Source organism: Lutra lutra, chromosome 9, assembly GCF_902655055.1.
Source record: "Lutra lutra chromosome 9, mLutLut1.2, whole genome shotgun sequence".
NCBI classification, from domain to species: domain Eukaryota; kingdom Metazoa; phylum Chordata; class Mammalia; order Carnivora; family Mustelidae; genus Lutra; species Lutra lutra.
The window spans coordinates 136,652,108-136,724,196 of NC_062286.1; the positions used below are offsets into that span (position 1 = coordinate 136,652,108).

The 72,089-nt window shown below is 41.7% G+C and overlaps 1 long non-coding RNA gene across 1 annotated transcript; it reads right to left on the reverse strand.

Annotated features, from left to right (window-relative positions):
• Positions 1 to 13,234: 13,234 nt before the first annotated feature.
• On the reverse strand, positions 13,235 to 15,372 carry LOC125109114 (uncharacterized). The gene is made up of 3 exons (XR_007130125.1): positions 15,215 to 15,372; positions 13,492 to 13,568; positions 13,235 to 13,369 (listed from the first exon to the last, which is right to left on the reverse strand). It is a non-coding gene; the product is annotated as an uncharacterized LOC125109114 (long non-coding RNA).
• Positions 15,373 to 72,089: the final 56,717 nt, after the last annotated feature.

Genomic DNA, 72,089 nt, shown 5'->3' on the forward strand with positions numbered 1-72,089 from the left:
TGGATAAACGAATCATCAGTTCTGTAACAAAAATGATCCATCACTCTAAGTATTTGGGTTTTTTGGTTTTGTTTTGTTTTGTTTAAGATCAAAAGATGGACTTTTGACTGAATTTTTCTATCAGGTATTGTAAAACCATAAACAGAGAAACTGCATTTTAGGTTAGGCCAAGGGACTGTTACTGAATTTGTTCAGGACGTCATTTTGGCTGTACTGTTGTTAGTGTTCTGTAGCTACATGGGACTGCTACGTGCTCTAGGACATATACTACGGCCCCACCCCATCTGCACTGACTGTATGTACTACACAGCGGACCCTCGAACCATACAGTTTGAACTGTATGGGTATGTGCAGATGTTTTTTCCAATAAATACAATATGATGCAGTAAATGTATTTCTTCTTCCTTATGATTTTCTTTTTTTTTTTTTAAAGATTTTATTTATTTATTTGACAGAGAGAGATCACAAGTAGGCAGAGAGGCAGGCAGAGAGAGAGGAAGGGAAGCAGGCTTCCTGCTGAGCAGAGAGCCCGATGCGGGGCTCGATCCCAGGACCCTGAGATCATGACCTGAGCCAAAGGCAGCAGCTTAACCCACTGAACCACCCAGGCGCCCCTCCTTATGATTTTCTTAATAACGTTCTTTTCTCTAGTTTACTTTAAGAATGCTGTATATAATACGTATCATATACAAAATATGTGTTGATCTACTGTTTATGTTATCAGTAAAGCTTCTGGTCAACAGTAGACTATTCGTAGCTAAGTTTTGGGACAATCAAAAGTTAAATGCAGATTCTTGACTGTGGGTATTGATCACTTACTAGGCATTTTGCAGATGATACTGCATTCTATATATTTAAAAAAAATTTTTTTTTAAAGATTTTATTCATTTATTTGACAGAGAGAAATCACAAGTAAACAGAGAGGCAGGCAGAGAGGAGGAAGCAGGCTCCCTGCTGAGCAGAAAGCCCGATGCGGGGCTCAAACCCAGGACCTGGGATCATGACCTGAGCCGAAGGCAGCGGCCCAACCCACTGAGCCACCCAGGCGCCCCTAAAAAAATTTTTATTTAAAGTCAAATGACTTAAAGTATAGAGTGTTGTTAGTTTCAGGGTAGAATTAAGAGATTCATCAGTTACATATGACACCCAGTGCGCATTCCATCAAGTGCCCTCCTTAATGCTCATCACCCAGTTACCCCTTCTCCCACCTACCTCCCCTCCAGCAACCTTGTTTGTTTCCTAGAGTTAAGAGACTCTTAAGGTTTGTCTAAGTCTCTGTTTTCGTCTTATTTTATTTTTCCTTCCCTTCCCCCACGTTCATCTGATTTGTTTCTTAAATTCCATATATGAGTGAAATCATATAGTACGAGTCTTTCTCTGACTGATTTATTTCGCTCAGCATAATACTTGCTGATTCCATCCATGATGTGGCAAATCACAAGATTTCTACTGCATTCCATTTAAATCTGCGGTTCATTCTTCTGAAAATTGCCACGTTTCACACCTTATGTGGCAAAATGTAACATTGTACAATTTTTAAAATGGGGTTTTTAAAGGAAATTAGTAATGAAATAAGATAAATAACTAAAAGTAAATTTTTTTTTAAAGATTTTATTTATTTATTTGACAGAGAGATAGATCACAAGTAGGCAGAGAGGCAGTCAGAGAGAGAGGAGGAAGCAGGCTCCCTGCTGAGCAGAGAGCCCGATGCGGGACTCGATCCCAGGACTCTGGGACCATGACCTGAGCCGAAGGCAGAGGCTTTAACCCACTGAGCCACCCAGGCGCCCCTCTAAAAGTAAATTTTAATAAACTTTCCAATGCAACAGTTTTTATATTCCTGGAATGTACTAAAACTTTTCAGTTTCACTTGAAATTTTAGCTTTCTTTATTCCACTTCCTTATTAATATTAGTAGAGGCTGTTGAAAGTTATAAAACTGTCAACATTTTTCTAAGTTCTAAGAACCATAAATTTAGATTAATTCGTATTTGTCTTTGTTTCCCTCCTAATTTAACAAAATTAGTTAAATTTATTATTTATTAGTTAAATCTCACTGAACCAGTGAGATTTTAGTGTATCTATTTGAAAGTGCTATTTGCATTTTTCCTTATATGTTTTCTTCTTCTTCTTTTTAATGTATTTATTTGACAGAGATCACAAGCAGACAGAGAGGCAGGCAGAGAGAGGGGGGGAAGCAGGCTCCCTGCTGAGAGAGAGCCCAATGCGGGGCTCGATCCAGGACTCTGAGATCATGACCTGAGCCGAAGGCAGAGGCTTAACCCACTGAGCCACTCAGGTGCCCCCCCATATGTTTTCTTAATGAAATTCATTCTTGGTTTTCTACCGGGCCGTGGACAGTAGGAAGTCAGAAACTTTTTGTTGTAATCCAAGCACCCAGTGTTCGCTCACTGAACAGCAAGTAACACAGATAGTATGTTTACTGACTAAGTGGAAATGTGTATAGAAAACTGAAAGGAAATATATGGAAATGTAACATGAGAAATCATTGTTAATAGCAGACTGCTGACAATTTCGTGTATGTTCCTGTCATTTTTTTTTTTATTGTGGGTGTACTTTTAGAATTTAGGTGAGATTAGTTCTTTATATATAAAAGTGCAAGCAGTTTCCTTCCAAGCAAAGTTTTTTAAAAAGTAAGTAGGTTTTGAAGTTATTACTTAAAAATAAATCATTTGATAATGAGAGTTTCTCCCCCGCCAACCCGCCCCCTGAATTCATGTTCCTGCGGGTGCTTTAAAGCTGGGGTTATTAGTGTCGGGGGCTGTGGAAGCTCAGAATCTGAGTGTGTCTGGTGGCAGTGTCTCTAAAGAAGGCTGTGGTTTGCAGAAGAGTCAACTTGGACAGGCAGAAGGGATCACATAATGTGTCACGAGCTTCTAGATGAACTCGGTGTGACACCAAGTTGGCAACAGCTCTGCCTTAGAAAACAGACTCACATATCCCTTATTTATTTGGAGTACAAAGGGTTCTGAACATCAGACTTTTTGGTTTTGGTAAAACTATGCCAAAATTCATGTGGTGATAAAACATAACCTAAACCGAGTTGAGTAACCCTCAAGGCACGAGTAACCCTCATTCATACGTTAAACTGCAGAAATAGTAAGATGATTGGTTACCAAGTAACTGTAGTCCCCTTCAGAACTGAAAAGTTCTCAACACAGAATCTAATTCTGCCCCTTGGGTTTCAGATAAAGGATTGTAGACTTGTGTTTGCTTGGAAAACGCTTAAATTTTTAATAAGGAGACAGTATGGCATGGCTGTTAAGAGTTGAGCTCTAAAAACAAAGTCTACTTTACCGTTTACTCGGTATGACCCCTCGAGAAAGCTACTGATTCTCTTTATGCTTCAAATTCCTCCTCTTACAATGAAGTACCTAATTTTCATTCATATGGTTGCTGTATGTATGTACACATAGTGCTTAACATGTTACATTAGTAAGTCTTCTGCAAGCATTGGCAACATGCACACTTTCAAGTATACAGTGTTTTACAAGTTTGTTGAACACAAGAATGAGAAGGGGACAGTCAGGAATAATGCTGATTATGGGATTTGCTCATCAAATAGCCAATAACATTTGACAGGGGAACAACTTCATCTCAAAATGTAGACATTTAAAAGACATACCCTAGGATAATAGCACTTCGCTTCACTGAACAAATATTGAATCTCCAGGTCAGCAAATACCCAGGGATTATCCCTGAATAATTATTCTGATAATTGGGACTTTATAAAGTGATGTTCAGTTTAACTGAGTGTAATAATTTATTAATAACTATTTGAGGAGAAAAAAAGCAAGGCAATGTAGGATAACATTTTATAACGTATCCAAATACGCTCGTTCCTTATTAAACACGCAACACTGAATGTTCTTTGTTAAAATAAAATCATTCAACATCATAGTGTATAAATTATTGATAGGATCATTTGAACAGTTTCCTAGTGGAATTCTAGTCTAGTTTTCATTTTTAGGACACAGTGTCCTTCTTCTAGAGAAAACCATCCGCAGGTAGTCAATTTCTCATCTAACTATTGGCTTTTTATGTCTCTTACATGGAACTAACATCATTCTCTATTTCCAAAGTAGTGAGAAGAAATGGGCTATAGTGCTTCTTCATTGATGATTCAAGATGATTCTACTGAAGAAAAACAATTTTAAAGGCTAATTTTCTAAATGTATTTTTTGAACATCCACTTTCCATTATTTTTAGTGTTCATATTCTTAAATATATATTCTTTGAAAATAAGTGAGGTATGTGAAATATCTGTTTGTTACTCATTTAAAAAAACCTAAAGAACATTGTTTCTCTAGAGACGTTCATAAATTGGGCTTGAAAAGCATATTTTTTTTATTGGTTGGGTTTCATTTGTGGTAGGTGTTTTTCCTACCACAGAAATATATATATATATATAAATATTATGGGAGAAGTGTTTTGTTTTCATTTCATACAAACCTTTTTTCAAAGGATGACCTAATGAATGGTAAAGATGCGTAGTGTGAAAAAGTTCAGGTTTTAATAAGAATGTCTGAATGGTACTTCAATTATAACAAAAATATCCGCGCCTCACTATACTGGCTTCATACTGCCCTGTAGTCCTCATTAATGACGTTCCTTATGGTTCACTTAAGAAGACTGACATTTAAACTGGGAGAAACCTCTGTTAACTAGTAAGACAATGATATGACAGACTCAGGGATTTGTGTGTAAATAGTAATGCCACATATTTCATAATGAGGCTTAGAATGGATGCTTTGATATGGATACTACTTACAAATGCTTCCCTTGTAACTGTATGTTGTGTTTACTTCATCTCTGTGATCCTAAGCCAACTCTATGAGCAATACATGTTTATAGTTCAGTTTATCTTTTCCACATAGTTATTTTCTCATATATACAAATAATATATATCAATGAACAATACCTGTGAATTTCCTAAAAATTTTTCATGTTTGTCCTTCAAAAGACAAAAACCAAGAAAGTGCAGTAGAACAAACCACAGACTAGGAGAAAAGATTTGCAAATCAAATAAATAAGGGACTTGTATCCAGAGTATACAAAGAGCTCTTATAACTCAGTAATAAGAAGACAGGCGACCCATTTAAAAGGTGGTCAAATGATTTGACTAGAAATTTCGCCAATGGCTGACTGACCAGTCAGCATGGGACAATGTGCTCAACTTCATTGGTCATTAGGAAAATGTAGATTAAAACACAGTGAGATGCTGCTTTACACTCATTAGAATAGTTAAAATCAAAAGATAGAAATGCAAAGATTTGATGAGGATTTGAAGACATTGAAACCCTAATACAGTGCCAGTGGGGAATATAAAATGGTACCGTTCACTGTTGAAAACAGTTTCATAGTTGCTTGAAATGTTAAAAATAGGATTACCGTATGACCCCATAAGTCTGCCCTTGGGTATATAACCAAGAGAATTAAAAAAATGTGCCCACGCAGAGACTTAACACAGATATTTTTAGCGGCATTATTTATAATAGCCACAAAGGGGGAAAGAAGATGGGTAGATGGAAAGTAAGCATATGAAGAGATGTGCAAATTAGCTCTCAGGAAAATGCAAGTTAGAACTACTGTGAGATACTACTATATGTTTACTGTCTCCTAGAATGGCTATGATTAGAAAAACAATCATGACAATCCCAAGTACTGGTAAGGATGAGGAGAATCTGGATTACTCAAACATTGCTGAGAAAAATTTAAAATGGTATAGCCTCTCCGGAAAACAGTGTGGCAGTTTCTTGAAAAAATAAATGTGTGGCTCTTCTGACTCAGCAATTAGATTTCTGGACATTTATCTCGAATAAAAAGTCATAAACTACTCATATCAGCCACAATCTGGGTGAATCTCTAGGCAGTTTTGCTGAATGTGAAAAGCCAATCCCCAATGCATACAGCCTGTATGATTCCATTTTTTTTTTTTTTAAGATTCTTAGAAGGATCACATTATAGAGATGGGGGAGAGATTAGGGTCACTGGGGGTCAGAGAGTGCCAGTGAGTGGGAAGGGGTATGGCTAGGAAAGGTCAATGAGCAGCATTGTGAGGATAAAGTTTTGTATCTGTGCCAACCACATCAGTGTTCACAGCCTGGCCATGACACTGGGTGATGGTTTTACAAGAAATCACCACTAGAGGAAACTGGATGAAGTGGGTGAGACCTCTCTCCAGATTATTTCTTACAAGGCAAATCTGTAATTATCTCAAAATAAAAGTGTTAATTAAAAATCCTGCAAACATAGAATAAAGAATTTTCAAATCTCCTTCACCTAATAACATTTCACGAATGTTAACATTTTATTACTTTGCCTTATAATCTGAACCCACCCCTGGGTGTGTGTATGTACATATATTTATTTATATATTCTGTTTTCTCAAGTGTTTGAGAGTTAAGTTGCAGAAATGATGCCACTTATAAATATTTCAGTGGTGTATTTTTTTAAAATTTTATTTATCTGAGAGAGAGAGAGAGCACAAGCAAGGGGAGCAACAGGCAGAGAGAGAGGGAGAAGCGGGCTCCCTGCTGAGCTAGGAGCCCATTGTGGGTCTTGATCCCTGGCCCTTGGGATCATGAGCTGAGCCGAAGGCAGCTGCTTAACTGGCTGAGTCACCCTGGTGCCCCTCAGTGTGTATTTTCTAAAACAAAACAAACAACCCCCCTCCCCCAAAAAAACCCAACAAGGAAATTCTATTATATAATCAGAATACAAATTACAAAACAATGTAATTTAACAATGACTATACTGTAACATATCTTTTCAGATTCTTCCTGTTGTCTCACTAATGTCCTTTCTTGGTCTGGGATTCAGTCTAGAATTCTTTCCTGCATTTCTTTGTTGAGTCTGTTTGGTCTCCTTTAATCTGAAAGAGTTCTTCAGTATTTGTTTTTCAGGACCTCACTGTTTTTGAAGAGCAGTGTCTGTACAGAAATTATCCTTGTTTGGGTTTGATGGTGTTTCCTCATTTGTGGCAGGAGTACTATAGAAGTAATTTTTTTTTCCCCAGTCCATAGCCTCAGGAAGATTTGTCCACTTGATTAAGGAGAGCATGTGATGTAATGAGCCCTGGATATTATATAAAGCTGATGAATTACTGGCTCTACCTCTGAAACCAATAATATATTATATGTTCATTGAATTTAAATAAAAACAAATTAATTTTTAAAAGGAGGTATCTGCCAACTCCTGTACTATAGAGTTACTATTTTTCCTTTTCTAATAAATGTGTATGTTGTGGGGTGATGCTTTGAAACTATGCAAATATCCAGAAAGTCCCATTTGAAAGATGAGGTGTGATTGTTTAGTTACGAGAATTCTGTTGGGAGGCATTTCAGGAGAAGGGGAAATGGCATGTGGGAAGTCCCTAAAGCTAAGAGGCTAGAGCTCTTCGAGAAGGAGAGAAAAATCCCATTGCAATTGGGATCGACAGAGAGAAAACAATAAAGTAGAGTGGTGGATGGGTACCATACCATGCAGGGGCTCGAGGCTGAGCCTAGTATTTTTTACATTTTAAGCTTTAATACCAATGCAGGGGGAAAGCCTTCCAAGTTTTTAAACAGAAGTGCGATATGACCAAAACTGTGTTATAGAAAGATCAGTTGGACTGTTTGAGGATAGATTGGAGATAGGATGACACACTTAAATTTTATACCCAAGCCTCATATCTCTTTGCAGTTTATTTTTGGTACATGCTATATTGTAGATACCCAGTTCTTTTATTTTACAGATGATTAATTTTTTTAGCATCATTGAATTGAAAAATAGCCTTTAAAATTATATAATTTTAATTATATAATTACATCTATGCCTTCAAACATTACATATTAAGTGCCTATGATGTTTCAGGGACCACTCTAGAGAATGGGATACAGACAAAAATTCCTGCCTTTGTGGAGCCACATTCTGTAATATTTGTTTTAGAGTAATTAGGCAATACAGAAAAGTATTTTGAATTTTCTTCCAGATTTCATCAGTGTATGCAATTTACATATTTATGTATGCATTTGTATAGTTTTTTAGAGCCTATAATCCCACAATGCAAAAAAAAAAAAAAAAACAAACACCCTTTTATTAAAAACTGTGATGTAGGTATACACAAATGCAACTTAAATTTTTCCTTAGAAAGGGTGTAATATGTTTTCTCCTTTTTGTAACCTTAATATATTTATCCACTCAATATATTCTAAATGTCTTACCAGATTATTAACTGTTCTTGTACAATATAATTTTTTCTTTGCTCTCTAGTATTCTGTTGTATTACTGTACTGTAAATTATTTAACCAATCCCAGAGTCTAACCTAAAATGGAGTGATTGAGTGAAGGAGTTGAAGGAGGTCAATTGTTCTGCATAATGAAAGAATCCAGCGTGTTTTCCCCTGGTGGCCCTAGAGTCGGAAGTATGGGCTACTTCATTGAAAGTCAATTCACTGAATGGCCTGTTTACCCAAAGTGGAGGTCTATAGATGTGAATATAAAAACAAATGAGAGGGGTGACTTGGTGTAGAAGAAGCTCATTCTAGAAATGTAATGGTAAGATGACCCAAAAAGAGACACAGCCAGCAGGGGTCTGCAGTGTGGGCACCAATAGGTTTGAACAGATGTGGTACCTGACGCTTAATTTTGAGAGGTTTTGTTGTCCCCCAAATTCTCCAAACTGTTGAATGGAAATGACATTTCTGCGAAGAAATGTGAACGAGAGGCTCAAGAAATATAATTTCAGCATGACACAAAATGACATGGCAGGAACGTTAAGCAAAACTTACACTTTGGGTTTTGAAGCCCAGAATTATTCTCATATAATTAGTGGAAATGGTACGCACAATAAAAAAGCATTACATTATCTGTGTGGGGATGAGGTCCTGTAGCCGTGAGATGCTTGAGTCTCCCATTAGATGTGGCTCTGTTTGAATTTTGGTTCAGGCACTTGCTCACTGGGTAGCTCAGTGCCATGTCTCTTTCCAAGAATGCTTCCTTGTATGTGAGCCTGGAGTTACTAGGAATATCTAGCACATAAGCTGTGAGGAGAATTAAATGAACACATGCATATTAAGTACTTGGCACAGTGCCTGGCATTACCCACTAAGAGGTATTGAGCTTATGTGATGATGATGATGGCGACGATGATGAGACACATGTTCAAAGCTTTTGATACAGATTGCCAAATATGCTCTTTGTAAGGTTCACAGCAAATTGTATTTCCACCACGGCATTTGAGCGATCATTTTCCCCCTGCATTCTGGAAATTATAGGTTGTAAATCATCCATCATTTGAATTTCAAATCAGGCGTCTGTGCAGAGATTACTTATTGAACACCTTGTCTCTGCCGGTCACTTGGTTTGGCTCTGAGGACACCCACATTAGACCCAGTCCTGTTCTCATGGAGCTTATGTTCTGGGGATGTTACTTTTTGACTCATTGAGTTATAAGGATGCCAAGCGCCTTTCTGCAAACACATGAGGCTGTCTTGCGGTAAACCGTTGATTTTGTTCATGGAACATAGGCAGAATAGAGGCCTTAGATTGTATCTAACTTTCTGCCCATGGCAATACTTTGCCGCTGGAGAAAGTCTTACGGTCTTTCCTTTCTGCACCCTGAAGGTGCCTTCTTCAGAGGAAAGCGGACATCAACTCACAGGAGTCTTTTCACCATGTTATATGAAGATGGCTTCTCAGCCAATAAATTTATAGTCACAGGGGTAGGAAGAGATACGATTGGGTTCTTCATGTAAGGCTGAGCTTTGTTTACGAAGTACCATGCTAAGCACTGGGGATCCGGTCATGGTTAGGTTTCCTTTTAGTCCAAGAACGCTCAAAACCTTCCTTACCCACCTGTCCCCAGAGAGCATCCTATTAAAAAATCTGTTACAGAATTTATTCAGTCCTTCTAGCCAACTTCCTCTTCAGAGACATCATTAATTGCTTCCTTCTCCCATGAGCCACAGCAGTGCCCTGCATTGGATTACCACGTTACATATGGCTCAGGCATGTGGCTTTGAGTTCTCCGAGGGTACGATTTTGGGGAAAACTCATCTTTGTATCACCAGCATTTAATATAGCTCCTAGGAAAGAATGGGAACATAGTTATTGAAATATATTATCACATCACTTTTCTATTATTTTGGGTTTGTCTTCCCCACTAGAGTGGGAAGAGTTTCACGACAAGGATTATATACTATCAGCTGTTGTAACTCTCCCCCATCTCAGAGTGTCTGTCACACAAGTAGATGCTAATAGATGTTGTGATATAGAATTAATGAAGGACTATGCTATAAGTCCCTTAACTAGAAGTGTCTCTTTGGGGATCATGGATCCGAATAGGCCCTAAAAAGGTCACCATTTAAGCTGAATTACTTCTATGCAGGTAATTTTCCTCCGTCATGTAGTAGCTGCTCCATGAACCTACTGCAGGTCCCTCAGACTCGAATATTGTTGACCTATTTTTCTGTACTAGGACATGTTCTTCATTTTTAAACAGAGGGATTATACATATAGAGTAAGGTCAATGCATTAATTATAGCCAACCGTTTCCTCATGCCTGTGAATCAGTTTTTAAGTGCCTTTCTAAGTTCAATTTGTTGGGATGGAATGGGAAGCAGAGGAACCATTTCTATGAGCTTTTTTTTCAGTGTACTTATGGGATGGCAGACCATGGGGAGCAAAATGGCAGTGGGTACCCAGCAGGGAAGAGGTGGTTTTAGATAAGGAAGCAAATGTAAAAACTGGTATCTGTGGTTGATCTATATTTATGTCGGTTGATATAGAACATTTATTATAAATATGACAGCTCCCAGGTGAATGAGATTTTAAGACTGACATTTCATTCATTTACATTAACAGCATGCCAGATACTGTCCTATGGTTCTCATAAATGATCCCATTCTTGCCTTATTATATCCATGGAAGGAAAATGCTTTTATTATAGATGAGGAGACTAGAGCCCAGGGTGGTAAAAGGGCTTGCTGGTTTCATGGTGGATGGTGAAATGGGATTGGAATCTGCTGCTCTGGCTGCGTAGACTGAGCTCTTAGCTCACGCTCTATGGTCGTATGAAGCAGACGGATGGAACAGTCAGAACTTAGAGCCTCTGATGGAAAGTGCTTCCAGCCATGCCTATCAGATGTGCAATGGGGCCTCTTTTGTTTATTTGCTTTAATCAAAATGGACAAGGAAATGATCTATATTCATTTAACAACTACCAGAGATGGTATCTTTTTGCTCTCCTTTAGTGGCAGGTGTCAAATATCCATTCCAATTTGTCCTAGGTAGAAAACTTAAATTTACTGGCTCACACTATTGAGCAGAACAGGGCAAGATCTAGTTCAGGTTGGGCTGCACTGACAGAAGTAACTTGCTTCTCTCTCTTCATCACTCAACTCCACATCTTTTCTTGATTCCATTCCCAGACAATATTTCTTTTCTATTTGCAGCATCATTTCTAGGACAAATCAAGGACTTGGAAGGACAAGTCCTTCCAAAGTCAAGCCCAGTGAAGAAACATGAGCCCATTCTCCCTCATATTTCTAGAGAAAGCCCCTCCATGAACTTTCCTTGATCAAGCTTAGATAACATACCCAGATCTGAGTGTTCTCGGGACAAGTTGCCTGACTCTTGGTTTAGTTCTAGGATTGATCATGTATCCTGGGAAGGGAAAGTGGGAAGATGTCCTTAAAAATCCACAGATGGCCGGCAAAAAGGGGGGGCATGGATGCTGAGGCGTCAAGGCGCAAATATTCGTTGCAAATTCTGAATATGAGTTCCGTGAAAAGGTCATCCAGCAGGGGCGCCTGGGTGGCTCAGTGGGTTAAAGCCTCTGCTTTCGGCTCAGGTCATGATCCCAGGGTCCTGGGATCAAGCCCCACATTGGGCTCTCTGCTCAGCAGGAAGCCTGCTTCCCTTCCTCTCTCTCTGCCTGTCTCTCTGCCTACTTGTGATCTCTGTCTGTCAAATAAATAAATAAAATCTTTAAAAAAAAAAAAAGGTCATCCAGCTTCTTTTTAAACTAGTCTATCCTGTATGATCCGTGGAATTTAATACTTGAATGTCCTACCTTTAATGAGCGACATCTAGATTTACGAAATTAGTAAACTACGGGATTGGTTTGAGGGCAGGTTGGAGAGATAATTTAACAAAATTCTCCAGTGTAACACCTGTAGATTGTTTCCCTGATCCTCCTACAGCAGGAAATGCTTACTGGAACTAAGGTTGTGGTTACGTGTCTGACCGGAGACAGTCAGTGCCGTATCAATGAAGATCGCCAGTGACTGATGGAGAACAGACACAGGGTGCTTTGGCAGAGCAGTGGAATCAATTTTCCACCTGGGTGGGCAACAGCAGAAGGAGATATTTCTGATCTATATGAAACTCATGACTAATATATATTTATCTGGACCAGACTCTCTCTCTGCTCCTATTCATAATCATGGTTTCTGACATCAGGGTTTTGCATTTTTTTTTTGTTGTCCCTCAACGTTCACTCAGGAGTAATCTTGTTGATCCATATGCAAAGAGGATGGGGTGAAGTCCTCGAGATTCTTCTTCTTGCTCTGTGCTGGGTGGGAGTGGGTGAAGGAGGAGGAGGGGGTCTCCTTCCCGGCTTTGGGCATTTGTGTGAAGAAAGGCGACAGTTCAGTGGGCACGGGCACTCCCAGTGACTTCGCGGATTTATGTTTGGCTACTTTGTAACTTCTGTCTGGAGCATCCATCAGATGAGAAGCACAAGGACTAAAGGGACAAAGAAGCCCCAGTCTCTCCCTTTAGAAGGAAAAAGAATTTTTTCTAAAAGCTAAGGAGACGGACGTGTTACTTACAGCAAAGCAATTCTCAAAGGACAACCTGAGACACATTTCCTTGTATCATTACCTGATAATATAGGGCACGTCATGTTAGCAGATAGGCCTGTTCTTAAAAAAAATAAATAAATAAAATTACAGGGAAATCAAATTTTTGCTAAAGAACAGTAATTAACAGTGGGCATTGGGGAGGAGAGGGGAAGCGTGGTGATGTCAGCCCTGAAATTAAACGGCTCTCTTTTGATTCACTAAGGATCTATGGAACTCTGGGTGAGTTCCCTGGTCCGTCTAGGGATTAGTATTACCATGTGTAAAATGGGTATGATACAACTACATGGTTGTGATGAAAGTGTAATGGACTCATGAAAGTAAAGTTTTGGTTCGGTATCTGACATGTAATTGGTATTTATTAAATGTTGTCTATTACTTACTGACTGTAGGTGCTGTGCCAAGTACTGGGCTGAGAACTCTCCTGGTCATCGGTCATGAAAGCCTTTGCATATGGTAGTTATTATTGGTCTCTGCATTTCTTAGATGAGGGACAGGAGGCTAGGAGAAAAGTAATTTTTTCTAGTCATACACCTTGTGAATTATAGAGCAGCCAGAATTAAACCCAAGTTTCTCTGACTGCAGATCTTCTGAAATTTTTATATTTAAAAAAAAAAAAAAACCTGGAAATTCTGCCTCTTCTGGCTTGTGTCCTGATCACTGTTAAATTCTTTCCTTGAATGCTGGTTTTCACCAGGATCTGGCAAGAAATAAAGAATAGGTATTTTCTCAGGTCGTGTAGATGAGCAGTTGTAAAAATGGATACAGACAAAACCCAGGGATGACTAGTATTTTTTTTAAGCTGTGTTTTTTTTATAAAATATAATTAGGTCAACACCAAAAAGCACTAAATATTCCTAAACCTTCTGTGTTTAATACCTCATAAAGGGGGAGAAACAGGAATGCTAGTTTGAACAGAATAAAGCAAGATATGACTCAGTTCTGTCAAATCTTCCTCCCAAACTCTGTACCTGCCAAAATATGTTACATCAAGGAGGGAACCAGGGTGAGACAAGGAAGCTACTGGAAGTGCTTATTCTTAGCCTCATGTAGATGCTAACATCAAAGGTCGCTTCCATTGCTGCATGACAAATGGCTGCAGGTGTAGTGGTTTAAAATAACCCCTATTCCTTTCCTTGAAGTTTCTATGGGTCAGGAGTCTCCGTATGACTTAGCTGGGTCCTCTGTAAGACTGCCTTTAAGGTGCTTCAGTTCCTTGTTGGTGTCTGATGGACCCTGAGCATTGAGAGGTTTCCTAAAACTCCTTGTTGCTTGGGTTCCCCAATGTGGTCGCTTGCTCACTCAAGGCTGTCATGGGAGTAAAGGCATCCAGCAAGATGGGTGTGCTACATCTTAATGCAACATAAGCAAATAATCATGTGTTAGGTAGAGGGCTTGCATTCTTTCATTTTTGTAGGAAAGAGAATATTTTAGTTGTAACAGACCATTGCCACCTATAAGATGGGAGGAGTCAAAACTGAGGAGAAGTGGCATAGAATGTGAATCAGTGGGTCTCTCATTTACTGGAATTCTCACAAATGGGCAGTGAAATATTAGGAGTATCTTCAAAAGTGTCTGACTTCAAGACTCACCGGATCTAAGTTGTGGCGGTTCAATAAATAAAGGGATTTATTTTTCAGATCATAAATCTCAAGTTGGAATAGCATCTAGCATGGCCAGTTCAGTTTCAGTAATACTATTAAGAGGCCAGATTTTTTTCTTTTTTTAACTTTCTGTTTTGTCATCTTTGGCATGCCATCTCACTTCACTCAGGAGCACATAATGGCTGCAGTGGCTCCTGAACTTACATCACTGTTCAGAAGCAGAGAAAAGAGCCTTTTCACTTCCTTGCATCTCTTCTTTTTTTTTTTTGAAGAGCTAAGACACATTTTCATGAAGCTCTGGCGGTGTATTCTCACTGTGTCTCCTTTGACAGAGTTGGATCATAGACCACTCAGTAAGCAAATTAAGGAAGGGGGTTGGAATTGCCATGATTGGCTCTAATGGATCACTGCTTATGCTTCAGGCTGTGTCTGGGGTCTCCTTCTTAGAACACAACATCTGGGGTTAGGATAACACAGCTGGAGCCCTTAGAGCAGGGAAGTGAGTGTGTGCACATGTGGGTGTCTATGTTGGGTGCATATGGGTCTGTGTAGAAGGTGATGGTGTGAATTAGGATCATAGCAGTCATGCACTATGCATTTCATGTGGATGGGTCCCCTCCCCCAAAAGAATTTTGGAATCAGAGACTTAGTTAAAGCATGACTCACACACAGATTAGCTAACTGATGTTAAGTACCCTAACCTACCTGAAACTTGTCAAAGGGAGATACTAATATTACTCACTTCGCAGATCTTGTAAGAAGATGTGTAGCCCAGTGCCTGCTACCGATCAAGTGGCCAGTAGGTGGTGGCGAACGAGGACGGAGCAATGAGAATTATCATCATGATGCTTGATCTTGAATTTTCTAACGGCAACATGCATCTGAGGACTAGGTTTGGCTTGGCCCCCGTGGAGGGAATAAAATAATGAGTTACAGTTCACAGCAGCTTGGGACACCTGGATGGGTCCATCAGTTAAGTGTCTGACTCTTGACCTCAGCTCAGGTCATGTTCTCAAGGTCGTGAGATCGAGCCCTCCCCCCACCATGTCTACTTGAGATTCTCTCTCTCCTTTTCCCTCTGCCCCTCCCTCCCAAATAAATAAATAAATCTTGAATAAAAAAAAGATCCGTAGCAACTTTCTCAGGGGTACCCAGTGTGTAGGAACTCTCGTTTACTTCAAGGAGTCTGTCTGCAGAGATGACATCTTGGACAGGATGACATTTCTCCTCCATTTAAAGCTTCTGGAGAGCTTTTCCAAATCTCCCATGTAAGTGCAACACAAACACCCTTGCATGGTCACCGAAGTCATTTTTTACTTTTATGTGCACTATTTCTCCCCTGACAGTCTCATCTTCCAAACCGAGTGCCCCAGGCGACTGTTTGTTTAAGGTGCCTCTACATCTTCCTTTCTCCCGAACTCCTTGCCTGGAAGGATCATAAACTATTTGACCATGGTAGCCGGCTCCAGTTTTCTAAAGAAGAAGGAGTTCATGAAGTTTCATTAAGGGCATCAGGAAACTTTTACCTGTTGCTGTTTGTTTAGGATAATGGAGAGATTGCATAGGAAAGGCCACAGAGCATTAAAAGAAATGCATAAAAAAATGCAGAGGCTCCATCAGCCTGAAGGCAAACATTCAACGGGGACTGAAAACAGGCACATTCGTGAACCAGACTTTTGGCAAGTCAGGTGGGATGAGGGTAGTTGAGGGAGGCTGAAAATGAGCAAACGGAGGCAGAGGTTGGGTGAGGAGGATGCAGGAATTCTACAGGAATGAGCCACACAATTCCTCAGAATTTTTTCAGTGTAAATGCCAAAAACCCAACCAAAGAGAGTTGAGCAGGAGGAATAAAATGCATGCATTGAGTCTTGTCTAAAAGATGGGATCCAGGTTCAAGATCCTGGACCCACCCCCCACCCCCCACCCCATCCCATGCCCTATACTCACTCTTCTTTTCTCAAGCTGGCTTCCGTCCCAGGCAGGGTCTCCCGGAGGTGGTAACAGTGATGTTCAGGCAGACTAAGAGCCTCTCTGCAGCCCTTGGGGGGGGACCCCAAGAGATTCTTAGTGTTATTCAGTTCAGGCTACTGTAACAGATCTGCCACAGACCGGGTGACTTCAGCAATTTATGTCCTCTCACTTCTAGAGGCTGGGAAGTCTGTGATCAAGGCCCCGGTGGTGAAGTTCTAGAACATAGGTGAGGTTCCGTGGGGTGAGGTCCAGAGCCGATGACCAAGAAAGAATTCTTGAGACGTCTGGTGCAAAATGGTGGTTTATTAAAGCGCGGGGACAGGATCCGTGGGGAGGAAGAGCTGCTGCCCCGGGGATGTGAGGGGTGGTCTATTGTATACTTGTAAGTTGGGGAGGGGTTAGGGATGGCGTTAAGTCTCTAAGGCATTTTGGAAGCAAGATTTCTAGGACCTTGAGGGGCTAGCTATTGTCTGGGGGAAAGGTCATTCATTACCAGTAATAAAACCTTTTTGTGAGACCCTTTAGATGTCTATCAGTGGGCCATATGCTTGGGAATGAGTGCCAACACTTTCTTGGAGGTTTAGAGATAAAGTTTCCAAAGGAATTGTTAAAAAGTAGACTTACAGGATCCTGGCTGGGGGGTAGGGGTCAGTCAGGCTAGGATTGCCCTTTGCCCTTAGCAAAGCCTTAAGGTGGGGGTAGTTGAGTCCCTAGAGGAGTGTCACTCTGCCTGTTTTAAGGGCTTGTCAGTGGGTAAGAAATTTAATAGTTTTTCTTCTGCCTCTGTTTCCCACAGCACCCGCACACTGGGTGTCCGGGAAGAACCCATTTCTTGTGATGTAGATGGTGGCCACCTTCTTGCTGTGTGCTCATAAGGGAGAGAGGCCTGTGATGTCTTCCTCTTCTTAGGAGGGCACTGATCCCATCAGAGGGCCCCACTTTCATGACCTCATCTAAAGTTGATCACTTCCAAAGACCCACCTCCAAGTACTATCACACTGAGGGTTGGGGCTTCCATATATGCATTTGGGAGGACACAAACCTACCGTCCAGAACGTTCTCTTACTCACACGGTTCCACACAAATCTGGAGCTGGGTGTCTGGCTCAGATGCCCTGAGGCTGTGGCCAGGGTAGGAGAGGAGAGAAGCAGAAGTAGGAGGTGATGTTCTCTCAGGCTTTCTGTCAGGCTTGGGACTGAGGTCTGTGGAAAGACAGCTGGAAGTTAAGGTGGCCAGAGCTGTTTTCCTCAGGAGGTTGCTGCTTTGGGGGCATAGGAAGTATTGCTCAGGTCCTGGGGGCAGAAGGGTTCCAAGGTTTGTGTGAGAAGTTTCTCCCCTGTTCTGTGAGATGCCCAGAGACTTCCCCAGGGAGCACTGCAGGAAAATGTCCTCAACTGTCCCCTCAAAGGCTCTGCAGGCAGCAGGGCAGCGTCAGGAGCACAGAGATGTTGTCAAAGAGGATGCTTTCTGAAGTGACCATGCTGGGCCCCTCCCTCAAGTCACTGGGGCTCAGAGACCATATCCCCTTCCTGTGGTGCATAATAAATGACCACAAATTTAGCAGCTTAACACAACACCCCTTTATGATCTCACAGTTCTGTAGGTCAGAGATCCAGGAGGGCTAACTGAGGTTCTCTGCTTGGGATCTCTTGAGGCTGAAATCAAGGTATTGGCCAGGCTGGCTTTGATCTGGAGGCCAGATTTTCCAGGGGAGGGTCCACTTTCAGGATCATTCAGGTTCTTGTCAGAATTCAGGTCCTTGCAGCTATAAGACTGAGGTCTCATTTTTCTTTTCTTTCCTTCCTTCCTTCCTTTCTTCCTTCCTTCCTTTCTTTCTTTCTTTCTTTCTTTCTTTCTTTCTTTTTTTTTTTGTTTTGTTTTGTTTTGTTTTGTTTTGTTTTGTTTTGTTTTGTCTGCGGGACTCAGTCTCAACTCCCGGAGGCTGTCCTCATTTGCTATCCTCGGGTCCCCTTTCATCTCTGAGCATTCTCCTGCTCCCAACCTGGAGAAATACCCTGCTTTGACAGGACTTGCCTGATTTGGTCAGGCCCATGTGGATCATCTCCACATCTTGAAGTCACCTGTGCCATCGATCATGGATATAATGTAATCTCACCACAGAGTAAAATCCATCCTCCACATTCAGCCCAGGGATGCTGCAAGGCGTGGATACCAGGGGGTTGAGAAATCCCAGGTGTTGTACAATTCTGCCTCAGGGATATAAACCAGGAGTCTTATCTAGAAAAGCCTTGGAGGACAGGCTCTAAACCCATAGGAAATATCCCTAGGGTCTCACCAAAACACTGGTAGCTGCTTGAGAGAGGACAGGGGGAACATCCCCAGAGGTCCTCCTATTATATTTTAGGTACTGATGTTAGTGACAAGTAGCATAGCACTGTGATTATGGGGCCAGATTGATTAATTTCAAGTTCTAGTTCAGTCATGAACCAGCCCTGAGAACTTGGGCCAGTTACTAATTTCTGTGCCTCCTATAGAGGTTCCTAAGTTTGGATGCTTGAAAGAGCTTGCCCGGTTCCACAGAGCACCTCACCTAAAGCTTTTACTGAAAGGTGTGTGATATGGCGGAACAGGAGAAGGAAAGTCCAGCCAAGCATCAAGGGTCCTAGAGACAACATCCTGGCATGTGCTCCCCAGGTCCTCATTCATATGGGGACTGCTGGTTGCTCTCTGTCCAGGTGAGACCGCCAAGATTTGCATGAGGAATCTTGGCTTTGGGAAAGCTCAAGGCAAAGTTCCCAGTTTTTAGCTGAACTGATTGAATGAGTGAGCATCAGTGAGGGAACTGGCCCTAGAGGTGTCCACTGGGCTTTCTGGCTTTAAATAGTGCTTTGCAAAGCCCACTACACTTATTTTGGCCATGAGTCACACCCAGACACCCAGAAAAATAAAAAGCTCTCTCGTTCAGCTGTAAATCACTCTCTTTCCTTCACAGCTCAGTATCCTCATTAGAAAAGTATGGATAATAACAGTGCGTATTTCACAGGATTAAGCATTTATAAAGTACCTATGGGAGTTTTAGCACATAGAAAGCACTATGCTTTTTTTTTTTTTAAGATTTTATTTATTTGACAGCATGTGAGAGAGATAGCAAGAGCATGAGCAGGGAGGAGAGGGAGAAGCAGGCTTCCTGTGAGCAGGGAGCCAGATGCAGGGCCAGATCCCAGGACCCTGGGATCATGACCTGAGCTGAAGGCAGAAGCAACAGACTAAGCCACCCGGGCACCCCAGCACTGTACTTTTTTTTATTTTTTAAAGAAATTACACGAGATCACAATTACTTCTAAATGCCAGTGAAGCCTGGAAAGATTCATGTTATATGGGCAACCAGACTCTTCCCCTTTTGCAAGCCATTTCCTGAGAGCAACACTTTTTTTCTGCTGTTCCACTCCATAATTTGGAGGAGAGAAGGGTCAAATTCACCTGTAATGGAGTGGACCTAGTGGGATGCTAATTAAGTGACCTCTATTATAAGGGGTCTCTAGGAGGCTAAAAATTTGCTTCTTCAAAAGCAATGATTCCATCCTCTGAGTCCTGCTCTGTCATTTTCTTTGACAGGCAGCATGTGTTTGAGTAGGTTGTTCTTTATGTGTTATCACACTCATTATAAGTATTTATGTCCAACGAACATATCCTTTCCCGAACCTTAACTCTGAAAGCAGAGCACCACCAGCCCTCCCGCTCCTCCCCATCTTGATTATTTTGCCGATTAGTCACTTCATTCTGCACTCTTCATGAATCAGACTCTGGGTAGAATATTTTGCCAACACTTGTCCAAAAGAGAGTGCTTGAAGCTTGGTTACATGGTCACCAAGAACATGTTTAGGTGTTAACAGTTTTAAATTTAGCACTTGTGGGTTGATGAACCTTCAGACCCTGAGAGGATGACTCACTTAAGGAAATGTTGAAGGGAAGCAGGGAGAAAGAGTCACCAGTGTCTTGTAAACCATTGGTTTGTACATATTATTAGTTTTATTTTTGTCGTTTTAGTTGTAGGTGGGACAGTCATTCTAGTCCCTGTTACTCCATTTCAGCTAGAAGGTAAGTCCTTTCTTACGGTTTGACTTTGGATAAATGACTTAATCTCTTGAAGTAGACATCAGGCATTTCATTCATTCATTCTTTCATTCATTTAAAAGATTTGTATTTATTTCACTGAGAGAGAGAGAGAGTGAGTGGGCAAGAGAGTAGGGCAAGGAGGGGCAGGGGCAGAGGGAGAAGCAGACTCCCCACCAAATGGGGAGCCTGCCTTGGGGCTCAATCCCAGGACGGGATCATGACCTGAGTCCAAGGCAGACGCTTAACTGACTGAGCCACCCAGGTGCTCCAGGCTCTTTAGAAACACTCTTTTGTGCTATGTTTTTTCTATAACTGCCTCTTGGCTGCCCGATGGCACTTGGCTTCGGGAGAGCTCCTGAGCACATGTCCCTGTGCTTTTTTGCCACAAAATAATGTGACTCAGACTGGTCAGTATCACCCATGTCCACAGTGTCTGGGGTAAAAAAGGTTATACACTATAAACTATACAAATCTGAGTCATTCTAGGAAAAACTGCTAACATTTTTTAAAAAACCACTGATCTTTTCTCTGGTCTCGCTAGAAGGACAAGACTGTTGTCATGGACTTCACCACCGTAACGGAAGCAAGTGCCTATACGTCATGCCAGTGGTGGGATGAATGGGGGGAAGACAGAGCCTCACAGACTCAGCTGGGATAGGAGACAGAACTTTCAGTTTTTCAAATCTGTGAACCAACATGTATTTCTCTCCTATGACTTTGGGTCTTTCTTCCCCCCTGTAGTTTTTTTTTTTTTTTAATAAATATTTATTTATTTGACAGAAGTAGGCAGAGAGGCAGGCAGAGAGAGAGAGAGGAGGAAGCAGGCTCCCCACTGAGCAGACAGCCCGATGCAGGGCTCGATCCCAGGACTCTGGGATCATGACCTGAGCCGAAGGCAGAGTTTTTAACCCACTGAGTCACCCCGGTGCCCCACCACCCGCTCTTATTTTGAATGAAGAGTCATCTCTTGAAACCAAAGGAAGCCTGCTAATGCATCTCTCCACGCTTCAGTTTTCACATTATAAAAACAGAGTATGTCCCTCTTTGTATATGTAACATATCTACATTGTATCTGCATCTCTATCTCCCAGTGTTCTGAGGCTCAAATGGAATTCTAGCCTGTTCTAGATAGTGTTTTCTCTTCTGATAACAGTCCTTCCTGTTGCTTTTTGTCATTTATTTGATTTAGAACTGCCCCCCCTCTGGCCCCCTCCCCAATTCCCACCTAAGTCATGATTTGGTCAAGTGACCCAAGCCCATGGGCACTTTCCATCCGCCCAGCCCAGCTGATTGCTTTAGGCATGAACATATGGTCCAAGATGGCCTGGTGAGACCCAGTGTTCCCGTGAGCCTCTGGGTGGTGGAGAGGCTCTGCCTACGAGAGATACCTACACTAAGGAGGAGGACAAAGAAATAGAACAACAGAAGAGAGGAAGCAAAACAACTTGTCAGTGATTTAGACTCCTCAATCCATTTATGCATTTTAAAATTACATAAGTTGATAGATTACTTTTTTTCTTTCTTTTTTTATTCTTTATTTCTCTTTAGCCAATTGGAGTGGGTTTTTGTCGCTTATAAATTCCTTGGCATGGTGATGATGATGATGACGATGCTCTTACTTCTGGTGTTACGCTGTTACCAATGTCTTATCATGGCTGCTAGGTCCTCCCGGAAATGTGGGCCACCAGGTGGTGGGGAACTAGGTGGCCTTCCTCCACCTTGCTTCTCTAACCCCTGCACAATGCGCGGGCAGTGACTTATGTCAGCATATGCCTCCGCAGCAATGCGATTTCGGGCCTCTGGGCGTGCAGCCGGCAAAAGACATTTTGCATGCCTCCGTCAGAAGGCGCTTCTTTACTTCCCATGAAATCCACCTCTTGCCAATACCTCCTCACAACTTTTAGGTTTAACTAATGACTACACCAGTCAGTGGCAAAGCTTTTCAGATAAGGTGCTAGAGTCCCAGCTGCCTTAAAGAAGATTTGTTAAGGAAGCCTTGAGATGAATAAAATATCATGTCTTCCATCACCTCCTTACAGCATGCCAGAGATTACTTGTTCTTTGAAAGGGGTCATCACTCTTTAATGACAACTTGTTAACATGTAGATGATCATTCTGTGTTCTAGCAAGTAACCATGCTGGCAAGCTACCGAGGGACCTTTGGTATTAACGACACGGAGTGGCCCTCCTGCATGCAGTGTATAACCTGTTTCTACTTGGTTCCTGTAAAACACCAAACAAAAGATTCTCCACTCGCTCCTTGAAAGTCCAGGATGCTCCTATCCCGCGTGGTGGCTTAGGTCCTCACACTGGGGAAGTGCATTGTCTCTAGGTTTGCAGAGAGCTACCTGGATTTTGAAAATAAATAGTCAGAGGTGTCTGGGTGGCTCCATCAGTTAAGCGTCTGCCTTCGGCTCAGCTCGTGATCCTGGGAGTCCCAGGGTCCGAGCCCTGTGTCAGGATCCCTGCTTGGCAGGAAGTCCCTCTGCCTCTTACCCCACATATGCTCTCTCTCTCTCTCAAATAAATAAATAAAATCTTAAAAAAAAATAAAATTTTAAAACAACCGATACCTAGCCTTGCACTCCAGGTGTGGTGCATAAACTAGCAGCGGCAGCTGGTCTGAGGTGTAGACATTCAGGCCTGAGCTTAGGTTTGCTGACCCAGAAGCCGCCTCTTACTAAGACTAACAGGTAACAGGAAGGCACTTTTAAGGGTCAATAAAGAGCATTTGTTCCCAAACTTAGCTGAGAATTACAAATGCCTAAAGAGCTCATTTTAAAAGTACATATTCCCCAAGCTTGTTAAAAATGATAGTTGCGTGGACCCAACCCTGCAGATCTTTTTTTTTTTTTTTTTTTTTAGGCGGTTAGGGAGGGTTTCAGGTGTTTGAATTATTAACAAGCCCCTCCAGGAATTCAGATGCGTGCGGCTGAGAACCGCTGTAGAACAAATGATCCAGTTCCCATGGAATATGCAGGAAAGTTTAGCCAGAGAAACAGAAGCAGACCCTGAAATGATTTCCATTCCTGAGTTAAGACCACTAATGTGTGTACGTGTGCACGTGTGTGTCTGCGCACATATGTGCCTGTATATCTATATGTGTCTGTAATTGGGGTCGTCTGATGCAGACGCACAGACACGCGGTCTCTTTTGATTTATGCTCATGTGTCTGACACAGTGAACTGACAGACTTACAGAACCTAAGCTGGGCCGACAGCTGGGTTGGTGCCACTTCTAGATTGCTCTGCTGCTGCTTTCTCTGTTTTCATGGGCAGCATCACTGGTAAGCCCACTGGGGATATTCCGCCTGCTTCCCGTGGCTGGGTGGTGGCTGGGAGCCTGGTCTATGGGGCCAGACTGTCTGCGCTGGAGCCCAGGCACGTTCACTTCCCGGCTGTGTGACCTTGGGCGGTGCGCTTAGTTCCACAGCCTCAGCTGACTAATTTGTAAAATGGGAGTAATTCCTGATTTCTTACGGCTTTCCTCATTGCCCTTAACACAGTGCTTACAATCATGCTTGGCACATAGTAGAGTCTCAAAACAGTATTAGCTGTCACAGCTGCTGTGTTGTTATTTGTAAGGACTAATGGCTGGATAGGAATAGAACACACAAAGGTCCTTATGTAGGTATTTAAAATGCATATGTATGCGTTATGGATGCATGTCTAATATATGTATGTGTTAGCCACATGTGTGTGGGCATGTATATGTAGATATGTATATTATATGTATAATTATATTAAGCTCCAGTGAAATATTTTTTTAAAGATTTATTTATTTATTTTAGGGGGAGAGAGAGAGGGACTGCACAAGCAGGAGGGGCAGACGGAGAAGGAGAGATAATGTCAGGTAGACTCCACGCTGAGCACAGAGCCCATCATGGGGCTCGATCTCACGACCCTGAGATCACATCCTCAGTCGAAACCAAGAGTCAGACACTCAACCGACTGTACCACCCAGGAGCCCCTCCAGTGAAATTCTTAAAATGATTATCCTCTATGTTAGCATGAGTGGTCTGTTTTTTATTTTTATTTTTGATATGAAATGAATTTTAGTTACCCTTGTAAGCCTGATGAAAGTTTCCAACCTTTACACGTGAAAAACGTACAGCTGTTCCCTCACACACACATGATGCGAAATGCAATGTATGTGATGACAGGGCAGGTTGCTGGGGGAGAGGGGCAAGCGAATGCATAGATCCCAGGTAAGAATGGCATGACCTCTGGGCTCCTTAAAAGCAGGAGCTGTCCTTATCGATATGTGTACCTTTGGTCCCTGATACAGTGTCTGGCACAGGGGAGGTGTCCCATAACAGGCTACTTTTGTCATTTCAGTGTTTGATTATTAGCAATTGGTTCTTAACCTCCACTTCTGTTGGAAAAGAGTGAGATGTCAATAAGTGATGAGAGTTATCACACATCTTGGATGTTTCCCATAAAACATGTCCTCCAACAGTGCCTCTCAAGCTACCAAGCATACGATCCAAGGGTCACCTGGAATTCTTGTGAAATGCAGATTCTAATTCAGAAGTTTTAAGGTGCAAGGGATGAGATTTTTGTGTTTCTAGTAAGCTCCCAGGGAATTGGCCTCACCATGCCCCAGGTGCAGAGCTACAGAAGACCCAGCGTGGCGTAATGGGAAGAGGAAAGGAACCTCAGTTTACATCTCAGCTTCTGTGTTACTAACTTCAGAGCCTCAGGCAAGTTCATTCATTCACTGCATATTTACTGGACACTTGCTATCTCCAATACAGTATTCCAAGCACTAAGGATTAAGGGGACAAGACGGACATTGTTCTTCTCTTACTATCAAGTCTACTTAGCTAAAGACCTTAATTATTATACTAGAATGTTCCCAGGAGCTTGCTGGGGTTCAAACGAGCTAATGTAAGTAAACCACCCAACACAATGCCTAGCATACAGTAGGTATTAAATATAGTGTCCTTTTTGAGGACATGAGCTCAGAGGCTTCCTACCCTTTCTGTATGTATGCAGGCTCTTCAGAAGTGGCCTTGATGTTGGCAATATGATAACCAGCTGGGAATGGGTGATAGAGAGTAAATCAAGGTTCATGAATAATTCATTAGGTTGACATTGTAAGGTAAAATGAGGAGCTGACTATATATAATTTAAAGAGACCAAGTGGCTTTTTGGAGTAAATTCTTGGTCATGAATCAAAAGCCGTGATCTCTAATCTTCAGTTTTTCACTGGAGCTTTTTGAAATTCTAAACAGACCCCCATAACTTACATTCCCACTTCCTGTAAAATAAAGTAGTTTGGAATTAACTCAGGTGGAAATTGACTGTTAAAACACTTAATATTTCAATTCAACAACTATTTATTGAGCATCTACAAGGCAGTATTCCCATTGGGAACATAAAAAAGTTTAAGTCATAAGTCTGCATTGGAAGTTTATGAAATATCAGAAAAGCAAGAGTTACATTATTTGTCTTACTCATTCACTCATTTGACACATACTTATCAGATGCATTTTAGAGAGAACAAAGATGAATATGATATAGTCCTTGACCTCATCAGAGAAGGGATAAACCTAGATCTTACAAAACCGTTAGGTGGCAGAATGGAAAAGCACAGGGGAAATGGCAAAATGAGTGTTATAAATTACATGAATTCTAGAATTGAAAACTCTTGCAGAAAAGAAACATTTGTATATATTTGAATGTTTTAGGAAACAATATTCACAGTAAGGGGTTGGACTTATGGATAATTCTTAGGATTTTGTGATGTTGGGAGGTGATGGAAAACATTGTTGAAGAGAGAAATATTATAACATCCCAGTGTTACTGGCTATTTGGTATGTACTGAGGACAGTGCGGGACAAGTACAGTTTTTGTCAACAAAGAATTTCCTATCCAGTGGCAAAATCAAGTAGACACAGTAAAATCAGGTGCGTTAGCTGTGAGGTAGTACTATGAACAAGGTAGAGATAAAGCATAGAGATGCAGGGATTAAACCTTTGTAAAATGAGGGATTTCTTCTTTTGATTGAGGTTGATGATTTTAAATCTCATGACAGGTTTTTTGAGAAGGTTTTGCATAATGGTGGACGTAGGCATTCTCCAGGAAGACAAGGGAGGGAGAGGTACTCTGTGCGGAGTGCTCAGCACAGTGGAAATGTGGACATGTAGTCTGCCCCTTCAGGAAGTCTAGTTTGGTGTCACTAGAATATAAAGTGTGAGGCAGGGATTGAAGACAAAAGAAAGCAGAGTGGTGGGTGCCCATCAGGTTAATAAAAGCCTTGTATGAAGAAGGAGGTTGGCATGCGGAAGGGGAATGTGGCAGGAGGAAAGAGCATCCTGAAGAGAAGGAGTTTGCATGGGGCAATATGATGGCTTCCTCTCCTGAGTGGTTCCTCAGAAGTGGATCCTGAGATGAAGATCCATGAGAAAGTTATTTGGAGGTTGTACTCCCAAGAGAGATGGGTAAGGAAGTACGGGAAACAGGACAGCAAAGGAGGAAAAAATAAATCCCATGAAGGGCAGACACTGTCTGACCCTGCTTGAGACTCTGGAGTCACATCTGAGGGTCATGCTAGCCTCAGGCAAGGATGCTGGGCTTTTATGTTCATGCATCGGTCCGTTGTTGGCTCAAGGCTTCCCTTGGGAAGACAAACTAGTCCTGGATCACTGTTTCAGTGGGCACAGGGGCTCCGGAAGGCAAGGGCAGTTTTCTGAAGGGAAACACAGGGGTGGTCTTTGTAGGCAGACACACACTGAAGCTGGAGAGGTGTGATGAATGAATCAGAGGATATGAGTGCAGGACAGTGAGCTCATTGGAATTAAGGTACAGTGGGTACCAATATCCGTCCAGAGATGCAGAGCTAAATCCTTTTTTGCCTAAAATTTAATTTTTAGTTAAATTCCTCATTTTGTCTGGGTAGCAGAAATCTAATAGGGCAATTTGTAGACTCCTAAACTTCCTTCTGGGATTGTGTCTAATATTTGGATTAGAGAATGCCAAGGCAGGGATGCTTGGGTGGCTCAGTCAGTTAAGTCTCTGACTCCTGATCTCAGCTCAGGTCTCAATCTCAGGGTTGTGAGCTCAAACCCCGTGTTGAGTTCCGTGCTGGTCTACCAAAAAAAAAAAAAAAAAAAAAAGGCCAAGTTCCTGAGGCCTTGGGAGGAGGGACAGATATCATCTTGTTCTATGCAGGTAACCATGGAGATGTCCTTGTTCTTTCTAAGCCAGGGATCCTCTGCCTTTTCAGTACCTCACGGGTAAAGGAACCTTTCCATTGTTCTACTCGGTACTGTTTGTAAAAAATACTTATAGGAAGTTGCTTAAAAATCCCCTTTCTAGAGATACATGCTATTGTTCTCATCCTCTGGAGTCAACCTGACTTCCTGGGACGTGACCTAAGAAATAGGCCCAGGCTACTTCTAACCTTGACACTTCACATGTTTTGGGAGCTGGTCAGTCTTCGGTCTTCCAAAATGTAGTCCCTGGCTCTTTTCTTTGAACGATTTTATTCTCAAATGTCTATACTACAGATGCATATACTTAAATTATTCATCCTCCAATATTCACCCTTCTGTCTGTACTGGGACATTTTTCTACTGGAGAGAGATGGACAAGTTTTGCTCCCCAGTTTTTTGAAAAAGAGAGAATCCAGTGGAGGCTCCTTTTACTCTCCCTTTCTGCCTTTGCATTCCTTCTTTAAATTGGCACAGAGATTAAGGACAAAGGAGAAAAGAGAAATACTAGGGGAAGGTGTATGGTTAATATATCAAAAACATTCTCCTAACCCCCAGAGAGATAGCAGCAAGGTTATTTTCTCCTGTTTCAGCCGTTATTCAAATCTCATCCCTATTCCTTCTATTTCATTTGGTATCTATAATATTAACTGAGGGTGTAGGTGATAATCACTCAGGGGAACTTAAAAAACATACAAATGCTTTGGGCGCCTGGGTGGCTCAGTGGGTTAAGCCTCTGCCTTCAGCTCAGGTCATGATCTCAGGGTCCTGGGATCGAGACCCGCATCGGGCTCTCTGCTCAGCGGGGAGCCTGCTTTCTCCTCTCTCTCTCTATGCCTGCCTCGCAGCATCCTTGTGATCTCTCTCTGTTTCAAATAAATAAATAAAATCTTAAAAAAAAAAAACATACAAATGCTTAGATCCCACCTCAGACCAATCAAGTCCAAGTTCCTAGCAGTGGGGTTCAGACATTTGTCTTTTTTAAGATCTCCAGGTTATCCCAGGATGGACCAAATGGAGTGGGAACAATGGTACTGTGGATTTTTACTGGTTATAAATGTGGCAGTGTCGATGGTGGATACAGATGTTAGCCAGAAAGGACTCCCACCTCACCTGGTCACCTCCAAGAATGGTTATACCAGATGCAGAATTTCAGCATCTTTGCATCAGATCGTTGTTTCCACTTGGAGTCTCTCTTGGATCCCAGTGTTTCCAGGAAACAATCTCATTTCAAGCTGTATTCTTGGCCTGAATGGACCATTTATCAACTTTGCAACCATTTAATGGCATGTGACAGTGTATTAAAGATAAAGTTGCAAAGATGAAACAAATTTAAATTGTTTTAGCTTACATTGCTAAATAGGGGGGGGGAGGGTAGCTAGTGAAAGAGATACAGGTAACAGGTAATTCACCATGTTCTTTACTTTGTGTTTGGTTATTACCATGGAAAAGTGGCTTTCTAGAAGATACCCCAGTGTTTCCATATAATGCTGTGATGAAATGGGCTTTGAGACAGGCCCAGGTCTGCCACCTGCGGCGAGACTGTTTAGTCTTCCCTGCCTTGGTCGTTTGCCCATCTGCTAAGTGGAGGTAGAAGGTCCTACCTCACAGGACTGTTGGAAGGACGAAATGCGGTGAATGAGGTTGATGCAGCTTTGACGCGTCGTGAATGCGCAGCAAATGGCTCTGACTGTGTGTGTGTGTTTTGTTTTGTTTTGTTTTTTCAGTTTTCCTCTGTAACACATGCAAACAGACAGCATTTGAAGGAGTTGTGATTTTTATGAGGAGGCAGGGCAGGGGGCTCAGAATTCTTTTGTCCCAATGCCTGGTCTTTCCATCAGAAGCACTCCCACGCGTCTTCTAAGGAAAGGACCCACCCACGTCGTGTACGTGCACAGACAACTGACACCCATGAATTTCTTCTGTCGACTGTAATCTGCAAATGACAATCTGTTTCTGGGATTCCAGATTGCATTTAACATTGATTGATAATTATCGTATTTCAGAGTTGGATGCTCACTGTCGAGCCGCTGAAACCTGACAGACATATTTCATCCAAAGCTCGTTTGTCATCTCTGATAAGTCAGAGGTACTGGGTTTTTGCTCTGTAGTCAGCATGGCACGCCGCTGAGAAGGACTGTCTCCCTCTGATGCTGGGTCCAAGATTGATTTTCCATCCTGAGTGCTCTCTGAGGCAGCCACAAGCCTGAGTCCCTTCTCATTAATATTTGGTGGCCTGTATGATGACAGCCTCATCATGAGTAAGTGGTAACGATTATGCTGGGTCAGGTGTGGACTGTATCTGCTGCGGCGTCTAAGTGGGAAGTCTGTGATTCAGGGAGAAATATGCTCATTGGGTAAAAATGAGATAATAATAATAATAAGTTTTGCATTAATTTCAAGAGTCATAAACCTATCCGGTATAATTTGAGATCAAGTGAAAACCTGCTAAAACTCTACCTGGATGTGTCCCGTGGTTTAAAAAATGTTAAATGAAAGCACTTGCATGCTTTGGTTGTGTCTGATATGGCTTTCAAAAAAGTGAAAGGGTCAAAATGGAGAAGGAAGGGATTCCCTGGCTTGAATTTGATTTCATTTATTTGTCAGATATAAACAAAATGCTTGCTTAAATGCTGGGCTTGGTGTGCCGATACAGTGTGAGGTAATTAATAGTAGCAGTACTATTAGAAAAATAATAATGGTTAACGATTACTGACGATTTAGTACATGCTAGACTCTGTCTGAGTGTGTTTTATCTTGTCTAGTTAGCAGGGCCCCTACTTGCATGAAGGTTTCTGTCTAGTGGGACAAAAAGTAATAATATTAAGTGTGGAAATTGTGAAAGGAAAGCAGAGTATTGTGGGCATCCAGCAAGATCAAGGTCCGATCCAAACCTGAAAGTGACCTCAAATATATTCCTGGGCATCAGCTGCATTTGCAACCCTGAGCTCTACAGCAATCTACATACATTTGGGAATTCACTTCCTCTTTGCTCTGTTTATAGTGTTTGTTTTTTAAAAAGCAACATCTAAAATTATATGCATTTAAGATAAGAAAGGCAACAGCAAGCTCCCTGTGGATCCTGTCTTGTCTTGCCATCCTTCCTTCTGCTCTGGGTCCAGGCAAGATGGCCCCACATCAAAACTGGCGACTTCTATCTTGACTCTTTTCAATAAATATTTATAGACTTCAAGGGTCAACTATGTCCAGGCATTGTACTTCCGCACACTTTCTCACATTTCTGTTTTGTTTTCTTTTGTTTTCATTACCACCTACCTAAGGAAGCTTTATGGACAATTTTTTTTTACTTGATTGTCTTTTGTGCCCCATGAAATTTTAGTACCCTGTGACACAGGTGCTAAGACAGACCTGCCTCTACCCTCAAAGGACTAAAATTCAGGGGAGATGAGAAACTTTAAACATGTGAACAAGTAAGTCTGTTTACAATGTTCAGAAGTCATGGTGATAAGAAGGGTTCTGCACCAGGGATACCTGGTCTACTGGGGCCACAGGGGAGACCTCCTGGAGAGAGGAGCATGTAGGCTGAGATCCAAGGGTGAGTGGAGGTTGTCAACAGAGGGTCCAGGAGAGAGTGTGGGCATTATGGGTAGAGATACATCACACACATGGGCTCTGGGGAGCAGGACCGAGCTACTAGGGGCTTGAATGGATGCGTGCCATTCTGGAGCTGGAGTGGCTGTAAAGAGGTGGGCATGGGGATTGCCAGAGACTCTGGAGAGATGTGCAGCCATATTAGTTTTAGATTTCAAGGCCCGTGGGAAGCCATTGTGGGGTTTTCACCAAGGGAGTGCTAAGAGAAGGCATGGCTGTGTCCCCGTGACCTCACCTGGGTGATTCAGATGGATTAGAACTGCAGAATTTTGGCACCAGTGCTGGGGAGACTTCTTTGACATCTGCCACACCACCCTGTTCTTCAACCTCCTCGTTTCCCATGGGCTTCATGCCGTCCTGCCCACTCACTCAAATGACTGATCAATCAACTGCATAATCCAATGGAAACTGCTCCCCTGGGACTCCTGACCTGAAAATCGCCCCCTGAGATAGCCGTTTGCTCTCAGGCTGTCTCTACCACTTCTGAGTTGGCTACCCATGCTTATGTGGTGGTATCCCACCATTTGACTCCCTTTCCAGCCCTTTCTGCATCCTGGCTTCATTGTGATGTACAAATTGTGGTTTGGCATTTCAGCGGTGTACTTGCTCCCAGTGGAGACTGGGCTGGAACACAAAAGTCGGGAGGTGGTGGAAAAGACCCAGTCTGTGGAAATGCAGTGCCAGTTTCAATTACGCTAGTCCAAGGTTCCTGGGATGGAACTGATCCCTGAACTAGAACTACCTTGCTCTCCTTCTGCCTTCTTTTCTTTACCAAACATTTCCTAAACAACTATTGATCAGGCTCTCCAAGATGCAGATATGTGAAAATGAATTAAATACTACTCTTATTTCAAGGAATGGGAAATGTTTCATGAGAGAGGGGTAGAGAAGAGATATCTGCAGATCTGCCCCTAGCCCAATGAGCTGCTTCACCCTTGGCCCCCTGTGACCCGCACTCTGCATTTACCTAAAACATCCCTCTCCCGAAATGGCTGCCCACCCACGCTCCCACCACACATTCGCATTTACTATTCTCCGTTTTTCTCTGCATTAGGTTTGAAAGAGAAATATATTTCTTCTCTAAAGCTAAATTCCTTTCATGTCCTCTTGGTCACATCTTCTCAAGAATGTTCCACCACAGGGTTTCATCTGCTGAATAATAGTAGCCATAATCATGAACTTTTACTGAGTGTCTGTTGGGTGTCAGACTCTTCACATACATTATTTCTTTTACTGTTGGTACATTATTAATGCTATTTGCAGATTCAGTACTGAATATGATTCAGTACTGATTCAGTAAACCAAAGTTCAGATGTACTCCCTCTAAGGTCACCTGGCTAATAAGTGGTAGAGTTAGGATTTGAATCTACATTTCTGAGTCTATGGCTAGATTAAATTTTTTCCCTGATCGTGCTACATCCTATGTCTTCCATGTGTCTCTCTGTGACAAATATTTTCCTCAACCAAGCATGGGCTTGTTTATACCTTATCATCATTCTTCCCTGTGTCTATCCTCACCCCCAAATGTTATAAGGTTCCATAGAGTTCAGTGGCTTCACTTCTCACCTCTTCACTCACCCCTGTCGTGCTCAGCATCTTGAATCTAGTTTTGTTTCCCCTTCTCCCCTCCACCCCAATGAGATCTTCTGTCTTTCAGTGATTTACGATGGCATATTGGTCAAATCCCATTAACTTTTCTGAGCACAACTGTTAAAAATGTCTGCACTAATTTTTACAGTTAGCTTTTCCTCACCACTTCCTGAAATCATCTCCTTCTCTTGTTTACATGACTGTTTATTCCCTTGGTGCTTTTAACCCCTCTGTCCATGCCTACATTTAGAAGGTTTTTGTTTTTTAAAGATTTTATTTATTTATTTTTTTATTTATTTGAGAGAGAGACAGTGAGAGAGAGCATGAGCGAGGAGAAGGTCAGAGGGAGAAGCAGACTTCACATGGAGCTGGGAGCCCAATGCAGGACTTAATCATGGGACTCCGGGATCACAACCCGAGCCGAAGGCTGTCCAAGGTTCCTGGGACAACCAACTGAGCCACCCAGGCGTCCCTTTTTTTTAAATATGAAAGTAATAAATATATGTACTAAAAGAAAAAAAGGAGTAAAACAGGATATCCTATGGTATTCTTTTTTGGGTGGTATTCCTTTAAATTTTCTGGGCTATCTCCTTGAGTATTTTCTTTTCTTTCTTTCTTTTTTGAAAATGTAGGATGCGTTCAAAAGATAAAAACTTCCAGTTAGAGGTAAATAAGTTATAGGGATATAATATAAGTTATAGGGATATAATCAGGCCAATTATAGTTAATAATACCATATTGCATATTTGAAAGTTGCTAAGAGAGGAAATCTCAAAAGTCCTCATCAGGAAAAAAAAATTGTAAGTGTCTAAGGTGACCGATGATAACTTGTTGTGATAACCATTTTGCAATATATACACATACCAATTCATTATGTTGTACATCTTGGTCTAATTCAGCATTCTAAGGCAATTATATCTCAGTAAAATTGGAAGACATATATCAAGCACAGTGGTAGTAAACTTCTTAAAATTCTTACATGTCTAGTATCATCTTTCCTTTGTCCTCACTCCTGATTGGAAATTTAATTGGTTATAGATTTCTATTATCAATTTGAAGATTATGGAATTCTGAGTTCAACATCTTTTCCCTTTATAAGTTTGAGGCATTGAAATTTGTTGTCCCTCAGTATCTGAGTTTCTGGGTGAATTCTGATAGTCTTATTTATTCCTTGTAGGAAGGATGTCTTTTTTGTGTTTTGTTTTTTTGTTTTCCCTTTTGGTAAGTATTTTTGAATCTCCTTCTTTACCATTAGCATTCTGAATATATCCTATTTCTTTCTATCCACTCTGAGAATGGATGCTTTTCTTCAACTAGGGAGATTGTATTCTATTACTCTTTATTTTCCCTAATTATTTCTGTTCTCTACTTTTTCCAACTCCTGTTAGTTGAATTCTGGGCCTCATGGATCTTTTGGTTCATGTCTTTTTAATTCCTGTCTTATTTTACCCCATAGTTTTCTCATGCAGGAGACATGTTCAACTTCATCTGGTGTGTTACTATGACTGTGTGTCATATTCTCAATTTCCAAACTCTATGTATGTATGTATGTATGTATGTATTTGAGAGAGAGAGAGAGAGAGAGAGAGAGAGAGAGTGTGTGTGTGTGTGTGTGTGTGTGTGTGTGTGTATGGCAGGGATGGGCAGAAGGAGGGTGAGAGAATCTTAAGCACTGAGTATGGAGCCTGATGTGGGGCTCAATCTCATGACCCTGAGATCATGACCTGAGTTTAAATCAAGAGTGAGATGCTTAACCAACTGAGCTACCCAGGTGTCTCCCAAACTCTCCTTTAAAAAGTAGTCTCATCGGGGTGCCTGGGTGGCTCAGTGGGTTAAGCTGCTGCCTTCGGCTCAGGTCATGATCTCAGAGTCCTGGGATCGAGCCCCGCGTCGGGCTCTCTGCTTGGCAGGGAGCCTGCTTCCTCCTCTCTCTCTGCCTGCCTCTCTGCCTGCTTGTGATCTCTCTGTCAGATAAATAAATAAAATCTTTAAAAAAAAAGTAGTCTCATCACTCCTTTTTAATAGTAGCCTGTTCTTGTTTAACAGATACAGTATTTCTCCTGAAGACTAATAGTGGAGAGAATCCTTCATCGTGTATTTTTCCCTCTGCAACTGGCAGCAGCGTCTGACTACCGCTTCTGTTCCGGGCTCCAACACTCAAACAAGTTGCCTTTTCTAGGCAGATCATGACTTTCCCTGGAAAGCGGTTCAACTAAGGCCAAAAGCTGATGCTATAACCCTCCTGTCTGTGGGTGGGACCTCATCTGCCTAGATGTTCTGTTCATCAGTTAATTTCCTCGTACTTAGTTATTCGAGTTGCTCTAGGACTGAATCATAGGAGCCTTTAATCTGAAAGTTGTACGTCCCCTGAGACTTCAGGCAGGAATTATATTAAAGCTGGGGTTGGAAGGAACTGAGGAATTTAGAAATCAGTGTTCAAGGTCCATACATTCTTGCTCTAGCCTCTCATGTCTGTGATCACTTTCTATTCCTCTGTGGGGCAGACATTGCTAGTCACCTATCTAATGCCCAGGACTACTTTTTATTAGCAAGACCCTGATTTTGTTCAAAAGGACAAACATGACAGCCAATAGTTGGCTTTGCTTTCTATCCAACCACCTTTAGAGTTGGAGAGAGAAAGGGCTGTAGCACTCATTATTGAGATCTCAGTATACATCCTTGGGAAAATAGTCCTTCTAAACAAAAATAAAAAGCCTCTCTAGGAGAGAGTACTTGATTCTTTGCTTTGTTAGTGCCCCGGGGGAGATAATGACTGGAGGTACAGCAGCCATCTTGAAACCATTAGAATAAAAGCCATATACCATACAGATCTGAAATGCAGGAGGAGTTTGGGTTTTTAGTGACATTCTTGAGCAATTGCATGAGCCATGGAGATATTCCTCCAGAATTTATAAGGGAGAAAAATAAACACACTCGAATCTAGGCACTGTTAAATTTTCTTTCCTTTCCAGTTCAGTATGAGCCTAATGAACCATACTAGTTCAGGTTTTCCTGAAGCTTTCAGTAAACTACTAGACCGATGGCTCTCTAAGTACAGTCCCCAGATCAGCTCCATCAGCACGACCTAGGAATTTCTACAAATGCAAGACCTGTTGAATCTGACTCTAGGGGTGAGTGCCAGCAATCCGTATTTTGACCATGTTCCAGGGGATTCTGATGCACATAAATTTGAGAACCACTGAAATAGAGTCATGATTTACTTGTCTGCCTTGAATTTAGGCTTCCTTTCCTTGATGTTTTAATCAGACATTATCAAATAAATATTCCTCAAGTGAAGTTCTATATATACATTGCTCCTTTTCTGCTAAAACAACCATCATGAGTCCCCATCGCTTACTGAATTGGATAAAAGCATCTGAGTCAGGTATTCATAGTTGCTGAAAATGTTTTCTTAGCCATGTTCTTCATTTAAATTTTTCTCCTGTTTTCAATTTTCTTCTCAAAGCACATGATTCTGGTAACAGTACTGACTTACGTGAACAGAATACATTTCCCCCCCAGGAATCTGCATGTCACTTTGTCCTCACTCCTATCTTTATTCTTGGAAACTCTGGTCACCATTCATCATGCATAATAATTGCAACCATCTTCCTGAAACCTTTGAGAGGCTTTCTTTCCTTGGATCATATATACCCTCATTTGTACCTTTTTAATGGTACTTTGAATTGTTGTTTTATTCATGGGGTAATTTATGGAACTGGAGAATATACCTTGATAATTATGTTTTAAAAGAATGTAACATGTAATTAAAATTAAACAAAATATAATTTTATGCACAAATGCATTTTTTGAAAATATGTGCACAAGTTAAATCTAATCATTATAATTTTCTATAAACATAATGAGTGCTAAATTGTTATTGATTATTCCCTTTTTTTATCATGCCATCTGGGACTCTGACACTGGAAGAATGTAATGATTACTTCTACAGGCATCAAGTTATTTTAAATTTAAAGATGATAAGAGATAAATTCTTTTTTTTTTAAAGCAAACTTCGCAATTACAGCACAGTAATTAACTTTTAAATTAGGAAAAAAAAGATACTATATATTTTTTTCTTTAAAGGAATATGTTAGGATAGAAAAATGAATATATCTGTAATACTTTGTTTTTGTTTTTTGTTTTTTAAGTGAATCTCTTAAAGACAATCATAGAGACATGGCTATTCAATTTATTTCAATAACTCCTGGTTAAAAAGTTCACATTTTACTTATAATATTATTTTCACTATTTTTACCTTCCTTGAAAAATTAACATGTGTTAAGCCTTTTTTGGTGGGTAGGGGAGAAAGATTATTTATAGGACAAGACTGTCTTTTACTTATGAGAATACTTAGAAGACTTTACAGAGAAATAATATAGAATGTTAAGGAAATATGATATACACTCCAGGAATTAAAAAGAAATTGATGTATTTAACACATTCTTTTCTAGCTATGTAATGCATATATGTAAAAATGCATGTGCATGGAAGCATTGGTGAAAATAAAAACCATTCATATGTTCTTTTTTTTATGAAGTTTTTTTTTTTTAAAGATTTATTTATTTATTTGACAGAGAGAGAGAGATCACAAGTAGGCAGAGAGGCAGACAGAGAGAGACGGGGAGAAGCAGGCTCCCTACTGAGCAGAGAGTCCGATGCGGGGCTCGATCCGAGGACCCTGAGATCATGACCTGAGCCGAAGGCAGAGGCTTAACCCACTGAGCCACCCAGGTGCCCCCATTCGTGTGTTCTTAACATTCATCAATTCCCACATCTTTCTCTCATTGCTTTTATATATAGAAATATACATCTGCTTTTTACCTACCTCATAGGCTATCATATTATATACATCCTTAAACTGAGTGATTTATTTATTTCTAGTTAAAATGATTTGACCCATTATAGCCAGGAAATTTCTGCCTTTTGGATTTAATTGTATATGTGCTTTCTTAAATAACAAGACATGTGTTACATTTACGAAATGATTTTTTATCAACTTAGACTGTTAAAAACTGAAAGAGATGTTCACTGATTCATGTGTTCTTTCGTTTATTTATGGACAAGTCATACATGGTTGGTTGCTACTCTCTCTGAAGATTGGGGCTATACCTTATATAAAAACTGATAGCATTTACATGTATGACCTCTTACAATTTAAAATTCTGTAGATATTGCTGATGATCTGGTTGAATTACTTTGTAGTCTGTGTATTTTAATAAGGATGATGCTTAAGTCACTTGAATTTTATTATAACTGTTTATTTGTCTTCTGTATCTTTACTATGTTTGTTTGTTTTTCTTTGCTTTGTTATGGGAATGTGTGTACAATTTCCTGTTCAAATATTTCAGCACCAAACAAATGGAGAAATGGTAGTGTTTATGTTAATATTGCATGTCTGTTGGGGCGCCTGGGTGGTTCGGTGGGTTAAAGCCTCTGCCTTCAGCTCAGGTCATGATCTCAGGGTCCTGGGATCGAGTCCCACATCGGGCTCTCTGCTCAGCAGGGAGCCTACTTCCTCCTCTCTCTGCCTTCCTCTCTGCCTACTTCTGATCTGTCTCTGTCAAAGAAATAAATAAAATCTTAAAAAAAAAAATATTGCATGTCTGTCTTTATTTTGTTTGAACCTGCCAGCTATGTTTTGCCCTTTTTTTTCCTTTTTGCCTGTAAGGCAGAAACCTCATGGATCTACCGTTGAGTAAACTGTATGGCTTTGAGGAAGTTATTTCGTGACCTTGTGTTTCTATTTTCTCACTTGTAACATGGTTATAAAATAGTACTTACCTTGTATGGTTGTTATTAATATAAGATAAAAATCTATACAGTGCTTAGAACAGTGACTGCCGAGCATTAAAAGCTCCATAAATGATTTACTGTTCTTTTCTTTTTCTCTCGTACCATTTATTTTAATTGTGTTTCCTGTAATGAGCATTTTGGTTATTTTTAAAAATTATTATAATATAAGATCTCTTGTCTTTTTTTTTTTTAGATTTTATTTATTTATTTTGGGGGGGGGGGAGAGAGAGAGCGAGCACAGGGAGGAGCAGAGAGAGAGGGATAAGCAGACTGCACTGAGTAGCGAGTGCAACACAGAGCTCGATCCCACAGCCCTGAGATCATGACCTGAGCAGAAATCAAGAGTCAGACCGTCAACCAGCTGAACCACCCAGGCATTCTTCTTTTGTCTTTTTTAGTAAGGCTGTTTATTTTCATATGAATTTTTCACAAGATATTTGGGTTTACTTTAGTATTTTTGTCTGTGTTTTGGCATGTGTGTAGGGTTGTTTTTTGTTTTTTTGTCTTTTTTGTTTTGAAGATTTATTTATTTATTTTAGAGAGCGTGCATGCGCTTGGCACGTGGGGGAGAGGAGCAGAGGAAGAAGGACAAGCAGATTCCCTGCTGAGCGTGGATTCCCCGCACAGGGCTTGATGCCATAACTGACAAGATCATAACTTGAGCTGAAATAAAAAATCAGATGCTTAACCAAATGAGCTACGGCAGGCCGCCTGGTATGCTTGTATGTCTATGTGTTTCTCTGTTCGGATATTTTCTGTTGTTTCCTTTCCTGATCACGCCACCGAAACAGAACCTGGAAGAGTGATCGAACATTGTTTCCTTGACTTTTGTATTAGGAAGATTAAAATTTCTCTCCATTACCCTTCCCATCACTCCCCATTTACCCGCCCCCCCACTCCCATCAAACACTATGGCTTGGTTTCTCCTGGTTCCCACCACTTGGCTTTTTCTAGTTGTGCTTCTATATGGTTTTGGGGGTTTTTTTGGTCATAGTTTCTTTCATTTGGAGAAATTTTCTTTCATCGATGAGATTACTTAGTTTGTATATCTGTTCTATAATCACGTAATTTTAATTTAGAGCAATAGACTTCCTTAGAATTGCAAATACTTGGCTGATTCCTTTATGATTTCTGTTATGAAATAGATTATTTTTACACAGTTTTGGTCCTTCGGGTGGGAATTTGAGTTACGTGTGTAGGTAAATGAATAAACCCACATTGCCACTTGGCACTGGAGACATATGATGACATTTCCCTTAAATACTGTGGTTATTCATTTCTCTTTATTTCCTGATGACAGCAAGGCCTGCATCACTGTTGTGCTTTGTATATATTTTTAGCTAATAAAATAAGCAGTCCCTGTGGTTTACATGATTATAAGAGAAAACCACACCTTTGTGTTATCATGGCCCTGTGTTTACTTGGCTCTTGGAATATCTCTCATAAAGCTGTCTAGAACTCAATATAGTTATGACTTCAAAAAGGAAAAAAAAAACCCACAACTTTGATTTCTTTAGATTAAATTTATTCTTTGGAAGTAGAATCTGGCTTGTCTTGGGGGTGGACTCTATATTCAAAGAAAACATAATTTAAAATAAGCCTCCTTTTGTTTTTCCCTTGTGGATGCTTTACTTCCATGTTATGTCTAGGCTCTTTTTCATCTCTGTACTGAGGCCCTACTGTTCTTCTTCCCTTATCAAATAAAAAATAGATATAGGCTTCTGGAAAGTCTCCAAAAGGAGATGACTTTAGGTAAGCCGTGGGAACAAATGTGGGGTTCTTGTACAAGTTCTTGTACAAGTTCATGGAGATTGAGAAGTTCCCCAAATAAATGATCCTATGTGTCTGCCTCTTTTCTTCTTTGTTTGCTTTCCAGAACTACAGTCTTACCATTATGGGTGTCTCAAGGTAATTAACGTTATGACATGTGAGTGTTGTAGTAATTTACTCCTAAATCTTTTGGGATTACATATCGTAGATGAATCTGATACAGATAGCTTAGATTCTCACTGCAGATTATATTAATAAGGTTACTTGGCAGGAATCAGTTGGGAGGGAGTATGGCAGAGAAGTAATAGAATGAGCTTTGGACTAAGACTGGTGTGATTCGCATCCAGTCTTGCCGTTGGCAATCCTGTTACAACTTTGGCCCGGTTTTTAAGATTTCCTGAGCTCAAGTTTTCCTCACCTGGAAAACTGGGATAATAACAACAGTATCTACCTTAAACATTTGTAGGGAGAGCTAACTAAGATGGTGAATGTAAGAATTTAGCACAGGGTTGGACAAATAGTAAGCCTCAAAATTGGCAAACAACAGCAACTCAGGTAAGGCTGTATTGTTTTCTGTGCGGCAGTGGCAAAGTCCCTTTCCCCGTGCCACCAAGCTCATAGTCTGGTAATGATCTCACGGCTAAAAGCATTGGTGCATTTTCATTCTGGCTTCTTCACTCTCCTAGCTGCCTTTCCAAATGCACAAGGCTGGCCAGAAGACACTCTTTGTCTTGATCCTGTTTACCGTTCAAGGCTGTTCTGTGTTCACCACCATGCTCACTGTTGCCTCAACTTCTTGGCAGACTACCTAGTACTTGACAAACAGGTTTGGAGAGGAGAGGACACACTTCGATCCTGTCTCTCTCCTCTATTCTTATGACTGCTCCTGCCCCTCTCCTCTGCTCCATAGCTGGAGAAAGGGTTAGGGAAGATATTCAATGCAGGACATTGGCAAAATTTCTAGCTATTCAAGCAAATTTTTGACCCTAGGCGAATGAGCCCAGGTGTTCCCCAGAACTGGGACTTTGCTTCTTGAAGCAATGGCCACTGATTTGCAAATACTTGTTTTATGTACATGGGCTGAAAGGCAGTGGACGTGTATAGGTAACACAAAAATTCTTAAGTTTGGGGGTTAATCCAATCATTTGCATTTCCAGCCCCCTCAACATTTCATTCTCTACTTCCTGCAGATGCACTTCCTGGATTCCTCTCTGGTGCCTTCCCCACAGGCTCTGGCTGTACCTCATGTTGCTCTTTCTGTGAATAATGCTTTTTTTTTTTTTTTTTAAACACATATGCCTTTTCTTATTTCCATGTTATTTGCATGCATGGGAGGTCTGGTTGCTAAGGCCACCAGGACTGATGTAGGTGCCTTCAGACTCAGAGATGTTTCCCCATTGCCTCTGATGCATTTCCACTCATGTTTGTGGCTCATCCAGCCTCTGTGGTTGCAAGAATAGAAACATCACAAAGTCATCCTTGTTTCTTTGGCTGTTTTCCTAAATATATATTTGCCTGAATTCAGTGGCTTAATTCTTTTTCTTGCTGTTAATTAAACCTGATATGCTGTATCTGAAGGTAATTCTCCTCATCTTCTTCCTACTGAATACTGTCATTTTATCTCTCTCTTTTCAACATTGCTCTCTCCCTCCCTTCCTCCATTTCTCTCTCCCTTCCTCCTTTCCTTCCTTCCTTCCACCCTTCCTTTCTTCTCCTGCTTTTCTCTTCCTTTTCAGAATATCTTTTAGTTTCCATTCAGTTTTCTGTCTCCATTAATCTCACTAAATGCTTAATATTAGTTCATTCATAGATTGACCTGTTGGTCTTTTAGTGACAAGCTGAGGATTTGTGGGATTGCATGCACAGATGGTTGGGTGACCTAGGATGTTAGAAGAGGATGTGGATCCCCCTGATTTAGCTCTGTTCTGAAGATAATCCAATTAGACTACAAGAGGAGTGGTAGTTTGTTCCCTCTGCCACCAATCAGACCTCTTTGAAAGGACTAAGAAGATGATGCTTAATCTTAGTATCCATTACAACAGATAAATGCAGAAGGAATACCTGTGAAATCAAGTGAATCAAGTGAAAAACAGAAGCACAATGCTTGTGTGCTAATAGAAGTGCAAGGATTCATGCAAGAGTGAGACGTCCTCATTCTCCAGTAAATATATGCACTTCTGTTTCTCCTGATAGACTGCGAATGTTCGACGGCGGAGACTTAATGTTATTCATGGTATTCAGGGTGGTGGGGAGGAGTCTTTGAACAAGGCAGCCAGAAAAGACTGTGGAGGAGCCCATGTACCCACACCTTCTCTACTATAGCCTGCAGCAGGGATAGTGGCGAGACGCCTCTATGGCGTGAGGTATGATACAGAGCACTGTTCCTTAGATGGGCTCTTGTCAGCCATCAAGCTTTCTTCCAAGAATCTCATCCATGTGGTTTAATTTAGTCTTTATAGCTGTCCCATGAGGTTGAAACTAACTTTGGTATCCATGGGCATGTGGCATGCAAGCTTCATGGCTGGGATGAAAACCAACGAAACCAACTCCATACTCTCCAGTCCTCATTCTTATATCTTACTTGGGATGTAACAAAGAGAAAGGCTGCATCTCATTTGAGGTTAATTGATATTTTCTGCCCTACACTTCCAACTCTTCTACAATGAGAGAAGGGAAGACGGGGAAGGGCAAAGAGGAGGAGAAACGGGTAGAGAGAGTGAGAATGCCTTGGTTATAAAATGGTAACAATAGGGGCACTGGATGGCTCAGTTGGTCAAGCCTCTGACTCTTGGTTTCGGCTCAGGTTTTATCTCGGGATTGTGAGATCAAGCTCTGGGTCAGGCTCCATGTTCAGTGGGGAGTCTGCTTGAAGATTCTCTCCCTCTCCCCATCTCCCTTTCTCTCTTTCTCTCAAATAAATAAATAAAAATAAATCTTAAAAAAATGGTAGCAATAATAAATTTCTGTCTTAAGACTGTGGGCAATCTATTGTGATAGTTACTATTTAATCCTTTTGCCCCCAAACAAACAAATAAGTAAGCAAAATGCAGCCCCAAACAAAGACTATGTTGGTATACTTTCTTTCTTTTTGTTTTAACATTTTGTTTCAAAGCAGTAATGAATCTCTTCTTTGATTTAATTAGAAAATCTGCTTTACTTCCAAACTAACACTCAGGTAAGTGTCAAACTTCCAATTATACACATAAAAAAATTATGTTTGGAACCTATGTTAAAAACTCTATTTGCATTAGGCTTTAATCATCATAAAGGAAAAATGTAAATGTTTCCCAGCGGTCCGGCTACATAAATAACCATTTTTTAAGTGCGCAGTAGAGTTTTCCCCTGAGAAAATTCTATTACTTTGAGAGTAACGTAATGGTAATTAATTACCAGAAAGAGATTAATACTACATGCCAAGAATGATAAAGAAATGCACAGAAGCCCTACAAATGTAGTCTGCAGGCAGTACATGGAGCGGAATGTTGTGAAGCGAGCCTATTTAATTCAAATTTCAAGCTTATTTTATGAAATGCTATTTTTCTTTCGTGGTCAATTATCTCACTTGAATTTCTATTCCTCGTCATCTGAGTACTTGCAGTAACCTCTACATGGGCCTTCCCGTTCCCGATATTACAGCTCAGCAATCTCTTGCCAGAGGAAATCTGTTCTTGTCTCGCTGCTCCTTTTCATAAGACCTCGGTCGTCATAGTCCACTGCTCAGAAACCCTCAGGGGCTCCCCATTGCTTTAGAACGCATTCCAGTATTTTAAGTAAGACTTTGAGGTTCCTCACCATCATATCTTTTGGCCAGATTTGCTCTATTCTTTCTTCTCTTGCCTCTAACAGGTCCATACTCTGCAAAGCCACTCCTACCCAAACTTGACTGCTAAAATCACTGGGACGCTTACGAGTTAAAGATGTAGAGACCCTAGTCCTCTTCCCAGGAATTGGATTCTCCAAGAAAAGGTCCTTGGAATCTGCATTGCAACAAGTGAGCCACTTCTTTTCAGACAAGCTTAGAAACTGTCCTAAGCAACCTATACCTTTGCCGTGCCCTAAATGTGCCCCGTACATCCTGTCTCTCACACCCTTTGCTTTCCATAAACCATGTTGCTTACTGGACAGTGGGTCAGCATGGTCTTAGTATGGTTTTTTACTAAAGTAGAGCCTAAGACAAGACTTCAAATGCAGGTGGTTTATTTGAGAGGCAGTCATGGGAATCATAAGTAAAGGGGTATGAGAAGCAAGCCAGGGAAGGGAAGAAGGACCCCCGAAGGATTCTTTATCAGGGTTACTACCTACTACCAGGTTTACTACCAGCTCATTTCTGCTGGCTCATTGGCAGCCTCCTAAGTATGCAGAAAGCCTTCTCAAAGTGTCTAGGTGAAGGGTAGACGTTTGGGCATTTATCCACCTACTTGGGTCCTCCTCTCTGTGGGTGACACCAGGGCCATTATTCTTTGCCCTTTTAGCCAAGAGATCCTTCTAGCCTTGAAGCAGGCCGTGGGGTAGAAGGTGGAAGGAAGTGCCATGTGTGCTCTAGGCAGGATTCTGGCAGCCAGAGGCCAGTGTGAATTCACAGGGAAGTCACTGTTATGACAGCTAATGTCAGAGGTCATCCTAGGGGTGGGGCCGGGCGAAAAAGGCATGCTGTGTTAGTTTTCTCTTGTGTCACAAATTACCCGGTAATGAATAATGCTATAACAACGCACGTCACATGTATTACGTCACTGTTTCTGTGGCTCAGAAATCCAAGCGCGGCTCAGCTGGGTCCCCCGCCTGAGGAGCTCCTACAAGACTGAAGTCGTCTCAGTGCTTGACCAGAAAGGACATGCTTCCCGGATCACATGTTTGTGGACAGGATTTAGCTCCTCACGAGTGGTTGGATTGAGGTCCTCAGTTCTTCTGCGGCTGTTGGCCAGAGGCCTCCCTGGGCTCCTTGTCGTGTGGGCTTGTCTATAGAATTATTCCCAACATGGCGACTGGCGTCATCAGATTAGCTAACACAAGGGCTAATGGGTGCCGGCAAGATAGGTTTCGCCTTTTGTACCCTCATCTGAGAAGTGACATCCCTTCACTTCTGCTGTATTCTGTTCATTAGGTGTGAGTCATTGGGTCCAGCCTCCCCTTGAGAAAGTAGGATCCGTCATTCCCCAGTCCTTATAGTCACTCTGTGATCTGTTATCAGCCTTTGATAAACTGTCCATGAATTAATGTCATGATAAACCGTTATATTAAATGTTGTTTTGGTGTTTTCCCTGTCAGATTTTAGATGTGTTTTTTCCATATTTGAAACTTCTGCAAATATAAGGTCGAACAGGGTATATGGAAAGAGCATTTGCATAACTGACTTAACACCTTTCTCGAAAAATGCCCTTTTAAAATTAATTCAGATGAATCTAGTCAAGAGATAATAAGTACCACAAAAATATAAGGCACTATAAGCTTATAATTAATTTTTCATGTTGCATGGGATTGAAAGAAAATATAAGCATTGCAGTCAGAAGATCTGCCCAAAGTTTACAGTGCTTCTGTGTTAAAATCTTTGTTTACTAAATCATCTCCATGTTACCTGGGGAAGAGGACATTGACTTCACACCCTGAAGCCCTGAGTATGACTCTTACAAATTCTTAAATCATCTGTGACTCTGTTTCATCTCCTATTCAATGGGCTCCTAACTTGAACATCGGAGAGCTTATCAGACATTGAGTAAGCACCTACTGTGTGATGTCCTCTGAGAAGTCACACTGCCTGCATGGTTCCGGGGACATCCTAGTCATGAGTAAACACCAACCGAACCTGACTCTGGCTTTAAGTAAATAATTGCATTTTAAAGGGGAGCCTCTGAAGGTCTTCAGAAGGCAGGGGAAGTTGTGTTTATAGGTCAGATGGCATTTGTATAAGTAACTTGAAAAGACTTTCCATGAGCAAGCAGTGGAGTTGCAAATGTTTGTTTGAAGAACCTATAGAAGTTGGATTCCGAACCCACCCTGGGGGATCCATCACTCAACTCGTATTTGCCAAGTCCCTTCCTATTTATGGCAGGCTCTTCCGTGGGGCCCTGGGGAGCGCTGGGTGAAAACAGAGTCATGTCCCTGTCCCCGTGGGGCTTGTAGTCAGTGGATTCACCGGGGCTGGAGAATGCTGCCGTATTGGGGCAGACATGGGCTTGCAGTTGTGTTTGTTCTGGGGAGACAGAAGGCAAACCTGTGGGGGGGGAGGGATTCCCATGCTTGTGTTCCTGGTGCCGTATTTTGTTGGGGGGGGGGGGTTGCTAATGGTGTGGGGGCCTACTTAGCCAGAGGGATTCCATCTCTCGGTTAAACAGTGATTTTGTTGTTGATGCAGTAAAACTTAAACTGACCCTGCTCCCCGCAAGGGGAACTTACTTTAAAGAAAGTCCGGGAAACCAGTAGAATGTGGTCGATAACAGAGCCCAAGTACAAGGGCGGGTCAGGTCAGGTGGAGGAACAAAACCCGAATGCAGGGATGAGTTGGGCCAGGAGGAGGCATCCGATCGGTGGGGCGTGCACACTGTCTCCCTAGCTACCAAGGAGAGTGGACCCCGCCTTTTGGGCACCAATTCTGACCAAGGTGATAGGCTAGTTCAAATAGCCACCGTGGGGTGAATTGTAATTCATCTGGCCACCGGTGTGTGACCTAGCAGGACTGTGCAGCTTTCTCTGTGTGTTGCAATCTCATTGGCCACCTGTGCGTGGCCAGGCCTAGCCACATGGCCTTTGCTCGGTAAAGGTTAGTCTGTGAGGCTGGGAGGGGTCGCCCTCTCTGTAAGAGCGGCCCCGACCCGTTGGTTTGATTCTGGATGCTTGGTGCGAAATAAAGCTTTGCTTGACCTTCGCTTTGTATCAGTCTCGCCCCTTTGATCACGGACCTAACAGTGGTAGCATGTGTGGCAATGGGGCATCTCTTTCTGTCGGGGCACTGTGGTTGGGAACTTGTCCTGTGGAAATCACCTGCCTGGGCTCGATTTGTAGCTTCACTGATGTGGTTTTGGAATATAGGGGAGGTTCAGTGGGGTGGAGTCCGGAGCCAAGGACAGAGAAAGAATTCTTGAGAAGTCTTTGGTGCCAAATGGTGGTTTTTTAAAGCACAGGGACAGGACCCATGGGCAGAAGAGAGCTGCTGCCCCAGAGTTGTGAGGGCTGATGGATTATGTACTTGGCAGTTGGGGGAGGTAAGGAAAAGGGAGGTTTCAAAGGATTTTCTTATGTAAAAGAAGACTCACAGGATACCTAGGTCTTGCCATTGCCAAGGCTGTTTTAGCCTGTAGCCAGGCCTTAACATTAAGATGGTTGGGAGTTTCCTGAAGGAGCATTACCTTGCTTGCTTGAAGTGTCTGTCAGAGGCTGAAGTGTCTGTCAGAGGCTGCGGGTTATAAGGACATTTCACTGTATCTGCATTTCCTTCTGGAAGGGAGGTTATTGATAGAGATGCTTTGTTCTTGTAGATTGCTGAAAGTTTGTAAACTGAGGGACACTCCTGTCCTGCAGGTTGTAAGTCAATTATTTTTCCTTCCTTGGCTTCAGGGCAGCCAGGTGTGGCTGAGGAATGTCACACGTATCCTCTCTGGGGGGAGGAGGGGTGTGGGGTCAGCTTCCGCTTTGTCCTCAGCTGGCCTTCTGTTCCCTCATGGCCATCATTAAAACCCTGTGTGGTCTTAGCTCTGTTATTGGACCTCTTTGAACATCCGTTTCTTCATCGGAAATGTGGGAATAGCAATAGGACATAGTTCCTGGGGCTGTTGTGAGGATTAAAGATTGTCCCTTCTGTGGGAAGGGGACAATGTGGCGAATACTGTGTTGTTACTGTTGGAGAGTGTTATCATTACTGCTCTTGCTGTCAGCAGCAGTGGTCAGCCCCTGTCCCTCTCATCTGCCCTGACCGTTAGCTGTCACCTCTGTCTTAATTTCTTTGACTCCCGCTGTATTTTAGGAATTTTCAGGTTTAGGATTCTTATCTGAGGACAACCTGGGAAGGGTGTTAAATTGCAGATTTCGGGGGCCCCATTCTTGGTTCAGTGGGCTCATGTAGGTTGGTTGTGGGGCTCAGGCATTTTTAATAGGCAGGCAGGCACTCTGCACTTTCAGAAACCCTTCCTTAAAGATTATAGTCTTGAAGCCTGGGATTTGTGGAGACACGGCTTTGCTTCTGACACTGCACTATGTGCTTTGTGTGTGTCATTTATAATCTATACAAAAGCTCTGCTCTTGTCATATTAATATTTCCATTTAATAATGCACAGACTCAGGCTGAGAAAATTCAGGCATCTTACTCAAAGTAAGGGAGCTGGAAAGTTCTAGAACCTGTCTATTCTAAAGTTTGTCTCTTTCCCACTATGTTGTGCTGTGCCTTTCTGTATGAAGACTTGACTGATTACAACGTGGGGGTTAGGGGTGCTGATCTGCTGTGTGTAACTGCCGCCAAAACTGAATTCCAGTAGGGCTGCAGTGGACGCTAAGCCTTACCTATAACATGAATACTTGATCAATACATATGACATAAGATACACTGTATTCTTACAATAAAATAAACTGGAGAGGATAAAATACTCCTCTCATAAGGAAGAGAAAATACATTGTTGCACCGTATTTATTGAAAAAATCCACATATAAGTGGACCCGCATAGTTCAAACCTGTGTCATTGAAGGGTCAACTGTACTTTTAATTGTTAATCCCCAGTGTGAGGTTATTTTAGCACAAAGATTTCCAGATCAATTGATCTTTCTCTCTCTCTCTCTCTCTCTCTTTCTTTCTTGGAAATAAAGCATCTTTTTTAAACTTTTTTTCCAGCTTTGTTGAGATATAATTGACACAGAACATTTTGTAAGTTTATGGTGTACAACATGTGGAGTTGATATACTTAAATATTATAAAATCATTATTACCGTAGCGTTAGCTAACACCTGCATTCTGTCACATAATTACCATTTTTTTGTGTGTGGTGAGAAGCATAAGAGCTGCCTTCTTCAAAACTTTCAAGTATACAATGCAATATTGTTACCTAGAGTTTGTACATCAGATCGAGGCTGTACATCAGATCCCCAGAACTTTTTCATCTTATAGCTAGAAGTCTGTACTCTCTTTTTTATTTTTTTCAAAGGTTTTATTTATTTATTTGACAGACAGAGATCACAAGCAGGCAGAGAAGCAGGCAGAGAGAGAGGAGGAAGCAGGCTTCCTGCTGAGCAGAGAGCCCGATGCGGGGCTCGAGCCCAGGACCCTGGGATCACGACCCGAGCCAAAGGCAGAGGCCTTAACCCACTGAGCCACCCAGGTGCCCCTAGAAGTCTGTACTCTTGACCAACATCTCCCCTTTGCCCTGACCTCCCCCCCCCCCCCCCGCCTCTGCCAACCATCATTCTAATCTCTGTTTCTATGAGTTTGGCTTTTTTAGATTCTGTATAAGTGCAATCATACGCAGTATTGGTCTTTCTCTGACTTATATCACTTAGTGTAATGCCTTCCATGTCCATCTGCGTTGTTAAAAATGGCAGGATATCCTTTTTTCTCATGGCTGAATAATATCCTATTGTGTATATATACCACCTTTTTTAGAGATAGATCTACACTCAGTGTGGAACTCGAACTCATGACTGGGAGATCAAGAGTTGCATGCTCTACCGACTGAGCCAGCCAGGCATCCCTACCACGTCTTATTTTTTTATCCATTCACCCTATGACAGACACTTAGGTTGTTTCCATAACTCGGTTGCCGTGCGTAATACAGCAGTAAACACGAAAGTGCAGCTATCTCTTTGATACCCTGTTTTCATTTCCTTTGGATACATACCAGGAATGGGATTGTTGGATCATGGGGTAAGTCTATTTTTAATTTTTGGAAGAACCTCCATACTGTTTTCCATACTGGTTGCATCAGTTTACGTTGCCCCGAGCAGTGCATGAAGCTTCCCTCTCCACGTCCTCTCAGCACTACCTCCTTTCTTTTGATGATAGCCATTTTCCATGTGATAGCGCATGTGGTTTTACTTTGCATTCCCTTGATGATTAGTGGTGACGACCACCTTTTCATGCACCTGTTGTCCATTTGTATGTCTTCTTTGGAAAAATGTCTATTCCGTTCCTCTGTCCACCTTGAAATCAATGTTTTCTTCTTTCCTTCATCCCTCCCTCCTTCCCTTCCTCCCTTCCCTCTTCCTTCCTTTTCCTTCCTTCCTTCTTTTCTTCCTTCCTTCTCCTTCCTCCCGCCCATCCTCCTTCCTTCTCTCCCTCACTTCCTTCCTTTCTTCTTCCCTCCCTCCCTTCTTTCCTTCCATCGAGTTTTATAAGTTCTTCATTTATTTGTTCATTAACCCCTTATCGTATATATGATTAACAAATATTTTCTCCCATTCTATATGCCACCGTTTCATTTTGTGGATGGTTTTCTTTGCTGTGCAAAAGCCTTTTAATTTGACATGGTCTGCTTACTTGCTTTTGCTTTCATTGCCTTTTCTTTTAGGTGTCGAATCCAAAAAAATCATTGCCCAGACCGATGTCAGGGAGTGTACTGCCTGTGTTTTCTTCTAGGAGTTTTACTGTTTCAGGTCTTACATTCAAGTTTTTAATCCATTTCTAGTTGGTTTTTATGTATGGTATAAGACCGAGGAAGGACCTCTAGATCTTTCACTTAATAGCTCCCTTTCAAAACCAGCCTTGAGGGCTTTTCTTTGACTTCCAGCTCTGGTTCCAGAGGCAATACATTTGTCTTATTCTTTGAAACAAGAAGCCAGTTCTCAAGTCACCTTGAGAGTCACCTTGTTTTTTATGCCTTTTTTTTTTTCCATTTTGCACACCATTCTCCCTTTTCTCTGAAAGAAGGGTCCTTTATAACTCTTCCTAGTTTCTCCCTGAGACCACTGAGCTCATCGAGGTGGTCAGGGGACCGAGAGCTCTGATTTTCTGGCTTAGACTATGTCCCTGGGGGTGTAGCCGTAATCCCCAGCCAAGCCACGGGGAGTCGGTTTTCCAAAAACAAGAAGGAAAAAGAGTACTGGGCAAACAAATACGAGAGATGTTTACTATGGTGAGATTTTTACAGGAGGAGTGATATTGGAGTAGCATTTGAGAAACAGAGAAAGCATCGTAGATAGGCAGAGATACTGAAAAAGGAAGTGACAGAAGGAATAGGCATAATGCCAAGGAGGTAGGGTAGATCGTGGCCTGTTGGGGAATTGCAGGGAGCCTCTCTTGATAGAGTAAAGGATGGCGCTTGGTGTCACTGGAGACACGGGAATGACCTGGATGAGGAATCACATGGTGACCCACGCTCAGGACTCAGCGGGTAGCCACCGGGGGATTTTAAACACAAATGGAGTATGATTTTTAATCACATGTATATGAAGTAGGTAATGCTGCTGCTATAGTTTCTAGGATCTTAGAAGAAAAAAAAAACACCTTACAATGGAATTTTGTGTACTCTGTGCGTGTGTATGTGCGTGTGCACGCACAAGCCTGTCACAAGAAAACCGTTGCATTCTGCTGTGCGGCTCCTTATGATTTCCACACCTTTGATACTTCTTTTGGAGCTTTCCTCTAAAAGAGAGAGACATATGAACATACCCAAATGACCTCAAAATTTAACCAAGTATTTGAAAGCAGAATTAACGTCTTGCTAATAATGGTGGAGTCTTTTTATGATTTTATTCTAAGACATTCTCCACATGCTTTTCCTTGACAAGTATATCACTTAAAGTCACAGTGGAGTAAATGCAGCTAATATGCTGCTTAGTCTCTCTCCCTGACAGATTTTTAATATAAATGTCAAAGCATGAATCTTCAAACTTCATTCCACCTCCTCTCCAGTCCACTCTCTCCTCTCTGGCACTTCAGAGGCATTGGGGACATCAGCAGAGGAATGCGTTAGTAACTTCTGGTGTCCAATTACAATAATTCAGCAACTACTAATTGAACGTTTCCTGGGCACCACGGTCCAGAGCAGACAGTAGGGGCTCTACGATGAATTTAACATGAGTTATACCCATCCAGTGAATGTGTTCATGGATGCATGGTCAAGATTCAAGTTTGGGGGAAGGAGTTATAAACTGAGTCATGGAACCATATGCTAAGTTGGGTGCCTAAAGTTAGTTTTAGATGAATGTAGATGAATTGTAGCGAGTGAAGGCAAGAAGATGTGGTGGGCCAATGTCCTTACAAGCTTTACAGCTCACGTAAAAAGACGTGTCACTTTTATCCACTTTATCCTAAAAGCAGTGGCCTCAAAGCCTTTGAAATGAAAGGTTTTTAAGTAGAAGGTTAACACCAGATGATCATCTTAGAAAAGACCCTTTGATGGTTAGTAAGGGGAGCAGACATTAAGTGATTGATAATTTTAAAAATATGTCCTTTCCTTTAGGGAGATTGTAGAGTCTGGTGCCTGGATTCATTATTTTGGGGGAGTAAAGGCATAGCTGGGGGCAACCCCTGCTCTCCCTTAAGGTAAAACCCACATCATAGCTAGCCCTGAAGGGTGGAATGGGGAATGCAGGTGGGAGCCTGTTGCCTTAGTCCTAGACAAGCCATGATGAATTATTGAACCCAGGCAGCAGCAGACAGAGAAGGAAGAGAGGAAGCGTTTGATAAAATCAGTGGGATTGGGCTTGAGTGAGTATAGGAGAGTTAGGGAAAGAAGGATACTGAGGTTGATGGGTAAGTATCTGACTTAGTGGTCTCAGGATGTCACACAGACACTAGGTCTGTATGAGATGGTATTATGTTAACATTTGAAATAGTGTATGGTTTAAAATATGGGCCGAGATGCCTACAGGTTATTTAATGATTATTGATTCCGATGACCTTATGGGGACATTTTCAATACATCTCCAATTACCGCTGAAATACTTCTTGAATAAAGTGAGAATTCACCTTCTCTGATTTTTTTCTTCTATTTTGATGTTGAAGAATATTCTCTCTGGACGCCACAGGTGCATATTTTCTGAGCCCTTTCTGCTGCCCCAATTCATAGGTGGCCTGGTGCCAGTTTCAATAGTCCTTAAATCCTCTTCCTTTGGCCGAACTGCATGTAGTAAATGAGCTAATCCACAAAAGGCAGTACCTCCCCAAACGATATCACACCAGTGATGTTAGGTTCTGAGAGAAATTCCTCTGTAGGTTGGCTCTTCACCTCAGGAAAGGCAGGTGGAGATGGAAAAGGCCTGGTAGCAAGAGCTCCTTCCTCTTCTATGAACTACCTGCTTGCCTTGCCATCTGGCCTGTCACTTAGCCACTCCCTCCCGTTGAGTCAACACAGGCATGGAGAGAGAGGGAAAGAGACCTGGCTACTCAGCATTTAAAAAGCATGATGTTTTAACCAATCATTTAAGTAACATTCCTCAATGGATGCATGTTTGCCAAAACTGGCATCTTTGCTCCATGCTTTCAGCATGTTTCTTGTCTATCCCAGATCTCAAACCTTTCCTCCATGACGTTGTTTTCTGTCTTAAAAAACCAAAAACAAAACCAGTGATACCCATGTGGATGACTACAAAAGCAAAAACAAAATAAAAAAAGGCAAAGAGAAAGCGATTCTTCCCGGAGCAGGGGTTTTTTGAAGTGTTTCTCCGGAGTGGGCTTTCATTCCTTCCAGCACAAGAGGCCAAGCTGACAGAAGGGCAGGTAAGCCCTCTCAGCCCGCCTTGTGTCACTCCTCACCTACACTGAGTGTTGATCCCTTCACAAAATGGGATGGAGAAAGCTGCACGCTGTGTTGGTGTTACCTTGAGAGCCGCCAGGAGTCCTGAGGGAGAAGCTATAGGTCATAACTGGCCTTCCTTCTAGAAGCTCTAGAGGAAGGGACACAGCAGGAGAAACCATGTGAGAGTGTGTGAGAATGGATGTGGAGAGCCCGTGACAGAAGGAGAGGTGTTTCCAGGTCAGCCTCATGTCAAGTGCCTTCGCCTGTTTTCATTTTATTTGTTTGACTGGGTAGCACAGGCTGTGCCCACACTGTGTCCCCAGGACGAGTGGGAACATGAATCCCTCTTTAGAAGTGGAGGAGAGGGTCATGACTGCTCCAATTTTGTTACTGTTATAGTTGACACTTACAGTGGACTGGCCATTTTGGTTTCACAGGGAGCCAGAACAAAAAAAGCTCAGCGTGATTGAATACCGGTGTAGCCTCCTGTGTCTAAAATTGCCTTGTTCTTTTAAAAACTGCCATTTCTGGATCTTATTTTGTTTTATATTTTTTGCACTTCTGTTACTTTTCTCCAACATGGTTTCCAACCATTCAATGGCCCTTGGGTGACTTCCTGGAACCCCTGGGACTCTCAGTTGATTACACCGCAGAAGACCATTTGCTGTAATGTTTTTTTTAGCACTGTGCCCGTTGCTGCAGGAGGAAGGGAGTGTTGGAGAAGGCGCAGAGTTCCACCACCTGGCTGACCTGTGAGCTAGCCCCTCCTTGGTCCATGGAATGTGCACTCTGCCCACCCTCCCCTTCTTCCAACCCCAAGAGCCATTTTCAAGTTTGCATGCTTGAGAGAGCCATGTGATGTTGAGTCCCTTGGATGGTAGAGATGACTGAGCCCCATGGAGGCCTCTCTATAAACTTTAAGATTCTGGCAGGTGGTGCAGAGACCTCCTCCTCTGGGACCCCCATGACGTCCATGACAAGCCTCAGAAGTAAGTTCTTCTGTTGGTTAAAACTGCCACCTGTCTACGCATAGTGGCCTGCCTCTGCCTTCCCTCTCGTCTCGCCCTCTGGGTTCAGGGCCAGCTAGGGAACCATTAAGAAGATCTGTTTGGGGCATCCTCATGTTTTCAAATTCTAATCTCTCTTGTTTTAAATGTAATAATGAGGTGGTACAACAGTGGATTTTAAATAAGGAATGGAATGCGCCCAATGACATACGCCGTGGTAAGCGGCGTGCTGTGGATAAATTGATCTTGAGTGAATTGTTGTGTTGTTTTGCTAGTTATGGACTGTTGGAACAAAGGATCTGGAGGAGGCTGTGTTAATTTCCCGCTCTCAGCCTTTTGCATTAAGAATGATGAATCTGGGGCGCCTGGGTGGCTCAGTGGGTTAAGCTGCTGCCTTCTGCTCAGGTCATGATCTCAGGGTCCTGGGATCAAGTCCCACATCGGACTCTCTGCTCAGCAGGGAGCCTGCTTCCTCCTCTCTCTCTGCCTGCCTCTCTGCCTACTTGTGATCTCTCTCTGTCAAACAAATAAATAAAATCTTTAAAAAAAAAAAGAATGATGAATCTAAGTGAAAATCCCTGATTAATTCAATGAGTTAGAGCTGATGTGTGCCTGTCATGAGGATGAGACTGTGTTTTCGTATGCTGGTATTTTCTAAGGCAGCTCTGTTTATTGAGTCTCTGGATTTAAGTCACAAAGTTTTCTGTGTGTGCCTACTGTGTGCCAAGCACCAGCATGTGAGTATTGGAGCAACATTCTGTTATCGAGCTTAATCCTGTAAGCAAGATTGTGGTGCGATAACTCACTCTCTAATTTATAACAGTGGTTCTCACCGCAGTATCACAGAAATCATTGGATAATAATTGGGAGTTGAGTTGAGAAATAAGCCAAATTAAATGTCTGTGTCTGTTTGCATATAAATGACTGGAAGAATTCTTACTGATTTTGGAGAACATTTTTAGGATGGATAAGTTTTAAAACAGTGTTGAGTGGTATAAACACAATTTATTGTGAGCTGTGTGTCTCTTGGGGTGGTTCTTCCATGAAGTTGGCGTCCTCTGGAATCGCTGAAACCCAAGTGGGAAGAGATGACATGTCTTCCAGTTGAAAAAGACGGGCCATGCTTATTACGTGTCATAGAAGTGCTAGCATTTATCTGAGATGCAAATGAATGGTCACATGGTGTTTGCCCCCAATTTCAAAAGACTGATTTATTAATGAGCTCTTCTCCAAAGGGCAATACTGTGGAAGTACTCAAGGATAAATGGCAGCAGGAATGTATTTACTTATTTAATAAGAGTTCTTAATTTTCCCAGGGAACAGCAGTAATAGCCAGAAGGCTAACCAGTTTGATGATAATAAAGTAGTAAGTTTTGCAAATGATTTACTTCTTTCTTATAAATCAGCGCCAACTCAAAGTTTTACTTATCATTACATAACTGTCGTATGTCTTGTCTGATATGCTTTCTTGAGCACGTATTAGGGGTGACATTTTACCAAATATCCTGGGAATATAGAGAGCCCCGGGCATGCTTCAGAAAGTACTTCCTGTGTACTTAGACATGATCTTTATGTGTTGGGTGACAGAACGCAGGCTGAGAGCTATTTGCTGGTTCCTTGATCCTGGAAGCGTGGACTTGGGAAGCTTGGGCAATATTGCTGTCCCCATGGAGCTTGTTAGAAATGAAGAATTTAGAGCCATTCCCCAACCTACTGAATCAGAATCTGAATTTTAACAAGATCTTTAGTTGATGCATAGCTTTATCCTACATTAAAGTTGGAGAAGCATGGGTGTCTATAAGGCATTGATATTTTTAAAATTTTGCCTTTTATTTGCCAATTCTCCAATGCAGTTTTTCAACAAAGGAGTACCTCCTGCCCGCCAAGATATCAAACTATGTTTTGAAACAGAAATCATTTAGACTTTAAATAGGAAAGTAGGAGAGAAAATGGTTGCATTTGGAACTCACTGTTGGATAACTGTGATTTTCCAAAATCCTAAATTTATCCATTTTAGAAGTCTAAGCACAGCATGGCCCCAGACATCATAATTCAAACAGATTACTTTATCTCTTTACCTGGATTCTGAAGAAATAGATGTGTATTTTTAAATGCATGTGTACATAGCTTCCTTAATGAAAGTTTTACTGCAAAAACACTTTGTTCCTAATGGATCCTTAAGTGAAGTTTTGCATTCTTAATTTTCCACTCAAGTAATTTAGAAACCATTAGTTAAAATGGAACTCTAAGATAAAGTAGGATCCTTATAAGTTTAGATGGTTTCCTCTGAAGATTGCTCTTATAATTGTCAGAGAAAGATAAATTCTTAATTGCATTACCCTACATCTGGATAGCGGATGCGTATTTGCTTTCCAGATACCTGTCTGGCAGGAGTAGAGGGGAATGGGATAGTGAATGATATGGTAACTTCAAGTGAGCAGATTCCGGAGTTGGCCACCTGTCCAGCCTGCCCTGGGAGTCTCTCCTCAGTAAGACAGAACCATCTCCCCTGTCTGCCTGCACCTCCTTTCTCAAGGCTATGACCTTCTGTTTCTCTGCTGTTCCTGTTACTCAGCAGTTCCCTGGGTAGCCAAACAAGAGAACGTACCTTGCTCTGAAGGTTAGAGATTGTTGTTGTCGCCTCTGAGATGGGCAAATCATGGATGGTGTTGGCGGGAGAGTCAGAAGTAGGTACCGTGTAGCTCTTTCTCTCCTTAAAAGTGTGGTTCTGCCTTGTGGCTCTTTTCAGATCTCATCACAGATCTTTTTTTCCTGTGCCTTGAATGGTTTGATTTATCTTTCAAGTTAGAGGTCTCCCAAAGAAAAGGCTTTGAAGTACAATCAGATCCAAATTTCAAAAAGTAAAGAGATATGTTTTGCTGATCAAAGGAAGGAATTGCATTTGCAAATACTAATATTTGCCTAGTGCCCTTTGTAAAATGTAAGATTTGCCCATATGGATGAGTCCAAATGTGTGTTTTGCAGCTGTAATTTAATATTGAGCTTATAAAATACCTCCTAATATACAGATCTTATGTAAGCTTTTTTTTTTTTTAAAGATTTTATTTATTTATTTGTCAGAGAGAGAGAGAGAGAGCGAGCGAGCACAGGCAGAGTGGCAGGCAGAGGCAGAGGGAGAAGCAGGCTCCCCACAGAACAAGGAGCCCGATGTGGGACTCAATCCCAGGACGCTGGGATCATGACCTGAGCCGAAGGCAGCTGCTTAACCAACTGAGCCACCCAGGTGTCCCGTATGTAAGCTTTTCTTATGTAACATTTGACTCTTCTCTCTTTCAAGTTCAAGTTCATAAGAAATGTTAGAAATTCGAGCTAGAAATTTTACTGTAGTCTCCAGTTCTGGATTTTTTAAAAAATTGCTCACTTATTTATTTCTGAGTATATTTAGTAGATTTCAGTACTAGAGAGTTATAACAAATAACGTTCAGAAACTTTCAATAATATAAAGAGGGGAGGGTATGCACTTATGATCAAAATTTTTCTGATGAACTTGTGTTTTGGGGAATGGAATTTAAGGTTAGAAGAATCTAACCTTTAGTTAGAATCTTTAGTAGGCCACGTGTTCCTAACCTTTGGAGGATCTGGGACAGACTGAATTCATATACGTGATTATATGTGTGATTACATTTCTTTTCTGGACAAAAAGCCCATGCTTTCATTGAATTGCAAAGAGGTCCCTGTTAAAAAAGATGTATTACTCAAATCATTTACAACTCATAAATCTCTACTTCTCATTTTCTTTTAAATTAGTTTTTTAGATTTTATTTATTTATTTGACAGAGCATGCATGAAAGAGAGAAAGCTCGAGCACTCTTGCACACACAGGAGTGTGGCGGGGGAGGGGCTGAGGGAGGAGAAGCAGGGAGCCCAGTGATGGCTGGATCCCAGGACCCCAGGATCATGACCTGAGCTGAAGGTAGACGCTTAAGCGACTGAGCCACCCAGGCGCCCTATACTTCTCACTTCTTTGGGTACTATATGCAATCATGGTTTCCATGGTGGTTTTCCAATTCCCAATTTCACCATTTGCTCCAGCCAGGATAGTACCTGCTTCATACAGGGGTATACAGATCTGTGCTTCCAAGAGAAGAGAAACTGTTCTCCTTCATGTATATCACCAACCACATTGATTATTGTGAGCTTTGTATCGCATTACATATAACTATATGTGTAGCATGTAATATGTACTAGATATATTGCATTATATACTATATATGTGGGTACATACTATACACCCAGACACATGCATGTATATAGATACATCTGTACACATACTTTAAGTGTGTATGTGTACATTAGTGTGCATGCAGTATGTATGTAAATGCATGCATGTGTGTATATGCATGTGTATGTACATGCATTCTTCGCTGTGTGTACAAATATGTGCAGGCATTCATATTTGTGTAACTGTGTATACATCTGTGTATGTGTAGTCAGGTATGTGTGTGCATATATATGCATGTATAGCATATGTGTATGTTTGTGTGCCCATATACATGTGTGTATATGTGTACATATATTTACATATGCAGCATATCTGTTTCTATCTCTGTATTCATGTTGGGTACGTGCTGCTGCTGCTGCTTCTTCAAGCTACAACCTTGCAGTCGTGACCAGAGCATCCGAATGCTGCTCCAGGGACTAACGGGGCTGGCCTCTGCTGTTTGGGGGAAGGAGCTGCTTCCTTCCCCGGACTAGGGCTGGAAGAAGAGAAGGGGAAGGAGGGAACTTATGGCACATTTTGCCCCATAGCTTCTGGCTCCCCTAAGACAGAAGTTTCTTGGGCTTCTTGCAAGTGCCAGTCCAGTAGGTAGAGGTCAAATGACATTCTTCTTAGCATTTTGTATCGTAAGTGCCCAGACGGTTTTTGTGGGCTCAGTAGCAAGCAGAGCCCCGTGGTCAGTTGCAAAAGTCGCGGATGTCATGTCTGGCTGTGTTGGAACCCGCTGTGGGCAAGGCAGCTCAGGAACCGAGATGGCTTCCGTTGATCAGTGTTCTTTGCTAGAGCGGGATCCCTTCTCATTACTCAGACACTTTGAGGAAGCTTGTTACTAAGTAGCTGTGAAACATGCTGGTTTGGTCCAGAGCAGAAAGGAAACACAGTTAAAGCCCCTTTGCCCCCACAGACTGGCTCCTGGTTGCAGAATAGTCCGTTCTCTACCTCACTTGATAATTTTTTCTAACTCTCACTGTGTTTTTAAATGTGAAAATAAATGTTTTCTTTTTAACTCCACACACCGAGTATGCAATGGATGATTTCCCTGTTGTTTAATGACTACATTAGGCTTGGTCTACCCTCAACCATTTACCCGTGAATAACGCTGTGGACCAGCTTGGTAAGTTGTTCGTGACATTTTGAATAAACCCTGTGTAGGCTGGGTGGGAATACTTTTCTTTTTCAAGTGTGTTCATTTTGGGCGATGTTAAAATGAACTTTTTTTCTGTATAGTTGATCACAGACAACGTTTTAAAGCTCTCTCATCTCCCTTAAGCCACAGTAAAACATATATTTGTATTTCCAAATAAAGCCCTTCCATCATGTCTTTATTGTTTCAAGCAATGAAACCTGAAGGGTTAAGAATTGAGTCAGAAAGTGATGTCTAAAATGTCCAGGCAATAGTTTCACTGTAGTAGGGAAAGAATCCTGCCTTGGGGTGCCAGGGTGGCCCAGTGGGTCGAGCGTCTGACTCTTGGTTTCAGCTCTGGTCATGATCTCAGGCTCCTGAGATGGGTCAGCCCTGCAACTCCTTCTGTGCTCAGAAGGGAATCTGCTTGACGATTCTCTGCCTCTTCCCCAACACACACACTCTCTCTCTTTGTCAAATAAATAAATCTTAAAAAAGAAAAAAATATCCTGCCTTCTCCTGTTACCTCTCTAGCTTAGTTAAAGAAGAATATAATTTTTTTAAAGAAGATTTTTATTTATGTATTTATCAGAGAGAGAGAGCGCAAGCAGGGGGAGCAGCGGGCAGGAGGAGGGAGAAGCAGATTCCCTGCTGAGCAAAAAGCCTGGCTTGACTCCGGACTTCATCCCAGGACGATGGGATCATGTCCTGAGCCTGAGGCGGAGGCCTAACTGACTGAGCCACCCAGGTGTCCTAAGAGGAGTGTAATTTCTAATGGAAAAATTGCTGAAGGCTTTAAATAACTTTTTAAACTTCAGGACACAATGGGTGAGAATCCATGTGGGTTTGAAGATAATCTAAAAAGTTGAAAAACAGCTTCTTCCAGACGGTATGTTTTGAGACAAGGTAAGCATTTGCTCCTATGGTATTACTGGTTATGTTTAAACTGATGTGAATTTGCATAGTGATTCTGAAAAAAGGTGTAGAATTATTAATATCATTAAAGAAATGATGATGATGTTCAATCATAATAGTCGATTACCCCTTGCAAACCTCTCTTGCCCCCCAGGTGTGTTGATAACGTCACCGGGATCCTTATGACCCCATCATCGTAACAGGATCTGCTTCTTCTTCATTCCCCCAGCCTACTGTCATCAAGTTCAACTTTACCTTTGGCATATTAAATCCTTTGCCCATGATGCCTCTTTTGAATTGCATATCCTTTTGCCAGGTTTAGCATCCTTCTTCCAGTCTATGCTTTGTGCTCCTCTGGGCCCTCCTCTCCTGCCCTGTAAATGACTCAGTTGAAAATCTTCCTAATGCTCAAAGCATCATTAGGCCATTCCCATGGGTAGGCATTACTATAAGTGCTGTGCAGTCATCTCTAATTAATTCAATTTGACAGATTTCCATAGATGAGTGTCCATTATTTGCCAGGTACTGTGGTAGAATTTGGGACAATCCCTGCCTGTGGGCAGTGTTAGTGTAAAGGAGGATTATCAGAAGACTTACTAGAGCATATTGGACACCATAAGAGAAGAAAGAAAAAAGAGCTGTGGTATCCAGGGTGACAGTCAGGGAAGGGTGGTTTCACAATATCACCAAGTGGTAGGGATGCATCTTGAGGACAAATAACTCAATAACCACCCTTCTTTGCCTGCCATTCAAGGTTTTCCTAAAAGTGATTCATCCTTCTTTTATCGCCATTTTGTATGACTGTGGGTAATAATTACACGACTGTATGACTGTAACAAATGATAGGACTCTTTGCAAACAGTTACCAGTTACCAAGTAATGACTAGTCCACGATCTTTACATGCATCATAGTATTTAATCCTAGTGAGTCCATGATGGGCAAACAGAGGTCCAGAACAGTTACATACTCCTCAAGGTCACTCAAGGTCAGTGGCAGAGCCACGCCTCAGCCCCGGTCTTTGAGACTTCCAAGCCCTGTTTTGACAGACATCCTTTGCTCTACTTAATTCCTGCTCTGATGCTTCCAGCACATGACTGACCCAACCTAAGCTTGAGTGGCTACATGATCTTGAAGACAGGAAATGAACTTGGGGATCAGAAAACATAGGTTTATACAAACATCTTCAGGCAGTTCACCTAGGCTTTCTGAATCTCAGTTTCTGCAGTTATGACATTATAGTAATAATAATAGCCTGTAAGGGTCATTATAGAGATCAAGTGAGATGACGTAGGGAAGCACCTTATAAAAATGAAATATTCAACTTAAGTTCTTGTTGTGGTTGTTATTACTAGTACTATTTACTATTGTGATGGTAAAGCATGGTTTAGTAACAGTCATCAAAAAAAGATTGAAACTGTTATCTATAAATAATTAAGGAATTTTAGCTCCTAATAGCCATTATTTTAGTGATTCATTCCAGACTAGCGGCCATTCAAGGACAGCTTACTTCGCCTATTAACATTTGGCCACTAGAGACTGCTTGTCTTTTCGTATGAGGACTCTTTCCTTTTTCAGACATGCTGGATTTATGGGAGTTACTTGTATTTTTAGCTGAAAAATAAAAGCCTAGGGGCATCTGGGTGACGCAGTCATTAAGCTTCTGCTTTGGACTCTGGTCACGATCCTAGTGTCCTGGGATCAAGCCCTGCATGGGGCTCCCTGCTCGGCAGGGAGCTTGCTTCTCCCTCTCCCACTCCCCCTGCTTATGTTCCCTCTCTCATTGTGTCTCCACCCTTGAAATGATAAGATTATATCCCAGTAGAAGGGACATCGTGGGAACTTGGGAAGGGTGGTTCCCAGCACTCTTAGGAGGTTTTACAGATGATGAATTTGATTTCTGGTTGTGTTGAGTCTTCATGGAATCCCACAGGGTGCCTGGGAAACCTATCTTTCCAGAGATGCCAGGTTCTGAAATGCTGAGAAATAGCCAAATAAGTATTTTTTTAAGTAAGACAGAGTTGCATTGCATGAATTACATGCTGAAGTAGATGGACCCTGATATGGATTCAGGACACAGAGGGAAGACAAGGCTGCGTTTGTTTTTAGGCTTAAATAAAAGAGCACTTACTGACGTAGAAATGGGTTGGTTTAATTTCTCCCAGTGCTCTGTAGAGTCCTTGACAGGAAACATTTGATAACTACTCAAAATCATTTCATCTGCCTCTCCAGGGCAATTGATTTATGCTAAGACAGAAAAAGGACCTTCCGTTTAATTTCTCTCAACTTAATCGATTAAATATGTTAATTACTTAAATTTCTCTTGTGATGTTGTGCGTTTGTTAAGGTGGATCGTTGGGGCAATTGAGAAAAAATAGCTTCCTGCTAAGCCAGGGTAATGAATATTGACATTCTTGGCTTTTACAGTCAATAGAAATCACATTTCCAAGTCCCTGTTTCCATGGGGCTTGCTTAATAAATAACTTCCCCCAACCGTCTGCACTGTGGGGATGGACTAGCACAAAATTTGGAGGGAGTAAAATTTAAAAACTGTTTGTGGTTTAACATCAGCACCTGCAAAGAGCAAACAGGGAAGCTGGGTGTTTGAATCTGCAAGACTGGGAAGGGCAGGACGAGCCTGGGCCTGGGAGCTGGGAATCATTAACTTGAAATCTGTTCCCCTGCTGTGTCTGCTACATTAGAGTCGAGGAACATTACCGCATTAAATGTGGCCAGAGCTCCTGATAAAGATTCTAATTGAAAGAGCAACTTTCCCAGCACCTTGTTACTTTCCTCCATACCCTTATCTTAGTTTTGCAGAGGAAAAAAAAAAAAAAAAGAAAACAAATCAAACAAAACCTGAGGCTGGAAGAGATGTTAGTGGGAGAGAAAACTTTTTTTTTTTTTTTTTTTTGCCTCTTATGTAAACATTGTCTTTGGCTAATATACATCTCTAAAAAATGAGAAGGGGGGAAAACCTTTAAAACGCTTAAAAAATAGAATGCCGCTCTCTCCAGAAATCTTGTAAGTTTCAATCTCCCGGTTTTGAAGCTCTCTTATGGGGTATTTTCCTAGAAAGGTCTTTAGATAACTCCTCAAACTTATCAGCTGTCTGTTTTTGACGGTTCTCGTTTACCAATCCATGATTACATGTCATATTTGGTTGTTAGTGTTAAAGGGGAAAACAATAGCACTTTTCCCCTCCTCCCAGCTCTCACCTAACAAACTTCTTCATGGTGAGAGTCTGCATAGCCATGCAATCTTCTAGATCTCGTGGAATCCAGGAACGTAAGAGCCCAGGTGGCTCTCTGCCACCACCTTGCCAAGCCCTCCCCAGTCCAGGTGAGGAGACTGGAGTTCAAGCTTCAGAGTGGTTTCCTTGAACTTCCTCTGAACTTCTCAGCGATTGTGCAAATTTAGAAACTCGGGTTATTCAACTGCCGTCCTCTGGCTACCACAGAGCTGATCGGCTCTTTCTCTACATTTAGAAAATTAAAAAAGAAGTCGCTTGACAGCTTTCTTGTAGCTCCCATTCTCAAATGTCTACTTCTCCTCCATTGTTTTGAAAACCCACTGTGAACACATGAAAGAGGTTTCCCTTTCTGAAACACTGTGCCGTGTCAGGCCTTTTGCATTTTCGTCTTGACCTTTTGCCTTCCTGCTGGATTTCCTATGAAATTTACTTCTTTTTCAATAGGAAATGTGGCCACTTTGTCCAATTTTTCCCTTTCTGCCTGGGAAGAGGGCTTGGCATTTGGAAAAAAAAATGCTGTAAGTCAATGTCAGCCTCACTGTAGGAGACCCCCCTACCGCCCCAGTCAACCTTGGGGAGTAAGGTTTGGCGGACTCATTACAGACTCCGCAAGCTAGCTGTGGCCATCTGAATAGACCTTCTGGGGTTCCTGAGCTGTGGTGAGAGTTCTGCCTTATAAGCATGGCGTTGTAGAATTTCAGCAGAGATACATTTGTTTAACTCCTCCCTTTGGTAGACAAAGAATCAGTGATTGTATTTGTGTTGTATTGTTTGCCATAAACACAAAAACAGGGAGTTTAAGAAAGGTATTGGGTCATGGGAATCTGGATGATAGAAAATAGATTGAAGGCCCAGTGTCATTTGTCTCCCTTCCCCTCTCCTCCCTCCTTCTTCCTCCCTCTCTCTCTCTCCCTCCCTCCCTCTTTTTTCCTTCTCTCTTCCTTCCTGTCTTCTTTTCTTTTCTTTTCTTTTCTTTCTTTTTTTCTTTTCTTTCTCTCTCTTTCTTTTCCTCCTTCTCTTTCTTTTCTCCCTCCTTTCCCCTTCCTTCTTTACTTTCTTCCTTCCTTCCTTCCTCCCTCTTCATATTATTATCCATCTTTAACTTTAGCTTTACTTTCTGCTGGCCTCATTTAAATTGGAATTACTTGGCTCGTGTTGATGGGACCTAGCCTTGTGCCCTTAGGTACGAAGAATACTTATTTGGAGGGGTGGGAAGGAACTATTACTGGAACTAGAGGATGGATGCTTGGAAGATACTACTACTACTACTACTACTATTACTACTAGTAATAACAACATCAATACCTAATAGTTCTTGAAGTCTCACTTTATGTCAGGCACTTTTCTAAGTGTTTTATATCTATGAACTCATTTAATTCTCAAAACTACAATATGAGGGGCGCCTGGGTGGCTCAGTGGGTTAAGCCACTGCCTTCGGCTCAGGTCATGATCCCAGGTCCTGGGTTCGAGCCCCACATCAGGCTTTCTGCTCAGCAGGGAGCCTGCTTCCTCCTCTCTCTCTGCCTGCCTCTCTGCCTACTTGTGATTTCTCTCTGTCAAATAAATAAATAAAATCTTTAAAAAAAAAAACTACAATATAAGGTAAGTATAAATACTATTTTCATTTTACAGAAAAAAAGCTTTATCACAGAAATAGGAAGTATCTGTGGTTATGATTTAGAAAGCAGGTGCAGCTTCCCCCCCCACATCCCCCAAAGTGTATAACCTTTCAACTAGCTCTTATTAAACCAATATTTGTTCATCTTTTCTAGATATTGGGAAGTAAGAAAACACTATTCATGTCTTCATGACATATGCAATATAGGGCTGGAAACATTTTGTATCTAAGCATACATCCTCTGTGTAAACAGTGGCTATTTAATTGCAGAGGTGAGTGGTATACAGTAGTTAAGCAAGATGAAGGATTGTGAGGACCCCTTGGTGGCTCAGTCAGTTAAGTGTCTGCCCTTGGCTCAGGTCATGATCCTGGGATCCTGGGATCAAGGCCCACATTGGGCTCCCTGCTCAGTGGGGAGTCTGCTTCTCTTTCTCCCTCTGCCCCTCCCCACTGCTCCTGTTCTCTCTCTCTCTCTCTCAAATAAACAGATAAAATCTTTAAAAAAAAAAAAAAAAGATTGTGGCATGAGGATAGCTAATATGTCCTGTTTCAGTCATTCAAATATGAAAAGAGATCTTGGGGTGCCTGGCTGGCTTTGTGTTGTATGGGAATCTTGATCTTGGGGTTGTGAGTTTGAGCCCTATGTTGGGTGTAGAGATGACTTAAAAATAAAGTTTAAAAAAATAAAAAAAAATAAAAAGAGATCTCAGTGAGCTGTATTACAATGGCTTTGTTACAATGGAAATTAGTCCAAATGATAGTAATTGTTCAGCCGAGAAGACCCACTTCTCCCAAACATCAGACCTCTTTTTTTTTGCAGTTGGATTGGGTTTTGCCAAGGCTGGAGCAGGGAGTGGAGTGAGAAGTGGATATTTTCTGAGAATGTCCGGAATAGATAAATAACAAGTAATTCTAATGTTAATGGAAAAAGCACTGGGACTAGTTCATATTTTGGGTTGATCTTTCTTGATGTGAAACAAAGAAATGTGATACAGAAAAAACTATGAAATTGGCTCATCATAAACTGTAAGTGATATGTCTTTGTTTCAGATTGGCAAAGGAATATGGAGAACATTTTCTTTACTTGGAAAGATTTATTTATTTGAGGGTGTGGAGGGGCAGTGGGAGAGGGAGAGAGAATCCTCAAGCAGACTCCACGCTGAGCGTAGAACCTAACACGGGGCTCAATCCCAGGACCCTGAGATCATGACCTGAGCCAAAATCAAGAGTCTGACACTTAACCAACTGCCTCACCCAGGCACCCCTCTTTTTAAACTAGAACATTCCTAGCATAAAATTTGAGATTTAACTCATGCTTCTCCAAGGACTTCATTCCAAACCTTAATATTAGTCTTTTTTCAGTTAAAGCATTTGAGCCGTTTAGGACATTAAGAAGATCCATAATCTTAGAAGCTTCCATTTTTTTAACGCATTTCATTCCAAATGGGGAACACAAGATCTGAATGTTCTGGAAGTTTTTCTTTCTTTCTTTCTTGACGCATGCTACTTTAGTTACTTAGAGATCCACAAAATGTTAGAAACCAAAAATACCTGACGATACCTGAAAATCAAAATATGAGGCTTATTGAAAGATCTTCCAGAGGACCAAAAACCCAGCTTATCCATATTTTTAGGTCTTTAATGATGTGTCTAAATAATACCTATAGTACACAGCTTACTCAGGCTGTATAAACATGCTTTCCTTGATGCGCAGAGGGCCCTTAAGTAAGTCTCAGAGACTGAAGGAGGTTACTTGCCATTACTTAGAAGGCCACTGAAGGCTAATACACATGGATAATTATATTGCAGACTTTATTTTTTTTATTTTTTTTAAAGATTTTATTTATTTATTGAGAGAGAGGCAGTGAGAGAGAGCATGAGCGAGGAGAAGGTCAGAGGGAGAAGCAGACTCCCCGTGGAGCTGGGAGCCTGACACGGGACTCGATCCTGGGACTCCGGGATCATGACTTGAGCTGAAAGCAGTCGTCCAACCAACTGAGCCACCCAGGTGTCCCAATATATTGCAGACTTTATATAAAGACCTGCCAATTATATTTTCACCAGAAATAAGAGTGAATAAATTAAAAGATTTGGGGTCTGCAAGATCTAACGTCATGACTTCCCTAACTTGTCTTTTTTCATAAATGATTCTTAGTGTGTGTGTGTGTGTGTGTGTGTGATTTCATTCTTCCTGATGTATTGCTGGAGATACAGAATAACCTGAAATAATTCAGGAAGGTGGCAGTCACTATTCATTTGGTTCCATCTGCCACATTAATTCTGATCAGCTACCAACCCTCTGAATAGACAGCAGGTGTCAGATAGAAGTGAATGTTTTGTGTGTTTGTTTTGCTTTTCTCTTCCCCATCATATTTCCAGGGTTACGAGTCTGAAGATAATGCACAATGGAATTACAGAAATGTGTTCCTATAGGAGAAATTTAGAGCATATTTTCGGAGGAAATTCAGATTCACTCATATCTAAGGCCTAAGGAAACAACTTTGGCATTCTGAAGCCCTGCAAATGGGGAACATGAGATCTGAATGTTCTGGAGGTTTTTCTTTCTTTCTTTCTTGATGCACAAGAAGGAATAAATGTGCAACTTCTGGTCCTTTATCTTCCTCATTTGAAGTTTGACTCCATTGTGCAACAAGAATATGATAAAAATCAGAAATTAATTTCACATCCTAGGAATTCTGAATTATGGCAGGATAGTTCTAAAATCACAGTGAAGTGCGAGTATATAGACTGTTCTCTGAGAGGCAGTCTTTGCTTTGGGGAATGAGGATAACTATGTGCTTATCTGAGGGTAGGAAGGACGTCACCTTCTTCTCTGTGTCCTAAGTGCCTAGAATAGGGCTGAGCTCACTAACAAGGCACCAGGAGCTAAGACTGTACAGCATTTACTCTGTGCCATGCATCGCGTAAAGCCCTTCAGAGATGAATTCATTCGCTCATTGTAAAAATTGCTCTGTTGTAACTGACGTCTCACCCTCCAGTCGCCCACCCGAGTGCAAGGAGGTCTGGGAGGCTGCCACAAACAGCTTCCCATCTCAACCCCTGACACCTGCAACATTTTCTTTCTCTTTTCCTCCAGCACCCTGAGAGCTTGCAGGACCAAAAACATGCTCTACCCTCAACCGGTGGGGGATGGAAGAGAGTAAATGTCTCAGCCTCCCTAGGACTAGTGGATCCTAAGGTGTGCTTTATGCGATTTCGTAGAGGGTCTCCAGGAAGTTTGGCCCAAATGCCTGCAGCAGAAACTTGCACATGGCTTCATGCTGCTCTGATTTTTTTTTCTCCCTTCCCTGCTTTTGCTCTCTTTATTTCCTTCACTCTCTCACTGTGCTTCCTGGGATCACCTCCCAAATGATGTACCTGCAATGAGGTGGGTCATTCAGGCCCTCGTTATTTTATGGGGTTTACTTCTGGAGGCCCCAGAGTTAGACACTCTTGCTTTTACAATGTTTGTGGCATGAATGAATGAATGAGTGATTTTTGGAGGTAACCGAACTTTCCCAGGCCAACCAGACAGTGTTCAATTTTTCATAGATTATTCCATTAAGTTAATATACTGGGCTAGAAATACAGCTGCAGCAGTTAACAGAAGCAGTGGGGAGTTATGCTTAACCAGAGACACGGGAAGGAATAAATGAACTGAATGCAAAACAATCATTGGAGAAATCCGGATTAGTTTAACACGATCTGAGTCCCGTGGAACTGCTGCTGAACATTGGCGAGCCATACCTCCCAGCCACGTTTTTCTATACATTCCTGTTAGCACAAATTGAGATAACTGTTCAAGACAAAGTAAGACTTTTGTATGAAATGACAGATAATTGACAGAACACTAGCCACAATAACTGGGAAGATTACTTTTGATTCCTTTGGCTTATATTGAAAAACGACTCATGAATCGTCATATTAATGAGTAACATGTATTTACCATATACTTTTTGATTTTGTGTTTTGGACGAAGGCCAAGTGAGCTGATCGATTATTGATTGCATATTATCGATTGTTGATCTTATACATTGTTGTGAGAGTCACTTTCACCTTATTTATTTCATTCTGTTCCCAGAACTAAGCTGATGGTTTTAATAGTTGTTTTGGTTCTCTTAGTATATGAAAACAATAGTAACAGTCATCAGAAATAATGCAGGCTGGCTGGTAACTGTCGTTTATTGGGGTTCTCCTATGTACCAAGTACTTTTCTAGACATATGTTTTCTAACTTAATCACCATGGCCAACACATTGAGAGAAATTTTATTTAGATTTTTTTATTATTATTATTTATTTGACAGGGAGAGAGATCACAAGTAGGCAGAGAGGTCGGCAGAGAGAGAGAGAAGGGGAAGCAGGGTCCCCACTGAGCAGAGAGCTCGATGCAGGGCTCCATCCCAGGACCTGAGATCATGACCTGAGCCGAAGGCAGAGGCTTTAACCCACAGAGCCACCCAGGCACCCCCGAGGAAAGTTTATTTATCCTCGTTTTACCTATGAAGAAAATGAAGCTCAGAAAGAGGTAGGGTAGGATATCCAAGTTCATACTCAGAGTAGAATTCAGATTCATTCCAGCCCACATGCCAAACCTGTGCTCCTTTAGCTAAGTGTTAAGGCTCCAATTACTGTGAGAAAAAAAACCTTAGAAAGTGTTTGATTTGACTGGAAGACATCAGGCATTCACTAGCACTAAGAGCAGATCAGAACTCAGAGCTGGGAATGGATTCAGAGGTGAGGTGGTGTGGCTAACCCGAAGAAAGCCCTAGTATCCCTTCATGTCCCTAACAACACGGTCCAGTTTCTTAAGTTGGCTCTTTAGTCCTACTGACATCTGACATCTGTATCTTCTTCAGCTCTTCAGTCCCAACTATCTTTGGCAGCCAAAGTGGAATTCCTTTAGTTCCAAAAGGCACAGTGACATTTCTGCTCTGGACTTTGGCCCTGCTGTTCTCATTGTCTGAAATCTTCTTCCCTGTCCAATCCTTCTTTGCCTGGCTAACTCCTGTGTATATACAGGAATGAATATATATATATATATATATATATATATATATATATACACACACACACACATATACATATATATATATATATATATATATATATATTTTCAGGTCTCTAATTAAATTTCATTTTCTCTGGGTAAGACCTCCATCTCCAATCTCCCAGGGCCCATGCCCCCAGTCAAGTTTAAATTAACTTATGCATTTCCACAGCTCACTGACTTATCTCTGGGATGTAAAGGGAAGGCTACTTATTTACCTTTCACTAGGCAGTGAGCTTCATAAGGATAAACACTACTATGTTCCTCACAGCTAGCAGAGGGCTTAGCAGATCACTGAACCTCAATAATTATTTGTATAGTAATAATTTGTATAATAATTTATGGAGTCAGTTATGAACGGACATGATGAGGAGTTCCAAACAAGTAGATAAAAGGGCAGGTCTTGTTGACAGTAGGCCATTGGGGGAAGCCTGGGCTGGCTGGTGGACGGTGCCTGGTGTGACAACGAGTCCTTGTCAAGGAAACTCTGTGCGCATGGGAAGAGTGGCTAGAACCCAGCAGTTGCCTGTAAACTCATCAGTTGTTGCATCTGTGCCAAATTTCTAGACATGCAGGAAATAGACAAGTGATCCACAGCCCGCCAATACCTTGATCAGTGACCAATCAGATTCCCCTCCTTGAGAATTTGAACCAGTCAGAACGTGAGAGGGAGCAGGACTGCAGAGATGCGGTGGTGTGGGCGCGGGGCGGTGGGAGACCCCAAACAAGAT